Below are 72,089 nucleotides of genomic sequence, written 5' to 3' on the forward strand. Positions count from 1 at the left end.
GGATAATTGTGATGTTTTTGATAAAAGCGTAACGCTGTTAATATAGTAATGACTATATACTGTGGCAGAGCCAGGGTGTAATTCCCTTTTAATCATGGCATTATCAGGATTAATTTAGAAGTGTTCAGAAATATATGATCTACTCACTTAGGAATTCAATTACTCCAGTCATCATGCCCCATTCAGTTACAATTGGGCTAAACATAACCCAAAACAAACTGCAAATATAGTCATGCAAATATAGCATAGTCACAAGCTGTAGTCATTTCTTGCAAAGAATATGGGACCAAATACTTAACTTTTGACTACAAGTGAATTTGTCCAAATAGTTATGACTTCTTTACATGGGGCGACTAGACACATAAAGTGCCCTCATAATAAAAAGTTAAAACCCTCAAATGAAAGGTGACATTCTGTACCATCGCATCATGAATATTTAATCMTATCGTTGAAGATCCGCACTGTAGCGCGATTAAAATGTAAAGGTAATTTCCTATTGAGCCGACATATGCAGCGTTTACCGTGAACGCAGGAATATTGCCTTTACATTTCTATTGCCAMCCGCGCAGGCCTTCAGCGCCACTGATTGAATCAAGCTCTTGATCTCAAATCCAAAAGGCTGAAGTACAGTATAGAGACACATTTTTAATTGTAGCTTTACTGTCCAAATAAATATGAAGGGGAGTGTAGAAGAATAAGTAAATAGAAATACAGTATATGCCCCAGTGTGAAGGCCAATCTGATTGATTGATTCCTTCTGTGGACAGGTGTCTTTTATACAGGTAACAAACTGAGATTAGGAGCACTCCCTTTAAGAGTTTGCTCCTAATCTCAGCTCGTTACCTGTATAAAAGACACCTGGGAGCCAGAKATCTTTCTGATTGAGAGGGGGTCAAATACTTATTTCTCTCATTAAAATGCAAATACATTTATAACATTTTTGACATGCGTTTTTCTGGATGTTTTTGTTGTTATTCTGTCTCTCACTGTTCAAATAAACCTACAATTAAAATTACAGCCGGATCGTTTCTTTGTCAGTGGGCAAACGTACAAAATCAGCAGGGGATCAAATACTTTTTTCCCTCACTGTATGATTGAGTGTAGTCTGGCCCAGGAGTGTGAAGGTGAACGGAAAGGCTCTGGAGCAACGAACCGCCCTTGCTGTCTCTGCCTGGCAGAGCAACCACCAACTTCCTCTCTCTCCACTGGGATTCTCTGCCTCTAACCCTATTACAGGGGCTGAGTCACTGGCTTACTGGTGCTCTTTCATGCCGTCCCTGGGAGGGGTGTGTCACTTGAGTGGGTTGAGTCACTGACGTGATCTTCCTGTCTGAGTTGGTGGCCCCCCCTTGGGTTGTGCCGTGGCGGAGATCTTTGTGGGCTATACTCGGCCTTGTCTCAAGATGGTAAGTTGGTGGTTGAAGATATCCCTCTAGTGGTGTGGGGGCTGTGCTTTGGCAAAGTGGGTGGGGTTWTATCCTTCCTGTTTGGCCCTGTCCGGGGGTATCATCGGATGGGGCCACAGTGTCTCCTGACCCCTCCTGTCTTTATGCTGCAGTAGTTTATGTGTTGGGGGGGCTAGGGTCTGTTTGTTATATCTGGAGTACTTCTCCTGTCTTATCCGGTGTCCTGTGTGAATTTAAGTATGCTCTCTCTAATTCTCTCTTTCTCTCTTTCTTTCTCTCTCTCGGAGGACCTGAGCCCTAGGACCATGCCTCAGGACTACCTGGCATGATGACTCCTTGCTGTCCCCAGTCCACGTGGCCGTGCTGCTGCTCCAGTTTCAACTGTTCTGCCTGCGGCTATGGAACCCTGACCTGTTCACCGGACGTGCTACCTGTCCCAGACCTGCTGTTTTCAACTCTCTAGAGACAGCAGGAGCGGTAGAGATACTCTTAATGATCGGCTATGAAAAGCCAACTGACATTTACTCCTGAGGTGCTGACTTGCTGCACCSTCGACAACTACTGTGATTATTATTATTTGACCATGCTGGTCATTTATGAACATTRGAACATCTTGGCCATGTTCTGTTATAATCTCCACCTGGCACAGCCAGAAGAGGACTGGCCACCCCTCATTTCCTGGTTCCTCTCTAGGTTTCTTCCTAGGTTTTGGCCTTTCTAGGGAGTTTTTCCTAGCCACCGTGCTTCTACACCTGCATTGCTTGCTGTTTTGGGTTTTAGGCTGGGTTTCTGTACAGCACTTTGAGATATCAGCTGATGTAAGAAGGGCTATATAAATACATTTGATTTGATAAAACAAGTAGGATGATAATGTGAGAGGGCAGGACATTCAATGGACATATAGTTCTTGAGATGCTCCTACAGATCAGGGTGTGGTAGCTAATTATGTTTCTATTTCACTGGCGAGCATATCTGTGAGCTCAAAATTCTGGCTGGCAGGAGATGACATGACCAAAGGGGTTGCATGTTTGTTTGTGATGTTGTGATGTCCTCGTGAACCCGAACAAGGGTCAGTTGGCTATTCTGGGGCAATGAACAGCATAGTGAGCACAGCTTTGGGGATGGTCCCTTCTTTTACTAGTCATCAATCCTGTCTTGTTTTTATAGACACATACTTTTGCTTCAGAAGGGGATTTGGTATAATCAGAATCATACCATATTATACCTAATCAAATTGAGTAATCAGGAGATTGATTAAATGACAATTAACCTTTTAAAGGTCCTAGGATTATTTACAACCATGATCGACCAGTAATATAATTCCATTAAAAAATAACAATTGTTTTGCGTTCAAAGTGATTCATTCGTTTTTTATGCCTCTGCACACTGCAAAGCTCAAGTGGAACCTAATAATGCATCTTGTAGACACTATTTACTTCCTCATCCATGTAAAACTCTCAGCAATGGTGGAGCATGTTAAATGCTCCTTGTATAGGAGTTCTCCCTGCCTGTCAGTCTTTCACCACCCATGTACTGTACATCACTCCCAACTTTTATTTRGTAAAATCAGTCAACTTCATATTGCTGAGGTAGAAAGTGGTGAGTGGGAACAGGAATTATGCTGCTTTTGGTGTGTGTGTTTGCGTGTGTGAGTTTGAGAAAGGGGGGAGGAGTCAGGTTGAGTAGACTTGGTGCATACAAGGCAGGAAGAACAGTGTTATGTTATAGCAAACGTATTGCTCTACAGACATGGATTGTGGGTAGTTGCAAAGCTACTGGTATTTTACTGGAATCTTTAGTCAWTTTGGTAATTCAGATAATCTATGCAATCTATTGTAATTTTGGTAATTTCTATTTGAATAATATACATATACTATTCATTTTTTATATCTGTGTCCATCTTGTCCATGAGTTTCTAGTAGATAAACTATATGGTTCAAGAGAAAACAGCCTAATCAATGAAAAAAGCATCTAAATCAACAATGGCATTATTTTCAATGAACTCCGCAACTCTTTCAACTGTTGACTTTTTCCACAACTGCCAACAGTTTGACACAAAAACATTGACAACAAATACATACTGACATAGTCAAATAAGTTTTAAAAATTATAAAGGATATTTCATGCMGAAACCCTCATACTAAACACCAATGGTATTCACTTAGTTCATGGTTTATATTTGATTGATTTCATTATTTTTACTTGGCAAGTCCACACAGAGGGCCGGAAATAATTACAGACACCTGTGATAATCTGAAGTACCCAAAAGGGTCTTGTGATAGATTACATACAATTCTTGAAAGATACCAAAATTCTGGTGGTTTACTGGTAAACATAGAAKGTTTCCAGTAATATACCCTCCCATTGCAAACCAAATTGTGGGTACTGATTTAATGTCAGATACTACAATCACCACCAAGGTGTTCTAAAACATGGCCATGGCACYGAGGAAATCATATTCCTGGGACTTAAGTCTATGCTTTATCACAACAACTTGTGGTTAGACTGCATCATGTGAGAACAACCCAGAGCAGTCACAACTGAAGTTGGATATAATGAAGTCAGGTTAATAAGTAGTTTTTTAGTTATTGTTCTATGATTATTGTGCATAGTATGTGGTTATTTCAAAAGTTGTACTAAATGTTGTTTAAACAATGCACCCTAACGTGTAAATGATTCATGCCACCTCTGTCTGGCTCATTTCCCTAGGTCACCCTGTAAGCACAGATGGTTCCTATTCTGGTACACTTGATTTAAGCTGCAGGGACAAAGCATTCTGCAGCYGATCGTGAACTTTGTGTTGACAATGCTACTCCTTCTCATCACGCTCTCCCTTTCTATCATTCCCTCTTTCTATATATGACACTGGTTTACAAGCCACTCATCAAGATGCTTTAAAAGGTCCAATGCAGCCATTTTTATCTGAATATGAAATCATTTCTGGGTAACAATTATGTACCTTACTGTAATTGTTTTCAATTAAAATGGTTGAAAAGAAACAAAAATAGCTTCTTAGCCAAGAGCAATTTCTCAAGCAAGAATTTTGCTAGGACTGTCTATGAGTGGTCTGAGTGAGAGGTTTGGAACTCTTTCTTATTGTGCTATGTACTAATTTACTGCCTGGCCATGTCAAAACTCCAACCCACCAAAACAGTCTGACATTTAAGATAGTCTTTTGAAATCGCTCTTACACTAAAAGGGCTTCATTTTCCAAAATGTTGCAGTATTATTCCAACCTCATACTATGGAAATATATATAAAACACAGGAAAATCTAATTTGACTGCACTGGGCCTTTAATGGTGTTTCTGTGGCCTATGACCCTGGCTGTGTATCAGTCAGCTGTCAYAATGCGGGACCTGACTTAGTAGCCATTTCTGAAAATTACAGCATGTTCCTCTACCCCTCTCTTAGGGTMTCAAGTCCTCTGTGCCCCTCCTCTTCAGGCAGGCCATTTTGACCTGTTACATTACGGCTTGTGGTAGTTCAAACTCAGATATGGTTGTGTGWGGCTGAAATATAGATATGMGGTATTAAGTTGGATGGAGCCACATTTGCCACATCAAACCAATTACAATATCTGTTTTGCAAAACAACGCCTGATAACAGCTCAGAGATTTTGCCAAATCGAATCAACCTTGGACATTTAACCTGGCCCTGCACACATTGTCGGATCGTTCAGATTCACAACATAAAATATTTACCATCAGACAACTTCATTTCTGAGTGTAAAAACCTCAAAGATAAGTTTATTACTTGGGACTAGACAGTAATTTTTACAAATAAATAGAAACACAACATAACATCATCAACAGTTAGTTACATTACACATCATAGACTTGCTCTAAAGATATACATTATAAACTGAGTGTACAAAACATTAAGAACACCTTCCTAATATTGAGTCGCAACCGCTTTTGCCCTCAGAACWGCCTCAATTCGCTGGGGCATGGACTCTACAAGGTGTCGAACGCGCTCCACAGGGATGCTGGTCCATYTTGACTGCCAAGTTGGCTAGATGTCCTTTGGGTGATAGAAAGAGCAGGTGTTCTAAATGTTTTGTACATTCCGTGTAGCTCTACAGTCAGAATAGAACATGCATTATTATTAATTAATGTGACAGACTATGACATTGACTTATGATTAGTTACTTTGTAAGACAAGAAAGTGATAGATTAAATTCTATAGGCAGGTTAGTGTAGTAAAACATAAACAAAATAAATATGTTGGTAAGTTTTCAGTCTAATGAGCAGATGTGATCATTTTGAGCCAACGGGTTGAAGAGTTCTGATACAAGTCTATCAGTCTTAGAAAGGGAGGCTTTCATAGTCACAGGCTACTTCTATGATAAATGTATCAAACATCTATTATTAGCTTCCTGAAAGTTGTTGAAGGCAGGATGGTGTGAAGATACTGAATTACCCAAACAATCTGGGCTTGACTTACATGTAATGCTCTGTTTGTTTAAATGATAACGCTAATGAGTGTGCCTTTTACMTTTCAGATTTATGTTGATAATGCTTTGTTTAACCGAAGATCCTGCACAACGTTTCTGACCAAAGGATTCTCTTTACATTGGCAGTCTACCAGGCAGGCAGAAATAAGGCCACAAAGCTACTTACCGTAATAGTTAAAGAGATAAACAAACACACAACCAGACACAGTCATGGTTCCACTGCTACCATAGAAACAGGAGCTCACATTTCTTATTACTACCAAACAAGTGAAAGATTCTGCTGTGCCCATCAACAGGCAGCAATTACACATCCTGGACCTCACAAGACAATCTATATCTCATGACACGTAACATTCTTTAACCAGCAAAGCCTTAGTTTTGAATATTTATAACAGTGTAATACAAATCAAGCTAAGAAAATACACATTTTGACCTCACAAAAATAKKCTATATATACACAAAAGTATGTGGACACCCCTTCAAATGAATGGCCACACAAGCTCACAGAACGGGACCGCCGAGTGCTGAAGTGCGTCTCTCCTCAGTTGCAACACTCACTACTGAGGTCCAAACTGCCTCTGGAAGCAACGTCAGCACAAGAACTGTTCGTCGGGAGTTTCTTGAAATGGGTTGCCATGGCCGAGACGCCGAACACAAGCCTATGATCACCATCCGCAATGCCAAGRGTCAGCTGGAGTGYTGTAAAGCTCGCTGCTATTGGACTCTGAAGCAGTGGAAACACTTTCTCTGGGGTGATGAATCACGCTTCACCATCTGGCAGTCCGACAGACAAATCTGGGTTTGGCTGATGCCAGGAGAACACTACCTGCTCGAATGCATAGTGGCAACTGTAAAGTTTGTTGGAGGATAAATAATGGTCTGGGGCTGTTTTTCATGGTTCGGGCCCCTTNAGGATAAATAATGGTCTGGGGCTGTTTTTCATGGTTCGGGCCCCTTAGTTCCAGTGAAGGGAAATCTTAACGCTACAGCATACAATGACATTCAATACGATTCTGTACTTCCAACTTTGTGGCWACAGTTTGGGGAAGGCSCTTTCCTGTTTCAGCATGACAATGRCCCAGTGCASAAAGCAAGTTCCATACAGAAATGATTTGTCAAGATCGGTGTGGAAGAAATTGACTGGCCTGCACAGAGCCCTGACATCAACCCCATCAAACACCTTTGGGATGAATTGGAACGCTGACTGCGAACCAGGCCTAATCACCCAACATCAGTGCCTGACCTCACTAATGCTCTTGTGGCTGAATGGAAGCAAGTCCCCGCAGCAAAGTTCCAACATCTAGTGGAAAGCCTTCCCAGAGGAGTGGAGGCTGTTGTAGCAGCAAAGGGGGGAACCAGCTCCATATTAATGCCCATGATTTTGGAATGAGTTGTTCGATGAGTAGGTGTCCACATAKTTTTGGTCATGTAGTCTATATCAAATTCTATTTTTGAAGGAATGTAATTCTAAAGTACATTTGGAAAGGAATCACCTACTCTCGTCTTACTGTGAATCTCATAGCTGTAGACTGAGTCACTCTAAGCCAAAGCCCTCTGCGTTTGAGATGGCGATGGTTAACTTCTGCTTCAGTTCCTTCCTGCTTTTATAAGGTGGGAGGCAGATCTGGTTGAAGCAGGTGTGAGATATGGGTAACCTGAAACAGACAAGGATAACCTGTATAAACAATTACCGTAAGGGCCCTTCTGTTGCCATTGCACTAAACCTGGCTGCATTATAACAGATTACAATGACACCACTAAATATCTGTCCACTTATACTCTACAATACTATATGATGCTCAACATATAGCATTTGCAGTCAACCAGTTAATTAAGTCAACATATAATAGCTGGTCTATTTAGATATTGTTCTATATGGTTGGATATATGTGAGAGTAAGAGGCAATGAGATGACTGTACAGTACCAGTCAGTGGACACGTCGATCTTGGCGATCTTGAAGTTGAGGTCGGCCAACCCTCCCACGGGGACACGGTCACTTCCTGTGGCGAAGTGGAGCAGCTTCTTCTGCAACTCCAAGGGGAAAGCCAGCACCACGTCCCAAAAACAGCTAAACACACATARAAGAAAAACATAGCCAACGTGACTTTTCTGTAAGGAAAGGGGGGTGGGGGGTGCAGCTGGAGTAAACAGGCCTGGAAGGGAGAGGAGCAACTTACAGCTGTAAGGGGGCACTGGCTGGCTGCAGGGATCCAGCGAGTGGAGGAGGTATGAAGAGTTCAGCTCTAGGTTCCTCCAACAGAGTGAAAGGCCCTATAGCACTGCATGGGTGTGTCATAATGGTTTGTTGCTGTAGGCTTTGTGATATTGGATATTTGTACTCCACAGCAGGATCAGGGGTTGCTGGCCAGGTGAAAGACGAAAAAGGTATGCATAGTTGTATAGATTGGGTGCACTGTGTGTTTGTGTGCATGACCCTTACCGTACTGTGAGGTCAGCTTTGCTGTAGCCCTCGTACTGAGCTGCTCTCTGRAGGGCGCTCATGTCCAGCTCTGGACTCCCACACACCAGCATCTCCACCTCCTCTGGCCTCAGCAGCTGCACAACCACAACATCATCACTAAGGAGTGCCCTATAGTATAAACCACAGGAGGCTGGTGAGGGGAGGACAACTCATAATAATGTCTACAATGGAGTGAATGGAATGGAATCAAACAAATGGAAACCATATGTTTGATGTATTTGATACCATTCAGCTAATTCTGCTCCAGCCATTACCACGAGCCCGTCCTCCCTAATTTAGGTGCCACCAACCTCCTGTGATATAGACATAACAGTCTCATATTATGCCTACTGTAATTCAGTAACATCACATATTGGACTATGCATCCAGGGCTTAGTTTGAGACATAGCTTTAGATGAGGGATTTATATCACACAGCTGAGCGCAGAGCTCTGACTAGCTCCCTGACATGAGGGAWTTGCTGACAATGCCAACAATACATACGATGAGATCTTTTTAAGTTCAGTGCTTTATCTTGTCTATCAATATTGTGTTTGAGTCCATGCACATACATTCATTGTGGCCTACAATGTGTGCTTCACAGTGATTCGCATATATTCTACATGACCATACATCTTAGTGGTAATGTAAAGTTTGGCAAGAGCCTAAACACAAATATTTGATCTTAACTCGTTTAGGATTGGCTCAGACATACAGTAACTTGGCAGGGTGTAGACCATACCCACATTGTCTGCGTGTGTGTGTGTGTGTACACTTGTGGACAGACCAACATTGAACATAGTCAACCAGCCACAGATCCTGGAGTTGCACCAATATTAACAACGATCTTACTTATTAACTCAGTGTGTTACAATACAGATGAAGGATCTTAATTTAATTTGCAATGTAAAACTTGAACTGTATTTGAGGTTTAAAAAAAAGCTTCTGAAGTTTGTAATTTCCCTTACGAAACATGTGTGAACCCCTACAAAAATGAATGACAATCCACATAGTTATTCACATTTCCTCTTGCTGAGCATCATTTTCCTGCTGTAGTAAACTGGGTCAAATTAAAGATCCTACATCTGTAACTCCAAACTATTCTATAGGTCATCAAGTTCTTCAGTGTCAGCAGGTTTTCAACCAATACTGAATGCCTATTCTAGGACGCTTTAGTGTCTCTGACAAACAGATATGTACCACCAACATTAGTATTTTGTTTATTTAATTACCAGGCAGGTAACATACACTAAATGACCTCTCTGTCAGGAGGAAATAAATTGACAAATCTATTGAGAGTTCACAATCTGAACATATAATTGATTCCATTGTATTTTAGCTAAAGTATTTCAGGAATGTACAGTATGAGTAAGCATACACAGTACCAGTCAAAAGTTTACACACCTACTCATTCCAAGGGTTTTCTTTATTTTTACAATTTGCTACATTGTAGAATAATAGTGAAGACATCAAAACMATGAAATAACACATATGGAATCATGTAGTAACCCCCKAAAATAGTTAAACAAATATATATTCCATATTTGAGATTCTTCAAAGTAGCCACTCTTTGCCAAATGACAGTCCCACTAAGCYCAAACCAGATGGGATGGTGTATTGCTGCAGCCATGCTGGTTAAGCACCATCACACCTCCTCCTCCTCCTCCATGCTTCACGGTGGGAACCACATGTGGAGATCATCTGTTCACCTACTCTGCATCTCACAAAAACACATTGGTTGGAACRAAAAKTCTCACATTTGGACTCACACATTCCCACCAAAGGAAAGATTTCCACCGGTCTAATGTCCATTGCTCATGTTTCTTGGCCCWAGCAAGTCTCTTCTTATTATTGGTGTCCTTTAGTAGTGGTTTCTTTGCAGCAATTCGACCATGAAGGCCTGATTCACGCAGTCTCCTCTGAACAGTTGATGTTGAGATGTGACTGTTACTTGAACTCTGTGAAGCATTTATTTGGGCTGCAATCTGAGGTACAGTTAACTCTAATGAATGTATCCTCTGCAGCAGAGGTAACTCTGGGTCTTCCATTCCTGTGGCGGGCCTCATGAGAGCCAGTTTCATCATAGCGCTTGATGATTTTTGCCACTGCACTTGAAGAAACTTGAAATGTTCCGTATTGACTGACCTTCATGTCTTAAAGTAATGATGAACTGTCATTTCTCTTTGCTTATTTGAGCTGTTCTTGCCATAATATGGACTTGGTCTTTTACCAAATAGGGCTATCTTCTGTATACCACCCCTACCTTGTCACAACACAACTGATTGGCTCAAACGCATTAAGAAGTAAAGAAATTCCACAAATTAACTTTTAAGAATGCATTCCAGGTGACTACCTCATGACGCTGGTTGAGAGAATGCCTAGAGTGTGCAAAGCTGTCATCAAGATCAAAGGATGGCTACTTTGAAGCATCTCAAATGTAAAATATATTTTCATTTGTTTAACACTTTTTTGGTTACTACATGATTCCATATGTGTTATTTCATAGTTTTGATGTCTTCACTATTATTCTACAATGTAGAAAATAGTCAAAATAAAGAAAAACCCTGGAATGAGTAGGTGTGTCAACTTTTGACTGGTACTGTCGTAGAATTACAGTAATTTCGAATGGAATTCCATCTATTGCAGAATGTGGCTCTCCAGCACAGGAGGCTGGTGAGAGGAGAACGGCTCATAATAATGGCTGGAATGGAATCAAACACATGCAAACCATGTGTGTGATGTGTTTGATACCATTCCATTAATTCCGTTCCAGCCATTACTATTAGCACGTCCTCCCCAATTAAGATGCCACCAGCCGCCTGTGCTCTCCAGATAGTGCTTTCAGAAGTGTTAGATTTGCACAGCAACACATCCTGGATAGAGGAAGTCAACATTTGATTTAGATCTAACATGTTTCTGTTCTAGTACGTTTCAGTGTGTACTGTATCCAGCTTCACACAGTGAGCTGAGTAGAAGTAGACATGAATATTGGCCCACGCTCCACAGTGCCTGTCAATCATCCTCACCCTGCTGTGTCCAGACATCTATAGCCCGAAGACACAGAGTTGTTCCAAGGCTCATGATCATGATCCACTAGGTGAAAGTAGATTTAATTTCATACATACTTAAAAAATAAAATGATGGCCCTAATCATAGAAATACATATAGAATCCCTATTAATTGAATAGGATCTCTATGGGCCTAATCATATAAATACATATAGAATCCCTATGAATTTAATAAGATCTCCATGGGCTTAATAGTAAAGATTTGTCATTTAACTTTTAAAACGTATTAACCTACCTTCTAATGTGGCATAAACACAACCAGTTATGCTGTTTTCATCTGATTGTTAAACATTATTTAAAAAGGCTCATGTAGGCTACCTGGGCATGTTACTCAGGGAAGGCGGAAAGACAGTCAGTGCAGGAAAAATAGCTTTTAAGCCTCATTTAGATATTTTTCTGCTTCCAATTTCCGACATTTGGTAAAATTTTTGTTAGTCAACTTGTATATAATTATATACATGCAGCTTCTCTATTCGGTCATTACTTGATGCAGCTTCTCTATTCGGTCATTACTTGATGCAGCTTCTCTATTCGGTCATTACTTGATGCAGCTTCTCTATTCGGTCATTACTTGATGCAGCTTCTCTATTCGGTCAATTACTTGATGCAGCTTCTCTATTCGGTCATTACTTGATGCCGCTTCTCTATTCGGTCATTACTTTGATGCAGCTTCTCTATTCGGTCATTACTTGATGCAGCTTCTCTATTCGGTCATTACTTGATGCAGCTTCTCTCGGTTCATTACTTGATGCAGCTTCTCTATTCGGTCATTACTTGATGCAGCTTCTCTCTGGTCATTACTTGATGCAGCTTCTCTCCTGTCATTACTTGAATGCAGCTTCTCTCCGGTCATTACTTGATGCAGCTTCTCTTCGGTCATTTACTTGATGCAGCTTCTCTTCGGTCATTACTTGATGCAGCTTCTCTCGGTCTATTTTACTTGATGCAGCTTCTCTCCGGTCATTACTTGATGCAGCTTCTCTCCGGTCATTACTTGATGCAGCTTCTCTGCGGTCATTACTTGATGCAGCTTCTCTCCGGTCATTTACTTGATGACAGCTTCTCTCCGGTCATTACTTGATGCTCGTCTAGAATATTAAATAAAGCCATTGCTCGCCAGAATGATGTCATAAATCCAATGCATCATCAACAACCTAGTTGACTTGGTAAAGTTCTCCTTTCATTTCTGCTTCTCTCACGGAGCGAGGACGTTTGGGGACCAGGGAGATTTCCAAATGACAACAGTTTGATTGGTTTTAAGGAAATTAAAAGCTGTGAAAATGATCCAACATGTTTCTGATAGTATTTCAGTTAGTCTTGATGCATATATTATGTGGTTGAAAATGAAATACTGTCAGGCTTTAATGTCACTGAAAGAAATGGCACTTTAGGCTACACAACAGGTCCCTAAACTTGCATTTGCATTCTCGCAAGATGCTGAAACAACAAATATATATTTCTCCACTTCTGTTCCCGAGAGACAWTTCACATTTGGTCTATAATTTTACTGCGAGGAACACTTAATTCTTCAGGAGTTAATATTAGAATAGGCTATATGTGAGGCCTACATTCAGTGTCCATAGTTCKGTTACTATTCRAACCAATAGGCTACTCCACTCTAAAATAATTCCAGCATCCACACAGTGCCATTTGATGAATGCAAAGAGGRATCACTTACAAAACACCAAAAAGTGTTCTGAATGACATWCGGTGATTGTCAWGATTCGGCCTACACAAGTCTTGTAACCTGAATTGAATGGTACACTGCTGTACGCGGGTGTCTCGGTATTGGCCACTCATCTCTGCCTTGGCAAAATGCCTCCGTTATCTTCGAGCCACACTGCATTTTGGAGTCTATTTGCACATTTTTCATGTGACTGACGTGGTAATGATAAAGAGTTTAATAGCCTACAGTTTTCTTGGAATCTATGTTTGAATTATTGTGATAAGCTCATGTTTTACCGGTACGGCTTACCCCACTATTTATTTTGCCGGTACTCCGTACTGGACCGTTCCGGCTTACTTTCACCCCTAATGATATCCATCTATGGCCACTGTCAAAAGGCAACAGCCCATGAGAGACACAAGTGTCCCCCATAGATTRCAAAAGCCAAAGCAAGTGTKAATCCAAGATACATGCACACTTAGCTTTCCAGGTGCTAAAGTCACTGACTGAATTGAAATTTTACCAGTAGTCAAGAAGCAGATTCCCGACCTGACAACAGTTGTGTTGCARGTTGGTTCGAATGACATTATGGGAGTTTAGTCTGAGAGACTCAAACAACTTCTTGTTGCTCTTGGAAACAGCTCGAAGCCTTGCGGGAAGAATCGTTATCTCAGGACCAATCCCATCTCCTCGCCGTTGTGGGACTGAGTTTTAGTTGTATGTCTTTTAAGAGACATGGGCACGTCATTTGTTGACAATTTTGATTGTTTTTMSKAAAAACAGAGGTACTTCGTCAATGATGGAATTCATCTGGGTGAAAATGGCGTCCGCCTGCTATCATCCAACATTAAAAAGGTACTTAAACAATCAAAATGATATAGGGCTAGTCCCAGTATTACTATTGCAAGTATTGTATCAGACTACCATTTAACCACATGTTTTCATAAATGTAGGGGTAATGTACTTAGTAATCTTGTCACTTGGTTCACACTGGCGGTTATACTTGTCTAAACACATCAAATACCCCGGTCGATATCAACAATCCACATTTTTAAAAACTGTAAGYGACTTGGGTTTTTACATTTGAATATATGTAGTATATTGTCAAATTTTGAATTTGATTAAGATTTTAGTTTCTCAGGCTAGTCCTGATTTCTTTGTTTAATCTGAAACTTGGTTATCGAGGAATTCTAATGATGCCGATATTGCACTGGACGGGTACAATGTTTTTAGAGCTGACAGGATGAGTAGAGGGGGAGGAGTGGCTATCTATMCWAAAAATTACCTCTCCATTGCACCAATTAAATCTGTCTCTCAGACTTCACTCCCATAATGTCATTCGAACCAACGTGCAACARAACTGTTGTCAGGTCGGGAATCTGCTTCTTGACTACTGGTAAAATTTCAGCTGCCTAAAAGTCAGCCAGTCAGAGCTATAATAAGTTTATCTAGCCTTAGCCCATGCTACATCTCTTTTAGTAGTTAAAAAAGTAGTTAAAACATTAAAAGAACAATATGCACTCCACACTCCCAAATCAGATAGGGTTGGATACTGGACTCATTACTGATAAGAACGCCATTGCTAATGCCTTCAACAATCACTTCATTGCAGCAGGCAATCTTGTTGAGAAAATGCCAACCACAAATGAAGGAAGAAAAGATKCATATGAAGGCATTATGCATGAGTATGTGGATGCTGATGGTCAGGGTTTCTCACGAAGCCTCTTCACAGAGGAGAAAGTTATTGATGCCTTGCTAGCCATAGACACTAAGAAAGCGATAGGGGCTGACAAACTTGACCCAGGGTTGCTGGCTAGAGCTGCACCACTTATCTCTGGTGRTCGTACTCCTATTTGTAACCTCARGTTGACCTCTGGGGTCATACCTAAGATTTGGAAAACTGCCTATGTGCTGCCTCTGCACAAAGGTGGGGATACTGGTGACCTTGATAATGATCGACCAATCTCTAAGCTGTCTTGTAAAAATGTTAGTCATTGGTAAATGGCTTTCGACACAGTTGATCATTCTCTTCTGCCTGAGAGACTGACCTCACTGGGGTTGGCCTCAGATACATGTTTGTGGTTTCAGAATTATCTCAGTGACAGATCTCAGGCTATTATTGCAGATGGGGTAAAATCAGATTTTGTCACTGTTCACAAAGGAGTCCCACAAGGTTTGATTTTAGGTCCTTTATTATTCACTATATTCATAAATGATATCTGTATCTCAGTGAAAGAAATGCTGTTTTAATTTCTATGCTGATGACACAGTACTATATGCCACAGCCCCATCACTCACTAAAGCATTTGACTTCCAATTGCTTCAAGATGCACTTGTAGATCTTAGGCTGGTGCTTAATTCAAGTAAAACTAAGTATATGGTATTTTCACAATCCAAAAGTATACAAATTGAAAATCTGAACAATGCTAACCATGATGGCTCTCTTTTGGAACATGTTCCCACCTATAAATAACTTGGAATTTGGTTAGATGATCATCTCTCTTTTACMTGTCTATAAAGCAGTCTTACAGAAATGTCCTAATTATCTTAACTCAAAAATTCAGTGGTCAAACAGTATTTATCAGACTCGGTCACAGGACATGCTAGTGCTAGAGATACCCCGGATTCACTGAGTTAGGCAAAATGCCATTTGAATATCATGCTTCACACTCATGGAATGATTTTCAGAGAGAACTCCAGTTAGATGTTTTGGTGCCTGTAAYACAGTTTAAATGCACATTACATTAACTTCTTATTATAAACTGTGATTGCTTTTGTAATGTGTGTTTTTCTTATAGAAGTTAATTTATTTTAATCTTTTTAATCTCCATCTTGTACTTTTTATGTTTTAATTTTGTTTGGTTTTAAATTCTTATTAATTGTTGTGTTGTTGTTATATCACAGGACACAACTGTAAAAGAGACTTGGTCTCAGCTTGTTTCCCCTTAATAAATAAATAAATAAACAAATCAATCAATAAATAAATAAATGAGGCTACCCTGCTGGCCAAGTCTGGGCCAGGGAGGACATAAGCTGTTCTGTGTCTCTGGCTGATCGGTATTCAATGGTAGTCAGCTGTGTTAGATTTGTGCTGCAGTAACGAGATAAGTAAAAACATTCTTCCTAGGAGGCCCTAATCCCTATAGACTGTCTAAATAACTAAATCAACTCATCKCCTCCATTCTTGACCCACTTAAACGGTCATGTTTCGCAATATAGGGGGGCTACAGTATCTGAGAAATGTCAGTCAGTGCAAAATATACCCCAGGAGAGGGGGTGAACAGGAGAACAGGAGGACCAGAGAACAGGAGGGGGTAGAAGTTGTGCATATTTACATTAACAGTCAAGAGAGACTCCTTCATACAATTGTGTATGTGTGAGACACATGCATGCACACCACAGGTGGCTAGTGGCACCTTAATTGGGGAGGACAGGCTCATAGTAATGGCTGGAATGGAATATATGGAATAAAATCCAGCCATTATTATGAGCCATTCTCCCCTCACCAGCCTCAAGTGAGGTACACATATTGATATTAGCTTATCTCCTCCTTTTACTATAAAACCTGTATTAGAACTTTCATCTAGAGTTTCGGACCACAGTGATGTGAATAACTTATTGTAATAACTTATTGTAACCCTCCAAGAACCTGGGAGCCGAGCCGACCTTAACCCCACCCCCACAGAAAACCCAGAGAAGTCCTGACTCACCATCAGAGCGTCTGACGCACACACACTGTGGAAGCCACGATAGAAGGCTGCAAACTGCTTGTAAATTGACTTATTAAGCAGGAAACCAGTGTACAGCTGAACATACTCTGCAGAGAAAGAAAATAATTTTATAAATCACTCAAGCACCCACAAATTGAGACACATACTCAAACAAGTTTCAGTTTTCAAGTCTTATGCTTCAATGTCACGTGCACAAGTACAGTGTGATGCCTTTCTTACAAGCACCAAAACCAACAATGCAGTAATCGATATCAACGTAGCACTAAACATAAGGTAGAACTAAAACACACAAGAAGTAAAATAAGAACATGAGAAAGTAAGAAGCTACAGTTGAAGTCAGAAGTTTACATACACCTTAGCCAAARACATTTAAACTCAGTTTTTCACAATTCCTGACATTTAATCCAAGTAAAAATTCCCGGTCTTAGGTCAGTTAAGATCGCCACTTAATTTTAACAATGTGAAATGTCAGAATAATAGCAGAATTATTTTTTTCAGCTTTTATTTCTTTCATCACATTCCCAGTGGGTCAGAAGTTTACATACACACAATTAGTATTTGGTAGCATTGCCTTTAAATTGTTTAACTTGGGTCAAACATTTCAGGTAGCCTTCCACAAGCTTCCCACAATAAGTCGGGTGAATTTTGGCCCATTCCTCCTGACAGAGCTAGTGTTACTGAGTCAGGTTTGTAGGCATCCTTGCTCGCACACGCTTTTTCAGTTCTGCCCACACATTTTCTATGGGATTGAGGTCAGGGCTTTGTGATGCCACTTCCATACCTTGACTTTGTGTGTCTTAAAAACATTTGCCAGAACTTTTGGAAGTATGCTTGGTATGCATTTGCATTTGTATGCATTTGCGACAACTTTAACTTCATGACTGATGTCTTTGAGATTTTGCTTCAATATATCCACATAATTTCCCTCTCGTGATGTCATCTATTTTGTGAAGGCACCAGTCCCCGTGCAACAAAGCACCCCCACAACATGATGCTGCCACCCCCATGCTTCAACGGTGGGATGGTGTTCTTCGGCTTGCAAAGCGTTCCCTTTTTCCTCCAAACATAACGATGGTCATTATGGCCAAACAGTTCTATTTTTGTTTCATCAGACCAGAGGACATTCTCCAAAAAGTATGATCTTTGGTCCCCATGTGCAGTTGCAAACCGTATCTGGCTTTTTAATGGCGGTTTTGAGCAGTGGCTTCTTCCTTTCTGAGTGTCCTTTCAGGTTATTGTCGATATAAACACTCGTTTTACTGTGGAATAGATACTTTTTACCCGTTCCCCCACCGTCATCACAAGTCCTTTGCTGTTGTTCTGGGATTGATTTGCACTTTTCGCACCAAAGTACGTTCATCTCTAGGAGACAGAACGCCTCTCGCTCTGAGCTGTATGACGGCTGCGTGGTCCCATGGTTGTTTATACTTGCATACTATTGTTTGTACAGATGAAGTGGTACCTTCAGGTATTTGAAAATTGCTCCAAGGATGAACCAGACTTTTTTTCTAAGGTCTTGCTGATTCTGTTGAAAGGCACAGTCAACTTAGTGTATGTAAACTTCTGACCCACTAATTGTGATACTGTGAATATAAGTGAAATAATCTGTCTGTAAACAATTTTTGGAAAAATTACGTGTCATGCACAAAGGAGATGTCCTAACAGACTTGCCAAAATAGAGTTTGTTAACAAGAAATTTGGGATGGTTGGAAAAATGAGTTTTAATGACTCCAACCTAAGTGTAGATAAACTTCAGACTTCAACTGTATATACAGGGTCAGTTCCAATAACTTTTTAAACAATGTGCAGGCGATACTTGAGTGATAGAGGTCATATAGTGCATTCCGGAAAGTATTCAAAACCCTTGATTATTCCACATTTTTTTACGTCTACAGCAATCATTCTAAAATTGAATTGAACTCGGTTTTTTCCCCCTCATGATGACAAAGCAACAAAAAAAAGCAAATTTATAATATATATATTTAATATCACACTTACGTATTCAAAAAAAATATATATATATTTTAACATTTATGAATAAGGCTGTAAGACTAACGAAATGTGGAAAAGTCAAGGGTCTGAATACTTTCCGAATGCACTGTATGTATAAGGTAAGTTGACTAACATCAGGTAGAGAAGAATTGTGACAACATGGGAAACAGACAAATACACAGAAAGGGGAATTAGCTTAAAGTGAACGGCACATCTCCGATTTTCTAAACAGAAATGTGGTCCCGGAGGCACGACGTGTATTTTATTGTGTTGTGGTCTAAATTGACGAACAGAACTAGTTGAATTAGCTGCGTTAGAGATGGGATGGGACAAAACAAAGCACATCCTGTGTCCTGTACATGTATGTCTACCCTTCATATATTAATCTACAAGTAGAGGCCTACTCACCCTTTCTGTTTCTGTTTGTTGACTGGAATCTTGTCACCTCCAGGTTTAGGTTATAGGAACCTGACCACCCCGAGCTCCTCTTGAAACCTAGATACAATGATACAGTCATTAACTTAAAATGATGAGAGTGGATTTCCTGGGAAAGGCCAAAGCTTATTAGTTTATGGTCAACATTCACTTACGGTAAACATGTGGGCTTAAAAATAGCTACTGTAATCAGAAACCAGAGGTATACGGGGGAGAACAAGTATTTGATACACTGACGATTTTGCAGGTTTTCCTACTTACAAGCATGTAGAGGTCTGTACATTTTATCATAGGTACACTTCATCTGTGAGAGACGGAATCTAAACAAAAATCACATATGTATGATTTAAGTAATTAATTGCATTTTATTGCATGACATATGATATACAAGAAAAGCAGAACTTAATATTTGGTACAGAAACCTTTGTTTGCAATACAGAGATCATACATTTCTTTAGTTCTTGACCAGTTTGCACACACTGCAGCAGGGATTTTGGCCCACTCCTCCATATAGACTTCTCCAGATCCTTCAGGTTTCGGGCGCTGTCGCTGGGCAATACGGACTTTCAGCTCCCCCAAAGATTTTCTATTGGGTTCAGGTCTGGAGACTGGCTAGCCACTCCGGGACCGTGAGATGCTTCTTACGAGCCACTCCTTAGTTGCCCTGGCTGGTTGTGTTTCGGGTCGTTGTCATGCTGGAAGACCAGCCACGACCCATCTTCAATGCTCTTACTGAGGAAGGAGGTTGTTGCCAAACTCGCGATACATGCCCCATCATTCCTCCCTCAATACGTGCAGTCGTCTGTCCCCTTTGCAGAAAAGGCATCCCCAAAGAATGATGTTTCCACCCCATGCTTCCACGGTTGGGATGTGTTCTTGGGGTTGTACTCATCCTTCTTCTTCCTCCCAAACACGCGAGTGGAGTTAGACCAAAAAGCTCTATTTTTGTCTCATCAGACCACAGACCTTCTCCCATTCCTCCTCTGGATCATTCAGGATGGTCATTGGTAACTTAAGACTGCCTGGACTTGCGCTGGCTTGAGCAGGGGACCTTGCGCTGCGCTGCAGATTTTATCCATGATGGCTAGTGTGTACTAATGGTTTTCTTTGAGACTGTGGTCCCAGCCTCTCTTCAAGTCATTGACCAGGTCCTGCCGTGTCGTTCTGGGCTGATCCCTCACCTTCCTCATGATCATTGATGCCCCACGAGGTGAGATCTTGCATGGAGCCCCAGACGAGGGTGATTGACCGTCATCTTGAACTTCTTGCATTTCTAATAATTGCGCCAACAGTTGTTGCCTTCTCACCAAGCTGCTTGCCTATTGTCCTGTAGCCATCCCAGCCTTGTGCAAGTCACAATTTTATCCCTGATGTCCTTACACAGCTCTCTGGTCTTGGCCATTGTGGAGAGGTTGGAGTCTGTTTATGAAGTTGTGTGGACAGGTTCTTTTATACAGGTAACGAGTGGAGAACAGGAGGGCTTCTTAAAGAAAAAACTAACAGGTCTGTGAGAGCCGGAATTCTTACTGGTGGTAGGGATCAAATACTTATGTCATGCAATAAAATGCAAATTAATTACTTAAAATCATACAATGTGAATTTTCTGGATTTTTGTTTTAGATTCCGTCTCTCACAGTTGAAGTGACCTATGATACAAAGTACAGACCTCTACATGCTTTGAAGTAGGAAAACCTGCAAAATCGGGGCAGGGGTTTCAAATACTTGTTCTCCCCACTGTAGATAATGTATTTGCTCTGGTGTTGAACTCAGCTGGTGAATAAAGGATATAGAACATATGATACAGTGCCTTCAGAAAGTATTCATACCCCTTGACTTATTCCACATTTTGTTGTGTTACAGCCTGAATTCAAAATTGATTATATKAATTTTTTCCCTCACCCACCTATACAAAATACCCCATAATGACAATTTTTTTGTTTTTTTGTGTGCAATTTTTGCAAATATATTGAAAACAAAACACAGAAATCTCATTCACATACTGTAAGTATTCACACCGCTTTGCTAGAACACTCCAAATTTAGCYTAGGTGCATCCAATTTCCTTTGAATATCCTTGAGATGTCACTACAACAACTTGATTGGAGTCCACCTGTGGGCAATTCAATTGTTTGGACATGATTTAGAAAGAAACACCGGTCTATATAAGATCCCACAGTAGACAGTGCATGTCAGAGCATAAAACTATACCATGAAGTCCAAGAAACTGTCCGAGATATAACAATTCTAAGGCATACAGGACCAATCAAAAGTTTGGACACACCTACTCATTCAAGGGTTTTTCTTTATTTTTACTATTTTCTACATTGTAGAATAATAGTGAAAACATCAAAACTATGAAATAACACATATGGAATCATGTAGTAACCAAAAAAATTGTTAAACAAATATTTGAGATTCTTCAAAGTAGCCATCCTTTTCTTCAAAGTAGCCACACTTTGCCTTGATGACAGCTTTGCACACTCTTGGCATTCTCTCAACCAGCTTCATGAGGTAGTCACCTGGAATGCATTTCAATTATAAGTTGTGCCTTATTAAAATAATTTATTTCCTTCTTAATGCGTTTGAGCCAATCAGTTGTGACAATAGAGGTGGTATACAGAAGATAGACCTATTGGTAAAATACCAAGTCCATATTATGGCAAAGAACAGCTCAAATAAGCAAAGAGAAATGACAGTCCATCATTACTTTAAGACAATGAAGGTCAGTCAATGCAAAAAATGTCAAGAACTTTGAAAGTTTCTTCAAGCGCAGTCACAAAAACTATCAAGCGCTATGATGAAAACTGGCTCTCATGAGGACTGCCACAGGAAAGGAAGACCCAGAGTTAATTACGCTGCAGAGGATAATTCATTAGAGGTAAAAGCCTCAGAAATTAAAGCCCACAGAGTTCAAGTAACAGACACATCTCAACATCAACTGTTCAGGAGGAGACTGCGTGAATCAGGTCTTCATGGTCGAATTGCTGCAAAGAAACGACACCAATAATAATAAGAGACTTGCTTGGGCAAGAAACACGAGCAATGGAAATTTGTCCTTTTGCGCTGATGAGTCTAAATGTTGATTTTTGGTTCCAACCGCCATGTCTTTGTGAGACGCAGAGTAGGTGAACAGATGATCTCCGCATGATGTGGTTCCCACCGTGAAGCATGGAGGTGGTGGTGTGATGGTGCTTTGCTGTGACACTGTCTGTGATATATTTAAAAAGCAAGGCACACTTAACCAGCATGGCTACCAGCAGCATTCTGCAGCGATACGCCATCTCATCTGGTTTGCGCTTGGTGGGACAATCATTTGTTTTTCAACAGGACAATGACCCAACACACCTCCAGACTGTGTGAGGGCTATTTGATCAAGGAGAGTGATGGACTGCTGCATCAGACCTGTCCTCCACAATCACCTGACCTCAACCCAATTGAGATGGTTTGGGATGAGTTGGACCGCAGAGTGAAGGKAAAGCAGCCAACAAGTGCTCAGCATATGTGGAAACTTCTTCACGACTGTTGGAAAAGCCTTCCAGGTGAAGCTGTTTGAGAGAATGCCATAATTTTGATGTCTTCACTATTATTCTACAATGTAGAAAATAGTACAAATAAATAACCCTTGAATGAGTAGGTGTTTCCAAACTTGGCTGGTACTGTATGTAAATAAGGTATTTGTTTTTTAATAAATGTGCAAAAATTTGAAAAACCTGTTTTCGCTTTGTCATTATGGGGTATTGTGTGTATATTGATGAGGAAAAACATCTACTTAATCCATTTTAGAATAAGTCTAATATAACAAAATGTGGAAAGTCATGGGGTATGAATAATTTTCAAACGCACTGTATATGATATGTATATGATATACTCAGTTGTCAGTTTATTAGGTACAGCCATCTAGTACCGGGTCGGACCCCTCTTTGCCTCCAGAATAGCCTGAATTCTTCAGGGCATGGAATCGTTGCTTAATTTGTATCAAGGAACCTAATGTGTTCCAGGAAAACCTTCCCCACACCACTACACCACCGATACCAGCCTGTACCATTGACACCAGGCAGGATGGAGCCATGTACTCATGCTGCTTACAAACAACTCCTGACTCTGCCATCACTATGACGCAACAGAAATGGGTATTCGTCGGACCTGGCAATGTTTTTCCACTCCTTAATTGTTCAGTGTTAGTTATCAAGTGCCAACTGGAGACGCTTCTTCTTGTTTTTAGCTGATAGGAGTGGAAACCGGTGTGGTRGTCTGCTGCAATAGCCCATCCATGACAAGGACKGATGAGTTATGCATTCCAAGATGCCGTTCTGCACACCACTGTCATACCTGCACTGTTGTTTGTCTGTTTGTGGCCCGCCGGTTAGCTTGCACGATTTTTGCCACTCTCCCTCGACCTCTCATCAACCAGCTGTTTTCACCCACAGTACTGCCGCTGACTGGATGTTTTTGTCGCACCATTCTCGGTAAACCCTAGACCAGGGGTATTCAACTCTTACTCTACGAGGTCCGGWGCCTGCTGTTTTTCTGTTCTACCTGACAATTATTTGCACCCACCTGTTTTCCCAGGTCGAAAATCTATCCCTGATTAGAAGGCAACAATGAAAAAGCGCAGTGGAACTGGCTTCGAGGTGAGGAGTTGAGTTTGAGGGCCCTAGACACTGTCGTGCGTGAAAAGCCCATGAGGCCGGCCGTTTCTGAGATACTGGAACATTGTTACCYACGATCGTCCCACGCTCAGCCTAGTTCTCGTTTTGCCCATTCTAACGAATAGTAACTGAATGCCTCGATGCCCGTTTTATATAGCAAGCCACGGCCACTGTTTGTAGGTGCAAACCATTTTTTTTMAAAAYGGTGTACCTAATAAACTGGCCACTGAGTGTAATGTCTATATGATGTGATATATGTCTATAGATATAGCATAGAGGGGTAATGGATGGTGGTGGTCGGGAACTGAATACAGGTCAGTGAGTATATCTCTGCCTCAGTAAAAGGGTGAAAGACCCTGAAACCTTGGGCCTCGACACAGAGGCCAAAATGCACATTTCCAAAATCATTATCTCACAATTTTGTAATAGTTCAGAGGTGTGACCACCTAACTCATGATTAGTGATGGATTGATTTTGACCTCTGACGTTCTTCTATCTCTATCGCAGATTCAGTCTAAGTTTCATGATCACTAATGATGAAAATCAAAGCCTTACCCAGATCCCACTCCTTCCAATGGCAATTCGGACACAGTGATAGTCACTGCTTTTCACACTGGAGTGTTAGTCTTGAGGAGGGCGTGAGAGAATGCATCTCCACAGCCTTCAGACCCTCCATACCCACACACTATGACACGTAGCCCTATTACCAGTGACACACCACCTATTAACTTCTTATGGCTGCAGGGGCAGTATTGAGTAGCTTGGATGAAAGGTGCACAGAGGTGCCCATATTAAACGGCCTGCTCCTTAGTCCCAGTTGCTAATATATGCATATTATTATTCATATTGGATAGAAAACACTCTGAAACACTTCTAAAACTGTTTGAATTATGTCTGTGAGTATAACAGAACTCATATGGCAGGCAAAAACCTGAGAAGTTCCACTTCCTGTTTGAATTGTTTCTGAGGTGTCAGATTTTCAACCAAGCTCTCAATTGAAATTGCAGCGAGATATAGATGAGTTTTCACTTCCTACGGCTTCCACTAGATGTCAACAGTCAACAGAACTTTGTCTGATGACTKTAATGTGAAGGGGGGCCGAAGGAGACAGGAATGAGTAATCACTTCCACGAGCTGATCACACATTCACCATGCACCTTCACATGAGTAGGACGTCCGTTCCATCGCTCTTCTGACGTCAATGTAATTCTCCGGTTGGAACGTGGCGGCTAATTTGGCTATTGTTCTGAGCTCCGTCTCAGATTATTGCATGATTTGCTTTTTCCGTAAAGTTTTTTTGAAATCTGACACAGCGGTTGCATTAAGGAGAGGTATATCTATATTTCCATGTGTATAACTTGTATTATCATCTACATTTATGATTAGTATTTCTGTTGAAACGATGTGGCTATGCACTATCACTGGATGTTTTTGGAACTAGTGAATGTAACGCGCCAATGTAAACTCCGATTTTTTGTTATAAATATGAACTTTATCAAACAAAACATGCATGCATTGTGTAACATGAAGTCCTATGAGTGTCATCTGATGAAGATAATCAAAGGTTAGTGATTAATTTTATCTCTATTTCTGCTTTTTCTGACTGCTATCTTTCGCTGGAAAAATGGCTGTGCTTATTGTGGTTTGATGGTGACCTAACATAATCGTTTGTAGTGCTTTCACTGAAAAGCATATTTGAAAATCGGACACTTGGTGGGATTAACAACAAGAATACCTTTAAAATGATATAASACACATGTATGTTTGAGGAATTTTAATTATGAGATTTRTMTTTTTTGAATTTGGCACCCTGCACTTTATCTGGCTGCTGTCATATCGATCCCGGTAGCGGGATGCAGCCATAAGAAGTTTTAATTGATGAAGTCATGTAACTGAATCATTAAACAGCTCCCGGTCATCTTGATGGAGTCTGTAATTAAAACCTTGTGAGGCCAAAACCTTCTGAAGGTTTGGGGAACACTTTAGCCAAACTAATTGGCCTAAGATCCTTTTATTTTTTTGATCTATGTACATTTGAACTTTATAATTACATATTTCTCACTGGGGCAATTTGGTGAACTTGTGCTGCTCAATGTGTCCTGTTCAATAGTGCACTGTTGGCCTTGCACTGTTAATAKATAGGAGAGGTCCATACCTGGAAGGTCAGATAGAAGTCTTCTTCCACATTGCCCTCATAGCAGAGCAGCTCTCCAAGCCCATGAGCCAGATCCTGAAATAGCAAATACTTTGTCACTTTTATTATTTCCTTTCAAATGGACTGTATGTTGCACACAGCGTGACACGGGTCATGTATTACTATGTGTGCTGCATGAATAAGCATGTTATGTTAGCAAGCTTCTGTTCTAAAGCTAATCAGCTGTTGTATTCAGCACACCATTCAACACACGTGAAACACATGTAAGCCAGTGAGGGCAGTGGGAAAAACTAAGTTTAACAACAACAAAAAACAAACGTATTGGTTAAATAATTGAACAGTGCACCAGGGGTACTGTGATTCCTGAAATGCAGAGTCTGTTGGAGTATTTTTTAAATCTGAAATTATACTTTTGTTACATTGTTTGCTAGCTTCTCATTGACTACCCAACTTTGCTAACACTAGCTAGCTAGCCAGTTTTCAAAAAATMTATGTTAGCTAGCGAAGTCAGCCATGTTATTAATACAACTCTCATCTGCTGTCGACATCAGGATATGATTTGAGAGCTCTAGTTAGCTCAAAAAATGGTTAGTAGCTTTGGCTACACGCGGACAGTGAATTCAGAGACATTCAGTGGCTAGACACACTACAATTTTACCAGGTTCCCATTTAGCGATTGTAATGACAGTCCACCACAACATACGCGAGAGTTTGCTAATTAGCATGGGGTAATCTGTGTTTAATWTTATTATGTACTAAAAACACAGTTTGAGATTTCGCCAGTGGTTCATACGGGGAAATAGGCTTCCCATAAAAATGTTGTCAGAGATTGCAATAGTAATCAAGGGGGGCGGGGCTTAGCAAAAGGTCAATTGCCTTTGCAGATGGGACTGTACAGCAAAGCGACTTTTAACCGTCTTCTTGAATCAGCCCAGCTGCAAAGCAGTTACATAAGATGAAGGGACAGTCTCTGATCAGTGATATAGTGGCATGGCTGTGCCTGCCTTTCATGCCCCAAAGGGAGCCAGGGCAGCATTACTGTGGCACTGGGAGTATGCCAGGCCAGCCACCCTGCTTCATCAAASCCACAGTGTTATTAAAACAAAGGTTTTTTAGGACAGACAGGGCAGAGAACAACYCCCCACTCTTATGAAACTATGAACAAAGCCCCAAGAAACTAGGAGGCAAACATCTGGCACAGTTTAACAATTAAAAGCAAATTCTTACACAGAGAAACACTATCTCAGCAATGGGTGTGTACATTTTAGAATAAGAGACCGTAGAGTTATTTCACATTGGACAAAATGAATGAAAAGTGTAAAATACTGATACATTTTTATGAATTCAGYTGAGTTTCAGAGATTGGATCCAGCCCAAAGGAAAACATTTGGGAGTAAAGAAAGAAAAGCTAAACTGTGGTTCCCCCAGCTGGTTAAACAGGGTATTGTGATCCTCACTGGTCTGACTGACCTACTGTTGAGGATGCCTATCCTTAATGAGTACATTTCTAACTCTAAATGCTGTGCTTCAGATGAACCAATCAGAGAAGACATACCGGCATGACCTGCTGCAGGTCGCCCAGGGTGGCGGTTGCCATGCCGATGGGAGTATTCTGGTCACATGGCACAATGGGTGGAGTCAAGAGCTTCTTGTAACAGTAAGGAGGGAAGTGGATGTCCAGAGCAATGCTGTTGTACACAGCGAGACCCATGAGCTGGCACAGAGTCAAGGACCAGACATTGATTCACAGAAAGATCAGGCCATTTTAGGTGATCAGTGTTCACCAAAGCAGGATCAGTGTCTTATATCAAAACGCTATTATCCTGAGCCTTCTAACAATACACAGATTCAGTAACATTAATGAATGTATTAGTGCAACACAATAACACAGGAAACTTGGACATAACGTACAGTACCATACGACTGTGAATGTTTGGGCTGATGCCCAGTAAGCACACAGAGACCAGACTGCACGAAGAATGTTTCTAAATTACACCAGGACAGAGTAAATGACTACATTGTGTTACTGTGTGTGTTCAGACTACGTCAGCCACCGCCCCTTCCCCACAAAACCCAGCAGGTGGACAGGACATTTATCCCATTAATTCTCCATCACCTACGCACGCACGTTCCTAACTGCCTAGTCTCCATATTGCCTCCAAATGAGGGAGCCACTCGATGTATTTCAGAGTTAAAGCCCACACAAAGATCACTTTATAATGTGTTAACTGCAGGTACAGTGGGTGCCTGGATTCAAGAGTACACACACAAACACACATGTATGCAAACTGCACAGACACGCACAACACTAAGACATGCACACATACACACTTTTGTGCACACACTTTCAAACTCACAGAACCATGAGAAATTCAACGGGGTTCCCGTAGTGAAGGAAATACACCGCCACCTACTCTGAAACTCTAATGTCATTGGCTTTCCAAGTACTTCAACGGTTGGAAATCTCACCGTACAATATTAGGCAACACTGAGGGAAGGAGCTTCACACAACGTTATTTTGGGGAATTTGAGGGCAAAGACCTAATACACTAAACAAAAATATAAAACGCAATGTAAAGTGTTGGTCCCATGTTTCATGAGCTGAAATAAAAGATCCCAGAAATCTTCTATACGCACAAAAAGCTAATTTCTCTCAAATTCTGTGCACAGATTTGCTTACATCCCTGTTAATGAGCATTTCTTCTTTGCCAAGATAATCCATCCACATGACAGGTGTGGCATGTCAAGAAGCTGATTAAACAGCATGCTCATTACACAGGTGAACCTTGTGCTTGCCACTAAAATGTGCAGTTGTCACACAACACAATGCCACAGATGTCTCAAGTTGAGGGAGCATGCAATTGGCATTCTGACTGCAGGAATGTCCACCAGAACTGTTGCCAGAGAATTGAATGTTAATTTCTCTACTAAACAAGTATCGGGTGGCCAGTACGTCCAACTGGCCTTACAACCGTAGACCACGTGTAACCATGCCAGCCCAGGACCTCCACATCCAGTTTCTTCACCTGTYGGATCATCTGAGACCAGCCACCTGGACAGCTGATTAAACTGTGGGTTTGCACAACCGAAGAATTTCCGCACAAACTGTCAGAAACAGTCTCAGGGAAGCTCATCTGCATTCTCGTCGTCCTCTCCAGGGTCTTGACCTGACTGGAGTTTAGCGTCGTAACTGACTTCGGTGGGCAAATGTTCACCTTCGATGGCCACTGGCACGCTGGAGAAGTGTGCTCTTCATGGATGAATCCTGGTTTCAACTGTACCGGGCAGATGGCAGACAGTGTGTATGGCAAGCGGGCGAGCGTTTTGCAATTGTCATCYCTGTGAACAGAGTGCCACATGGTGGCGCTGGGWTTATGYTATGGGCAGGCATAAGCTACGCACAACAAACACAATTGCATTTTATTGATGGAAACTTGAATGCACAGAGATACTGAAGCCCATTGTCGTGACATTCATCCGCAGCCATCACCTCATGTTACAGCATGATAATTCACAGTCCCATGTCGCAAGGACCTGTACACAATTCCTGGAAGATAAAAATGTCCCWGTTCTTCCATGGCCTCCATACACACCAGACATGTCACCCATTGAGCATGTTTGGGATGCTCTGGATCGACGTGTACGACAGCGTGTTCCAGTTCCCGCCAATATCCAGCAACTTCTCACAGCCATTGAACAGGAGTGGGACAACATTCCACACACAACAATCAACAGCCTGATKAACTCTATGCGAAGGAGATGTCACACTGCATGAGGCAAATAGTCACACCAGATACTGACTGGTTTTCTGATCCATGCCGCTACCTTTGCTTTTAAGGTATCTGTGACTAACAGATGAATATCTGTATTCCCAGTCATGCAATCCATAGATTAGAGCCTAATTAATTCATTTCAATTGACTGATTTCCTTATATGAACTGTAATTCAGTAGAATCTTAGAAATTGTTGCATGTTGCGTTCATATTTTTGTTCAGTGTAGTAGGCTAAAGGGCTCATACTGAGCTGTATATACTATGTGCTTTGAGAGACAGTAGCCTGGAAGGCTATATCAATACAAGAGCTGGTTGTAGATCTGCTAACAGACAGACTACTTGACATTGTGTCTGTGACAGGGGGGGGGGGTAATCAGAGAGGTAATGCCAAGACAACTGTGTGGCTCAGAGAGGTAATGCCAGTGGTCCCGTGTGGCTCAGTTGGTAGAGCATGGCGTTTGCAACAAGGGACCAGTTTGAAAAAAGTATATAAATGTATGCCCTCACCATTGTCAGTTGCTCTGGTAAAGAGCGTCTGCTAAATGACTAAAATGTAACATGTAAACCGGCGACCTTCAAATGTCTGTCTCTACAATCTCTCTATGTCAAAATCTCCCTCCGTCTGAATTTCTCTTCCTTTGAACCTGTCCCTGTAGTCTCGTTTTGCAACACGTGTCTTAACCCATCCCATTGCAAGTTAAAGCAATATGCAGGCTCAATTCCAYCACAAGACTACTGCAAAGTGTAAAAACTCCAAACAACATGCACAAAGTAGGAACAGCATGCAGTGTGCACCATCTCTGCATCGTGCAAAGCACAACTCTAACATCATGGAAACACACTTTCAGTGTAAACAAATCTCAGAGGTAAGTGGCTGTGATCCACCATCCATATCAAAGTCTGTGAGCTATAAGAGGGTCCTTCCTCATCCATCTGGCTTTTATTTGACAGGCTGCCTTTTACTGCCTTGAGCTCTCGAGTAGGAGAGGGATTCAGAGGCCTCAGATGTAGTCTCAGATCTATAACTCTTGGCCTGTTCTGCACGCAGAGACATACAAATGGTATCCATGAGTTCATCTGACTCTTGACAAGTGGGAAAAGGGCTTAATTGCCAAAATCTCACACTATCCCTTTAAATCTCCACCCGGAACWGCCAGAAGAGGCTGGCCACCCCTTGGAGCCTGACGACCTGCATAGGGAATAGGGTACCGTTTCACATGCAGACATTGTCTAGACTCTAACCTGACATTAAGTTTCTAAGTTTCTTCCTATACTCTTTCCATGACCGCCTGACAGACTGCCAAGACTACAGGAACAGGTTGGCTAATTTAGCACTTAGCTAGCACACAGCCCCGCTAGGCCACAGACTAAATGTTATGTAAAGCACCGGCTCACCTGTAGGTAGGAATAGACTGAATATGATCTACTTCGCAATGTGGTAATACATCACTCCCTTGAAACATACATAGGGGAAAACGTATTCCGTCTATTTCTTTAAAACTTTTTATTGCCGTCTCTTGAAAACGCACTAATGCAATTTACTTCAATGAATTGACACCCTATGGCAGTTAATGAAAACAGAGATGGTGCATTACAGTAAGCAGTAACAATTGGACTAGATGTTGACAAAGATATTCAACAAGATCGTCCTCGAGCTCAGAAAATCTAAAGCCGACTTCTTCATTAACGTCAAAAATGAGGCGAAAGGTGATTGTAAACAAATTTGGAAAAACATAGTTTAAGAGGCATGGGACATTTAAGGGAAATATAAAACTGAAAGTTGATGGAAGATTGGTCGAGGATAGCTACTTCCACTACTTTTAACAATTTCTTTGTTCAGTCTGTACAACATCTGGGGCAAAAGTTTACAGTGAGAGACTCACTCAAAATGTTTGATATYATTCCAACTACTGAGGTGAAAGTTAAAATATTAAATGGATAGTGAGATTTTTCCAKTTATCCATGGGTTCATCTGACTCGGTACCATTTGTATGTCTCTGCATCCAGTTTGAAGGAAGTTGCTAACTAGCTTTGGCACAATTGCTAACTAGTGTTAGCGCAATGACTGGAAGTTGCGCTAACACTAGTTAGCAATTGCACCAACGCTACTTAGCAACTTCCTTCAAACTGGATGCAGAGACATACAAATGGTATTCATGAGAAAAAGTGCTTCATTTCCTAAAATCTCACACTATCCCTTTAAATCTCCACCCGGTAAAGCCACCCCTTGGAGCATGGTTCCTCTCTAGTTCTTTCTAGGTTCCTGCCTTCTAGGGAGTTTTTTTCTAACCAATGTGCTTCTGCATCTGCATTGCTTATTCTTTGGGTTTTTAGGCTGGGTATCTGTAAAGCACTTTGTGACAACTGCTGATAATAAAAGGGCTTTATAAAATTGATTTGATTGCTTAATTGTGACATCCCACTAGGAGGCAGACGCACAATAGGCCGGCCAATCACAGCACAGTGGTTTCTGTGTTGGTTTCTGTGTTGGCGCTGCAGTCACTCGTGATCAGTCCTAACAGCACTAACACCACCACACCCATGGATTCDATTTCTGTATCGACAGTGTCTTCTTCAGGCACTGCAACCCAGTAGATCAAGTCAAGAGAGGACAATCCTAGGTCAAAGTTTGCAAGTCATGAGTACTCCATGAGGGCTTTACAGACAAAGGAAGACTATCTACAGATAAAGGATATTGCCCACTCCAGGCTGTTTACAATATAAGTATATGTAATAAATATGTTAACTAAAACACAATAGGTTTAACATTCGTAGATAAATAGCAATGTACAGTGGGTTAAGTGAGGACAAGTTGTCAGATTACGTTGGCTTACACTGACATGACATATGAATGTAACGGCATTACTAGGTCAATATGATGATTAGGTGGCCGCTGGCATCCTAATATATAGACAGACCAGCTGTCCAGATCAGCTTTATCTCAGGAGTGTTAGGAATGTTATGTTCAGTGGTTTGAAATTGTACTTTTTCGTATCTCTTACTTATTGAATACAGGAAACAACCTCATGCTTATGAATCATGAAGATTCTGTTATTGTRCATGTCTCGCAAAAGTGGTTTACATAATACAGTGAAAATTTCATCTAAGTCCTATTAAATATAGATAATAAGCATATATTGCAATGGTTAGACTGATTTATAGCATCGCAAATACATTAAGTATCAGTTTCGCCAGTGTGGTTTTCCAGCACTGCCTCATCTGTGTGTGTGGTGCAGATTGCTGCATATCTGAAACCGTTGACACAGTAATTCCTGGGTTAGGAATGAAAGGATACAGTCCCGACCAATTGAAACTCTGAGTAGTTGTCACATTTCCAGCTGCTGAACCAATGACAACCGGAATCRTTCAAGTAGGTGAACATGCCTGAAAAAACAAACAAGTTTGATATATAATCCAGTGAAAGGAGCATAAATGGGACTGGGAAAATCCCTCCACAGGCCTAATGTAACACAAACGTCTGTTCAATGTCTAGTCTAATAATATTATATATAGTAGTATTCTAAAAGTTGACCGAAAACATTCCCAGGTGCTTTCAACAGTTTCCTTAACCAGATGAAAACTCTTGACCTTCAAACATGAAACATTATTGTGCCCTTTACAGCTGGGCTATGAAAAGCTGACAAACAAAAAGCTAACATTAACTTTCTGACAAGAAAAAAAAACTTGAGTGTAGATGGGTTGGTTCGCGTTTTTAATGAGCGGGCACAGTTTTCATATAGTCTAGGCAAGCAGCCCGCATCTCTGAAAATGTATCTATGGAAAGAATAACTGGGCTTYGAGGACTGAGAGAGAAGGAGAGAGAGAGACTCAATGACTCCAAAAGCAACAAGCTCACGCCAGTGTTTCACAGTTATTAGGTTTGTATTGGCAGTGTGAGAATGGCTTTATGGCTAATATTCTAATTCTGCTGAGATTTCAATAAAAGCTGATTTGCTTTCCATTTCTTCCAGTATCTCAAATGAGAGGCAGAAACATTTGATGAATCTTGCATGGGTTTTAAGCAATATATGGATTCTATGTGAAAGTTGCTAAATGAGGCCAATATATTCTGTCCTGCATTCCATGTCTCACCATAGTCAGTGTGGAAAATCTGTCGAACCAGCAGCAGGAACCACTCCTTGGTGAGGCCGCCCATGTCGAGCCCCGCCTCTCCTACGAAAGTGACCTTGAGCTTTTTCTTCAGGTCTGCTCTCTTCCTGCTCAGCTGGACAAGGTYAGGGAGGGGTGGAGGGGGAGGGGAGACACAAACCCTGCGTTTTACGGCCAGGACGGTTTTCCAAATCAAGCCGTGGTGACAGAACTTCCAGAGCAAAATACCAGATGGGCTTTAGAGGGGGAAGCAATGGGTCCACTAATGGCTCTGTGCTGTAGCGTTATGTGATTTCTATCACCATTAGAACCAGACAACTTCATAAAGAGGACATTTCTTATATATATATATATACACACACACAGTTGAAGTCGGAAGTTTACAAACACCTTAGCCAAATACATTTAAACTCAGTTTTTCACAATTCCTGACATTTAATCCGAGTAAAAATTCCCTGTCTTAGATCAGTTAGGATCACCACATTTTTTTAAGAATGTGAAATGTCAGAATAACAGTAGAGAATAATTTATTTCAGCTTTTATTTCTTTCATCACATTCCCATCACATTGTTTAACTTGGGTCAAACGTTTCAGGTAGCTTTCCACAAGCTTCCCACAACAAGTTGGGTGAATTTTGGAATATTCCTCCTGACTGAGATGGTGTAACCAAGTCAGGTTTMTAGGCCTCTTTGCTCGCACACGCTTTTTCAGTTCTGCCCACAAATTCTCTATAAGATTGAGGTCAGGGCTTTGTGATGGCCACTCCAATACCTTGACTTTTTTGTCCTTAAGCCATTTTGCCACAACTTTGGAAGTATGTTTGGGGTCATTGTCCATTTGGAAGACCCATTTGCAACCAAGCTTTAACTTCCTGTCTTGAGATGTTGCTTTAATATATCCATATAATTTTCCTCTTCATGATGCCATCTATTTTGTGAAGTGCACCAGTCCCTCCTGCAGCATAGCATCCCCACAACATGATGCTGCCACCCCCGTGCTTCACGGTTGGGATGGTGTTCTTTGGCTTACAATCCTCCCCATTTCTCCTCCAAACATAACGACGATAATTATGGCCAAACAGTTCTATTTTTGTTGTTTCAACAGACCAGCGGACATTTCTCCAAAAAGTACGATCTTTGTCCCCATGTGCAGTTGCAAACCGTAGTCTGGCTTTTTTATGGCGGTTTTGGAACAGTGGCTTCTTCCTTGCTGAGCGGCCTTTCAGGTTATGTCAATATAGGACTCGTTTTACTGTGGATATAGATACTTTTGTACCTGTTTCCTCCAGCATCTTCACATGGTAATTTGCTGTTCTGGGATTGATTTGCACTTTTCGCACCAAAGTACGTTCATCTCTAGGAGACAGAATGAGTCTCCTTCCCGAACGGTATGACGGCTGCGTGGTCCCATGGTGTTTATACTTGCGTACTATTGTTTGTACAGATGAATGTGGTACCTTCAGGTATTTGGAAATTGCTCCCAAGGGTGAACCAGACTTGTGGAAGTCTACAATTTTTTTCCTGAGGTCCTGGGTGATTTCTTTTGATTTTCCCATGATGTCAAGCAAAYYGGCACTGAGTTCGAAGGTAGGCCTTGAAATACATCCACAGGTACACCTCCAATTGACTCAAATGATGTCAATTAGCCTATCAGAAGCTTCTAAAGCCATGACATCATTTTCTGGAATTTTCAAAGCTGTTTAAAGGCACAGTTTAGTGTATGTAGTAGTGTAATGTAATTTAGTGTATGTAAACTTCTGACTCACTGGAATTGTGATACAGTGAATTATAAGTATTATTATAAGTTAAATAATCATAACGACGATAATTATGGTGAAATAATCTGTCTGTAAACAATTGTTGGAAAAATGACTTGTCATGCACAAAGTAGATGTCCTAACCTACTTGCCAAAACTATAGTTTGTTAACAAGACATTTGTGGAGTGGTTGAAAAAGTTGTTTTAATGACTCCAACCTAAGTGTATGCAAACTTCAGACTTCAACTGATATATATATATATATATWTWTTMWWWRACAGAGGACAGTGTTTCAARAACATCTCGACCACACCCAACGCTTGGTGTGTTAGGAGGTCTTACCTCATCCAATGAGTCGCTGAGTAGCTGGGCCCGTCGTACCTTGATGTTGAGGAACAGCAGGTTCATGTTCACTCTCTGCCTGCGGGAGACCTTGTTCACCAGGCTTTGCTGGAAAAACACATACTGCATTATTTTTTTAAAAATATGAAAGCAGGTTATCTCAGTTTATGCACAGCTCAGAGTCAACGGTGTCGATGATAAAGGAAAGTTGACAGAAGACAATAGGCTGTGTGTCTCACTCTGGCCATGCTGATCATCTGCTATTCTGAGTCCCTCTGGATGATGGCTCTCTTCACCATTGTTGACAGGATAAATGGGAACTGGCAGAAAGAGAACCTGAGGAGGAGAAGATAGGAAGAAAAAAATGCACTTGGGAAGAAGATGATAAAATATGGAGAGTGTAGCCCACAGTCTCTGGACTGCTCCACAATCAGTTCCATCTTTAGAAAGAGGAATCATTGTGCAATATCCTTCTCTCTCCATAATATGTGTCCCTTGACGGTCACACCATATGGAGGCGTGATGTGCTCTGTTTTGAGTTTCGGCTCTGACTCACAGAGCTGTTCCACTGAGGGTTGCCACAGCGAGAGGAGAGCTGGGGAAGGCTAACCTTCAGTAGCGCTGCATTAGCACTTTCAGCTGTTCATATGATGTATGGCACACAAGAGGGAGCTGTATCATCAAAAACTTGGAACGGACACACAGGGAGAGAGGAAAAACATGTGCAGCTTATGAGAAGTATATCTAATGTGCCGTGTGTTCTGCTCTCAGTACCATGTGCTGTCAATCACTGGCTGATATGGGAAATGGGAAAACGACATGCTGTMGTTTACAATCTTCCCAGCAGGACTTCCTAACTATGTTCAGAATTGGAAGACGTTTAACCAATAAGTTTTGGCCTATAAGAAGGGCTCAGAAAATGTCCTGGTCAGGAAAAACACTGGACCCTGAATATGGGATCCGAGTGTTGATCCTGTAAACTAGGGACTCACTTGTTGGAGTTGCCGTGGCTCTGCCAGGTGCGGTACTGCTCCATGATGTCGATGTGGTCCAAGGTGATGTTGTAGAAGTCCGTGAAGGACATGATAGGAGGCGTGGATATGCTGTTAGCTGCATCTGGTGGGGACAGGGTATACAAGGGCATTAGAGTTTATCTACACATGTCTAAATGACTTTACACCCGAGATAGAATCTAGGTAGAGATTCTATATGCATGAAAAACCACGTCACCCCTCCGGCCCTCCTGACACCTCTCTCTGGATGATGGCTCTAGAAAACTCCCTTGAACAATGACACTTTCACTTTGTCTCTGGTATGTGTATCAGGTTTTACAGCACATGCTGGATAACACAGGGCTCATATTGTAGCACTGTGGGGTTACCCAGAATCCACTGAACAGCTCCAGGGGTACACCGGGTAAAATACCCTGTTCCTGATGTTGTGGACATGACTTACTGAAGAGGGCGAGGACCTTGGTGGCAGCAGGGATCCACCAGGAGCACCTGGTCAGAGGGGGCAGTTCATCAGGAGGAGCAGGTAACAGACGAGTGGAGATGAAGTGAAGAAACCGCTCCACCAGCTGCCTGAAACGCCTTGGAGACAGTCTGGGGAGGGGCGAGGAACAGGAAGCGTTTAACCCACACAAACACAACCCACACACACACACACACACAACACACACACACCACACACACACACACACACCACACACACACACAACACACAACACAACCACACACACACACACACACACACACACACACACACAACGTTTAGGTTACCACAGGCCATACTGAACTTTAGGTAGTGTTTGGGTGTGACAGCGTGCAGGGAGAGACTGTAACGCCTACTCAACTGGATACAGGCTGGGTGTTAGTCACCTCTATGAAGATCAAATACTTCACTACTCAACCCCTATTCATAACTGTGGGCTGTGTTAGTGTGAAACAAACACATGGTTTATAATAATACATGTTTAAGAATCCATGCAGGGGTGAGGCTTTAAGACACACTTTGCAGACTGCACTTACTTTTTAAACCAGTGCACTAGGAAATGGTGGTCAGCCTCYGACAGGGCAGCTATCTGTCTCAGTAGGTGGGCATAGATCACATAGGTACTGGTGCTGGAATACTGAGGGTTCTAGAAAACAAATCAACACATGTCATCTGTACTAAAAATCCAGAATGTACTGCAAAGTTGCCTTGCACCAATACAGAGAAAAGAGAGGCAAGAGAAAGCTTTAAAAGCTGACTATGGTCCAGTCTATTTAATCGGTTACTATGCACTGAACTTCAGCGAAAACCATAAAACATTCAGCCTCTCCGAAAGAACAGCATCATTCAGGAAACCGACATTCCAGCAATCCAGGATGACCTCACCCAGTCTCCATGGAGAACAAGGAACATGACATCAGGGATCTGGCTGATCAGACGTATGCTGTGTATCTCCCAGTTGAACAACCACCCACATTCTTTACACGAACGTGTAACAAGAGAATAGGCCTACACTTATATACAGGAAATTGAAACAGAATTGCTATAGCCTATCTTGTTTACAATTGTCCTACACTGTTAGTTACAGCAAGTACAGACTTACTCAGAGTATTTCAGTTAATGACATCAWTAACATTTTCCCTAGACGGACTAGGGTTACTAGATTTTATGTGAAGTGAAACAGGTGAAGTGAAATCAACGACTCTAGTCACACAGCTAGCTCGGGGCACAGAGAGTAGTTGTTGAAGTACTGCTGTGGACTGACTGCCTGACATACGCCTGGAGTCAATGGGGTGTATGGAGAGGGAGGAGGCCTAAGGATTCCAGCCGYTCTTGCTTAACCTGGCCACTGTACTGTACAGCTAGGCATTAGACCAACAGACAGAACTACTGCTGCAGTAAAAAGTGCCCAGGTGTAAGAAGAACAGAGACACAGTGTACTGTTGGAATAGAAGAACATCCACTGCCACAGTACACTGAAACAAGACATACTGAACCAGAAAAACACACTACCATCTGATATAAGCATCTAGACATCAGACCAAAACCAATAACTACTGTCTCTCTATGAAAAACACAGACACTTAGACCACCAAAACAAACAGAGACTCACTGCACTATAGCCAAAACTATCTTCAAAACTGACGTGAGAGCAGAAAGAAGTCCTGCCACTGAATCCAATGAGCCAGAACGGCTGCCTCTGTATCACTTCACATGCGACTGCAGTGGGATATAATACTACAGGGACTAGAGTACAAAAGGGGCTAGAATATAAAAGGGGCTAGAATATAAAAGGGGCTAGAATATAAAAGGGGCTAGAATATAAAAGGGGCTAGAATATAAAAGGGGCTAGAATACAAAAGGGGCTAGAGTACTACAGAGGCTAGAATACTGCAGGGGATGTGGGACCCTAACAGTCCCTTTAAGCCTGTGGCAGTGGTGGTTTGGAAAGCACAAAATAACCCACTTTCCACAGGAAATGACAGGGATTAATGGAAACCAAAAATCTGATGACGGGAGCATTATAAGCCATTTATTTCTGTCCTGAAATTAACTGTTTAACAACATGGGGATTAACTGAGCATTTACACCAATCCAAGCTTTTTCACAAGGGAATTGAACACAAAAGACAAAGCATAAAACATAAAACATTATTTATACCTTATAAAATGAAACTTTTACAAACAAAACATACTGCTGCATGTACTTAGAAAGATGTTAGCTTAAGGAGTAAATGTTACCTGAACTAAGATGAAGTATGCCCTCAGGTCATCTTTCGTTCTGGGACTGAAAACACAACACATCGTTTTCAGCAAAAGGATGAAATCAAAATGTATACAGTCAGCCTAACGAGACCTATTTCATTATTTAGACTACCCCAAACTAGCACAATGTGGCAACAAATTTGAAAATAAATGTTGTGTTTAATTAGATGCCCAACTGTATGAATGTCATTTAGTTCTCATAAGCAATGCTCTATTTATGGTAAATGGTTGCTGCAGTGTAACAACAGGTAGCATAGTAACAGTAAATGGTAGTAGAGGTATAAATTGAAAGCAGCACTCACCCTTTCCATTCTCTTAATAGGCTGTTAATGATTCCCTTCAACACTGATTTCTGGATGTCTTGGGGCTAAAACAACACAAACAAACATGAGTTAACCTCTAAATCAGATGAATATGACCCAAATTCTGCTAGTTTCAGGAAGCACTTTCATGGTAAAAAATCTGAATAGGACTTCATTTGTTTTGTCATACGATAATCTTTTCCATAGAAAGGTCATGTTGGCAGTACTTACTGTGCAGAGTAAAGCATCATAAACAGCATTCAAAAATGTTGAGTTGACTCCAGAATCCTCGATTGTGTTAAATGGGGCATTAGCTTCTCTCTAAGAAAGGAGGAAAAGGAGGGGAAAATGTTACGTTTCTCATTGTTAAAATGTTTTTATTTCAGGCCTTTTTAACGACAGCTCAAACAACAGGCACTTGCTACAGCCAAACCCTGGGCTTGTCTGCAGTGAGGACATATAGTGTGTGTGTGTGTGTGTGTGTGTGTGTGTGTGTGTGTGTGTGTGGAACCATTCTTGCTCGATGCCAACAAAACAAGGATAGGACCTTATGTGCATTTGGAAAGTATTCAGACCCTTCCCCTTTTCCACATTTTGTTACATTACAGCCTTATTCTAAAATGGATTAAAAATGTTATTTTTTTTCACATCAATCTACACACAATACCTAATGGGTAATGGGTATTTGTCCTAATGGGACAAAGCAAAAACAGGAATGTAGACATTTCTGCCAATATATTAAAAATTAAAAACACCCTTTGCTATGAGACTCGAAATTGAGGTCAGGTGCATCCTGTTTCCATTGATAATCCTTGAGATGTTTCTACAACTTGATTGGAGTCCATCTGTGGTAAATCCAACTGATTGGAGATGATTTGGAAAGGCACACACCTGTCTATACAAAGGCCCCACAYTTGACAGTGCATGTCAGAGCAAAAACCAAGCAATGAGGTCAAAGGAATTGTCTGTAGAGCTCTGAGACAAGATTGTGTCCAGGCACATATCTAGGGAAGGGTACCAAAACATTTCTGCAGCATTGAAGGTCTCCAAGAACAGAGTGGCCTCCATCATTCTTAAATGGAAGAAGTTTGGAACCACCAAGAAAAACTCTTTCTAGAGCTGGCCACTCGGCCAAAGTGAACAATTGGGGGAGAAGGGCCTTGGTCAGGGAGGTGACCAAGAACCCGATAGTGACTCTGACAGAGCTCCAGAGTTCCTCTGTGGACATGGGAGAACCTTCCAGAAGGACAACCATCTCTCCAGCACTCCACCAATCAGGCCTTTATGGTAGAGTGGCTAGACGGAACCCACTCCTCAGTAAAYGGCACATGACAGCCCGCTTGGAATTTGCCCTTAAGGCACCTAAAGGACTCTCAGACATGAGAAACAAGATTCTCTGGTCTGATGAAACCAAGACTGAACTCTTTGGCCTGAATGCCAAGCATCACATCTGGAGGAAACCTGGCACCATCCCTACGGTGAAGCATGGTGGTGGCAGCATCATGCTGTGGGGACGTTTTTCAGTGGCAGGGACTGTGAGACTAGTCAGGATCGAAGGAAAGATAAACAGAGCAAAGTACAGAGAGATCCTTGATGAAAACCTGCTCCAGAGCGCTCAGGACGTCAGACAGGGGTGAAGGTTCACCTTCCAACAGGACAACGACCCTAAGCACACAGCCAAGACAGCGCAGGAGTGGCTTCGGGACAAGTCACTGAATGTCCTTGAGTGACCCAGCCAGACCCCGGACTTGAACCSGATCTAACATCTCTGGAGAGACCTGAAAATAGCTGTGCAGCGACYCTCCKCATCCAACCTGACAGAGCTTGAGAGGATTTGCAGAGAAGAATGGGAGAAACTCCCAAAATACAGGTGTGCCAAGCTTTTAGCGTCATACCTAAGACGACCCGAGGCTGTAATCGCTGCCAAAGGTGCTTTAACAAAGTACTGAGTAAACAGTCTAACTTCTTATGTAAATATTATATTTCTGGATTTTCTTTGTTATAAATTTGCAAAAAAGCAGTTTTTGTTTTGTCATTATGGGGTATTGTGTGTAGATTGATGAGTTAAAAAAAAAAAAAAAAAATTAGAATAAGGCTGTAACGTAATAAAGTTTGGAAGAAGTCAAGGTCAGAACTTTCCGAATGCAGCTTTTCTCTTACATTATGCACCGTTGGTTTCCTCATGAATAACACTTTCCAGAACACATGCTCTGCATGCTTTCCTTAAGAGAATTCACAATGGAGAAAGAGGTGCTGCAAATATCAATAATTTAATACGAGGAACTAAACCAAAGGGTTTGGAATATTCTAAAATTGATAAGGTATGTTTGGGGAAAGCATAACTCACAACATAATAACAAAATGCCTGCATGAGCCATTTCAAGAGCCATTACCTTGAAGGCAGCATTGATCTCTAGAAAGGAGTCAAAGGTGGTAAGGTAGAAATCCCTCACATCCCTCCAGTCCCCTGAGGTTGTGGCTAGCTCCATGTCTTCCCTGCAACACAGTGGAAGGAATCCATCAATAAATCATTGTCATAGCGAATCATAGCCCAGTGAGCAAAAACTGTTTGAATCAACGTTGTTTCCACGTCAATTGAACAAAAAAATGTAATGTGTTGATGTTGAATCAACGTGGAAAACTGATTGGATTTGCAAACAGTCATCAATGTAAGGGACATGTTTAAAAGATTTTCACCCAACTTTTAACCTAAATCCAATGACATGATGTTATTTCATGTTGAATTTACGTTAGTTGACAACTCTACCAAATTTAAATCAAAACAAGACGTTGAAATGACGTCTGTGCCCAGTGGGAAGTTGTGACGATCATAAGGTATGTTACTCACTGTTACAAGGTCAAATGGAGGTCATGGGGAGAGGTGGTGTTACTCACTGGAACTCTTTGATGGTCTTAGTGCGGAGGGGGATGACAGGTTCAGAGGGGAACGGGGCCTTCACCTCGGGGGGAAGTGTGTCGATGGAGATCCTCTGTTTCTGCCTCACATCACTGCAAATAGGAGGTAGCTCCCTCCCTGGGAAATTACAAGACCCACATAGTTAGTTCCCTTTACACAGAGTATCATACACATGACTATTGTGTACTGTGGCAGATATGTAAATATATTTTTACTGCTTGCAAAGACGACATACATAGCTTCCACAATGGACATGATTCACAAGGCTTTGATTGCGAGATCCTTAGATTGCGACTTGCTCAGACTGGCTTCACTAACAACACTAATTAAACTCGWCCCAATCAGTCTGTAATCACATAGTACATTCACTGCATGACCTTAGTTAACCAATGCTGACTTTCCGTTAAGTATGGACACATTATTGTCTCTACCAATCTTTTTCAGGACCTAACAGGCCAGGACCACAGTGTATTCAGACTAATGACAGCATTCTCACAAGAAGACACAATGAAGTTGTTAAACTATTTCTGCTGGGTGTTGCCAGGTCATAACAATTGATGACGTCCATCATTACCTCAGATAGCTGACCCATCTCATCTCATCCTATTCATGTTGCCCATACTTTTGTTTTCCTATCAAAACCCTTTTATGCARAGAAATCTCATTTGAAGATCAGAGGAAGAAAATGTTAAACTGAAAGTTTCAATTTCAGTGAGGTTACACAAATATCAAGTGATGGAACATATTGATTGCATAAATGGCAGAGCAATCATATAGTTTGTGCATAACAATAAATCAGGCAAGGAATCTAAACAACTACATTTGAAATGACAAATGCTTGGAAATGTTTTCCTGCTGCATGGTTCCTCTCCACCAACATGTATACGCCATGAAAATAAGCCTTCATATGGCTTTCATTTGACAGAGATGTTCGCATAATTATATTGGCATCAGTAACAGCGGTGACTAAATAGATTTAGTGTGCACTGCAGGCCTGACAACTGTTCTTTGATATACTGTAATTTTTTCATTTAACTAAATAAACAATGTCTCCATTGCTGTACAGTGGTGAGTGACATATCATTGTATCCAGTGGAGAGACCAGCTTCTGTGTGAGTATAGGGAAGCCCATCAGGAATCTGGTTGGAAAGAGGAGAGATTCTTGTAGGATACGCAAGGGCTACGTTTCTCCAGTGTCTTTGTAGACCACCACAGTGTGTTGTTAACTCACCATGTCGTCCACCTGGTAGACACTGGTTTGTGCCCATGCTGAACCGTCCTCCCGTCTCCCTCCGCTGGTTAAGGGAGGAGATGAACGTGCTGAGGGWGGGAAAGGGCTGTTTCGCACCACGCCCCAAATCCTGTAGAAGATTACATCATTATGGGAGGAAAACTGAAAACAATGTCTTATGTATGTATGCCTGTGTGTTCTTGTAGTGGGCTCAGAGTTCAAAGGGCCTTTGAGTCTTACACTTTAACAGCTATGGAGTCATGGAACTCCTGCTACAGTTTGTGCTGTTGGGAAACATTTCATATAGGAGTTAGAGATTAACTTTGCTCCAGAATGACTTTGTGATGGTGACAGGCATGCTCAAGTTCAAGCCCTGCTCTCCCTTGTGTGCTCTTGACTTAAAGGCCCAATGCAGCCATTTTTATTTTAATATGAAATCATTTCTGGGTAACTAGGTACCTTACTGTAATATTGTTCCATTAAAATGGTCAAAAAGAAACCAAAATAGCTTTTTTAGCAAATAAACACTTTCTCAAGCAATCATTTTTCTAGGACTGTTTGGGAGTAGTCTGAGTGAGGGGCCTAAGGGAGTGAAAACTATCTGTTATTGGTAGAGAGGTTTAGAACTCTTTGTTATTGGTCTATTAACTTATACCGCCTGGTGATGTCCAACCATGCAAAACCTGCTGATTAGAAGATCCAGTGTAAATTATATTTTAAACCAGCAAATATCAGGAAATAACACTGATAAAAAAGTCACACTTTTACAGTGTTAGGTACATCAGCTGTTGTACAATATGATACAAAACACAGGAAATTAAACTTCCCTCTTGTCATTAGCCTATGTTTGTTAATCAAGTGAAGTTATTTTCCTTCAGTTTGTGCATTTATTTAGGTTGKTTACTGTGTGTGTTCTTGTTTGTTGCTGCTTCTTAGAGCTCCAATTGGACACGCGGACGTGTGAATGTACACACACCTATGAATGTGATGCCATGATAGACTAGTTAGTCTGCTTTTAGAGTTTTCTATAGCCACTGTGTTGGCTAAATGATTGATTTCAACCAGTTGTGCACCACTGCTCATTATGGCTATGTTTTAGCCCAGGAAGTGGCACAAAGTATTTCTACCTGGCTCTGCCAGTGTTCTGTAAACTCTGTTGGGGAGAATGTCCCCATGTYGTTAGGCTGTACCCCTTGCCTCCTCAGCCCAAATCCTGATTTTGGATTGAGTTAAATTTCTTGTTAGAAGTTTATTTATTTATTCATAATTTGTTTGTTTTRGTAAGTCCATTTTTGCCAACATTATTTATCCTAACCACTGCTACTACCGCTACCGTTTTTTTGTGAATAYAAAAGGAATAATTGCACTTTATCCTTTGCCAGAGGAAACCCTATTAGGCCCACACATTAGACTCATGAATCATAGGGATAGAATACCATATCATATAATTGGCATTTTTGTCATTCAGTTAAGTGGCCCACGTGATTTTTCCACCCAAGGTGAATCCGACAACCAGTTTAGAAAATATATATGATGTCAATTTCCTATTTCTTGCTGCTGCTCTCACCAATGCCTACAGCCAACTGTTCTGGTAGCCCAGACAGCAAGGTGAGGTCTCCTAGCAGCAGAGAGCAGACAGGGTGGGAGGTAGGAACTGAGTGCAGTGGACAGATTGAGAGAGAGGAGGGCCAACTAACAGCATATGCACAGCAGCAGGTCCTGACACCTTAAAACTCTCCACCGAACGAAGAGGAGGGGGAGAAAACACATGTCTTACAGATGACATGGAGAGAGGGAGAGAGAGAGGGAGGGGGACTTCTCAAGTCCAGACAATCCTAATGAGATCACTGAGATTAGAATTACATCCATAAAAATCTTCCCTGATTATGCCATTAGCACTCCACATGGAGTTACTCTGATATGAGACATTGGAGACAATATTACTGTCTGTATTGTAAAAACTATTGTTTAGCACAATTTCAAAAACATTTCAGTTTGTGCTAATCAAACTGACATCTATATAAAAAAAACTGCACCTCAGTAGAATATGGTAGATGCTAAATTTCAGAGGGATAAAAGACATCTCCTCCCCCTTATCCCGTTGTCTAATTCGATCCAATGGATTCTATTCAACTAATTCAGTATTCGTGTGTACAAAAGGGCAGATCAAACAAACTCTTCATCTGAGACACAGACAGGAACAATATCTCCAAACAGCACACTCCATTAACATACAAAAAGAGGCTGCCACACAGAGATACACCTAGTGTGTATCATCTCTCCATCTCTCCTATTAAAACACTCTTAAAGAAGTATGCATTTACATTTGTACATTCTAGTCATTTAGCAGACACTCCTATCCAGAGCAACTTATAGTACTTAGTGTTAAGACTTTATTTTTTTGTACTGGTCCCCCATGTGAATCAAACCCACAACCCTGGCGCTGTAAGTGTCATGCTCTACCAACACACGGGACACGCTCTTAAAGAAAAAAAGAACAGTACGCGCATGCACACCACACATACATTAGACACACACAAACCTTTCAGTTGATTTTAGAGTTGTAGTTTACCCATTGTTCATAATAAGGTCACATTTTTCTCCTAACAACCTTAATAACCAGAAATGCCTATAACTTCTGGGTTATACTTTCCATGCGTTCGAATAACTGCTTAGTTTGTTTAAACTTTATTAGTGTTGCTTTTAGTGTGCATTTGTTTTTGTTTTTTTAAACTGTTAAACATTTCCTTTCCCAAGCGGACTCAGAGGATCCAATAATGTTTTTGTTTACGGAGGAAAAACAGGAATAATGTGTTATTTATAGTGTGGGGAGACACACAAGGCAGTTGCGGTGTTCAGCATGATGTGTAATGACACACAGGGCCAGGCTGGACTGGACTTAGTGTGTGTGTGTGTGTGTGTGTGTGTGTGAGGGACATAACAGCATTACGACATTTCCAGATATTAGGCCTACATTAGTCTGAAAATGATGATGTGACACAATAACACATACTGTATCACGGGCTAAGTGATTCTTGGTGTGGCTCCTCTCCTCTGAATTACAGAATTGTTCTTTATATTACAACCCTAAAATCTGGATAAAAACATCACTCTCCTCCCTCCTTTTCTCCCCCCCCTCCTCGACCACTCCTGTCCTTCTATTCTGTTATTCATGGCTGTGCCAAAATGCAGCACTTTATGAGAGAATAACCGTCTGTGTCTGTGGAAAAGTCTGCCTCACTCCTAAATCTCTTCCCATGTTGCTCTTCCAGGACGTTTACTATCTAGATCACCACAATGATGCTACCGTGTGATGAGTGTGTTGGTGGGAATGTGRGTGTGTGTGGGTGAGAGAGAGAGAGGGAGAAAGAAAGCGAGAGCAAGAGAGCGAGAAGCAGCATTATGACATTTCCAGACATTATGCCTACATTAGTATGAAAAATTATGGGTTCCGTATTGGATAGTTAAAGGGGAAATCCGCAGTAAAAACAATAACAAAGTGGTCCCACCCGCCTCTGTACGGTAAAAAGTTGAGGGATTGGCCTGGAGAAATCTAACCACTCTTAAATTCATAGACAAAGCTTTTGATGCAAGGACTGACCATCCAAGATACAAAAATTATAGTTAAGCATTTGTTTGTTTACATGTACAATGTTTACAAACATTGGATTCAAACAAGCTTATATTTTGGGTTCCGATGGGGTATGACAGTTGAGCTAAGCTCATGAGGAATTTACAAGTTATATTCTTCAAGAATCAATMAATTTATAAGTCCAAAAACGGATGTAGCAACTGCGGATTGCCCCTTTAAAAAAAACTCTTCAATGTCCCTCTTTTGAGGGGGACTGTTGGGGAACAAATGTCAATGCTTTTTCCAATGACAAATATCCTGGTTCACCAAACTGTGTGGATTATTGGTATAGGTCCTATTCTGATACTTTAAGTCCTTGAGTCCACTTACTTTGTGAATTAATTCACTAAGCATCTTGTTCCACAGGAGAATTAAGCAATAATGCCTGAGGAGGTGTAGTATATGGCCCATATACCACGGCTAAGGGCTGTTCTTTTTCACGACGCAACAAGGAGTGCCTGGACACAGACCTTAGCCYTGGTATATTGGCCATATATCACAACCCCCAAGATGCCTTATTACAATTATAAACTGGTTACCCCCATAATTAGACCAGTAAAAATARATGTTTTGTCATACCCCTGGTATACGGTGTCAGCCAATCAGCATTCAGGGCTCGAACCACCCAGTTTATAATGCCATTTATAGTAGGGATGCTGACAATAACAAATTATAATAGTAGCCCATACTGCAAAATAAATACTGCACATTGTTTGACTGGGCCAGTTCAGTAATGTCTTTAGGATGAAGTTGAATAAAGGAAATATTGTGTWAGAAAAAACATTACAGAAAAGACCTCAAATTATTAACTATATTTTACAGCAACAAGTTGTAAGCATTTTCTGATTGAATGTAAACAATTTTGCACTTACCATAGTTGGTGACGTATGGCATATTGGAGGGAGCTTTTCCCTTTCCACCTCCGATTGCGCATAATTCTCTTCATTCATTATAGAGTGAGCTTTTTTTTTAAAGAGAAAGTTGTTTATTGCATTACAATGAGTCTACGGAGACGTTTAGMCGTTACCTCGCTGTCGAAGAATAGGGCATAATATTGCAGGTCTCTATCAAAGGATATCGTCCACTATATTGTCAGGTTCAGGAGATTCATATTGATCCACCGTCGTCACAGTTTCTCCGGCAGGTGGGCTCATGCGCAACCTGTCACTAACAAACTGTTGCTGCACGCAAATTCCAGAATTTTACATGAAAAGAGCACAAGTATTATTTATAATTACTACGGTACCGTTATACTTTTTGTAGTTAACTGTTACATTCAACAATCATATTTTCCTCTTACGGCGCGGTTTTTGGCATCCCTTTGGAAGGCAGCACCGCTGTAAACTGGCGCCATGTTGTTAGAAGGCGGTGCATGGAAACGAGCTTGGAAACGGAGGCAGTCTCCAAGATGAGACATCCTGCGTCATCGGGGCAATTTAACTAACATCCATAATTAGAGAAATAACCTAGATATTTMCTCCCTAAAAGTCATACCCTATTAATGGGATATTTAATTCGTGGCTCTCTGGGAAGTCCTGAATATGCCAGTTTCGCAGCAGTTTGCAGAACTCCCCTACCCAGCTAACAACAAACGTTTCCACAACTTTAGTAAACTGTTCCCTTAAGAGTCTCATTAGGTCATTAACTAACGTTTTCATAGGAATGTTCCTGTGACGTGCAAGGATTGTTTCCAAGAGACCATTCCCTTAAAATAGAACTTACCCAGAACGTGGTTACCAAGTTCTCAGATATTAAGATATTGTTGAAGACACGTTTCATGGGAACGTGGCAAGAACATTCATGTTTCCAGTTTTCTGTGGGTTAGTTGTACATTCCATCAGCAGCCCACCAAACATTCACAGAACATGGTTGCCATGTTCTCAGAATATAATATATCAATGTTCTAGGCAAGTTTCATGGTAACGTTGCAWGAAAATTTGTGTTTKCAGTTTTCTGTGGTTTAGGAGAACATACCATCAACATCACACTAATCTTTGTTACCCAGAAGTAAAATTCTCTTGAAAGTTGTCACTTCCTGTTTACACTGGAATCTGTCCACAAGAGATTAACATCACACTCAACATACACAGAACATGGTTGCCATGTTCTTAAAATATAAGATATTGATGTTCTAGGCATTTTCATGGGAATGTTGCAGGAACATTTCTGTGTATCAGTTGTCAGGACTTCGCCTGATGGTCGCAAAGAAATGTTCTCCCCCACACCTGGGATTTGAACTGACAACCTCTTTGTTCACGGTTAGGGTTGCAAAGCTACCYATAATTTACCAAAGTTACTGGATTCGTCAGTAATTAACAGAAAATCTATGGCAATCTATCATAACTTTGGTAATTTATACTTGAATAACTTTWAAAAATTGTATTCATATATAGTATTCATGTTTTTATATCTATGTTTATATTGTCTATGAGTTTCTAGTAGACAGGCCATATGGTTCAAGAGAAAACAGCCTAATTAATGAAAACAGCATCTAATTAACAAGTATTGTTTTCAGTTACCTCTGCAATTCGTCCAACTATTTACTTGTTTCGCAACTGCCACCAGTTTGACAACAAAATATTGACAACAAATAGATATTGACATGGTAAAATAAGTGTGACATGGAAGAACCGGGACATTTTCAGATTCAAAGAACTGTACAGATCCTTGCGCATGGGGCCGTGAATTATCATGCTGAAACATCAAATAAAAATGTATTGGTCACATTCACATGATGTTATTGTCAGTGTAGCGATATGCTTGTATGAYGTGATGGTGGCTGATGAAGGGCACGACAATGGGCTTCAGGATCTCGTCACGGTATCTGTGCATTCAAATTGCCATAGATAAAATGCAATTGTGTTCGTTGTGCGTAGCTTATGACTGCCCATACCATAACCCCACTACCACCATGGGGCACTCTGTTCACAACATTGACATCAGCAAACCGCTCACCCACACGACATAATTCTGCCATCTGCCCGGTACATTTGAAATCGGGATTAATCCATGAAGAGCACACTTCTCCAGTGTGCCAGTGGTTTATCGAAAGTGAACATTTACCCACTGAAGTCGGTTAAGACACCGAACTGCAGTCAGGCCAATACTCTGGCGAGGACAACGAGCACACAGATGAGCTTCCATGAGACGGTTTCTGACAGCTTGTGCATACATTCTTCAGTTATGCAAACCCAGAGTTTCATCAGCTGTCCGGGTGGCTGGTCTCAGACGATCCGGATCCTGCAGGTGAAGAAGCCYGATGTGGAGGTCTTGGGCTYGCGTGGTTACACGTGGTCTGKYGTTGTGAGGCCGCTTAGACGTTCCCACCAAATTCTCTAAAATAATGTTGAAGGCAGCTTATGGTAGAGAAATTAACATTTAATTATTTAGCAACAGCTCTGGTGGACACTCCTGCTGTCAGCATGCCAATTGCACCCTCCCTCAAAACTTGAGACATCTGTGASATTGTGTTGTGACAAAACTGTACATTTTAGAGTGGCCTTTTATAGTCCCCACTACAAGGTGCACCTGTGTAATGATCATGCTATTTAATCAGRTTCTTGATATGCCACACCTGTCATGTGGATGGATTATCTTGGCAAAGGAGAAATGCTCACTAACAGGYATGTAAACAAATTTGAGATAAATAAGCTTTTTGTGCYCATGGAACATTTCTGGGATCTTTTATTTCAGCTCATGAAATGTGGGATCAACACTTTACATGTTGCGTTTATATTTTGTTCAGTGTATGTTAATGTCATTATTTGGCAACAGTTACCACACACCATTATAACAGCAAAATCCTTATCCTGTAATTAAACAAACCTATATTGATTAGGCTACTGTCATATTCTACAGCAGAGGTGTCAAACTCATTTTTCCCTGGGGTCACATTTGGTCTTAGCCCATTGGCGCCCTGCAAATTTGTTATAATGGTATATGTTTGACACCCCTGTTCCAGAGAAAGATCTAGCTATCATCTATCTATCTATCTACACTATACAGTATATACAAAAGCAAATTAGTAGKTTTGTTTATTTCAGCCACAGCACATTGCCATGCAAACTCCATAGACAAACATTGGCAGTAGAATGGCCTTACTGAAGAGCTCATTGACTTTCAATGTGGCACCATCATAGGATGCCACCTTTCCAACAAGCCAGTTCGTCAAATTTTCTGCCCTGCTAGAGCTGCCCTGATCAACTGTAAGTGCTGTTATTGTGAGGTGGAAACAGCTAGGAGCAACAACAGCTCAGGCGCCAAGTGGTAGGCCACACAAGCTCACAGAAAGGGACTGCCGAGTGCTGAAGCGTGTAAACATCATCTGTCCTCGGTTGCAACACTCACTACTGTGACGTCCCTCCACCTATGTCTGCTGTGATCTCCTGTCTGGTAGTCCACTTGTTGCAGGAGCCRAGTGGGCAGAGCAGGGAGGATSGTCAGTTGATTTGGCACACCTGGGCAGGCTTGGTCTGCAGGCTATAAAGGGTGACCACATCATCCAACATTCTCRCTCTTCCCTGACTGGCAGGCTGAGTTTTTCCCCCCACCGTACAACACCTGCTCCACATACTACTGGTCCTACAGATGTCCACAMCTTATGTTCCATTTTTATATTTAGTTTAATAAATATATCACTTTTTACATTTAAATCATGCGCAATCTCCCTTTATTATGAACTATGAGTCATGTTGTAACACAGTGGGGGCTCGACCAATTGGAGATTTTGCTTATATGGCAGTTTTGGTAGTATGTTATTTGTAAAATTGGCTATTTTGTTTTGTTTGGCATTTGGTTAGGACTCCCTGTTTTGTGCATGGTTAGCTTGGAGCACCGTGTAGGGGTAGTAATTGGTGCTAGATTGGGTTCAGCTGTGTTGCTACAGTTCTTCAAGTGTAATGTGGTGCTATTTGTTTGGCAGTCTTCGTTAAAGCCAAAGCTTGGGAGTATCAAAGCTGAAGTTTGGGAGCGTTTATTTTTTCAGGGTTTTTCCTTAACTGTGTAGGCTTTAGGGGTTTTGTTTTGGTGGATTCTGGAAGGGAAGCAGCTTTTGTTCCCTGGGTGTTGGCCTACAAAGCCATTTGTTTGTACCTATTTCCTAATCACTGGGGTTTTAGGTGCTGTTACATTGATTTGGTAAGGATAGCCACTTCAGTTGGTAGGACCACATATCCCCTTGTAGGTTTCAGTGACCATTTTTGTTTTCTCTCTAGTATCGTGGAGACTGCAGGTAGAACCAATTTGTGATAAATTGCCTCTGGAGCACTTCCTTGGATTCAGATCAGTCACTGGTTTCCGGTTGTCTTTCTGTTTTTGATGGAACCAGTGCATAAATACCCKRTGCCAGTATCTGCACGAAGACTAGGGTTGAGATTAGATAGTCAGTTAGATAGGCGTATTAGTTAGAATGGGGCCGGGGAGGTTCCATTTTGAGTTAGTTTACACTAATGTGAAGGACAACCYTGTACCAGCCCTAGTTGTGTAGGCTTGTCTCAATCGAAATTGGTCATTTAATTTCATCATTGCTAGTAATCTAGACAAGTTTATTTAGTGCCCATTTGAAGCACTTTTGGAGCAGTGCACCAAAGAGCAGATGGCACAGATTACTGAACACTACAATATTGGATTGAACGATATTATGAAAGCCAGTCTAAAAGCCAAACTAGTTGAGGAAGGAATCCTAACTGTTCGAGAGCTACAGTTTGTTACTCCATTTGCATCACTAGGTGTCGCTGGTTTAAGTTTTGAGCGACGAGATAATGCTACAACTAGAAATAGAGCAGATTAATACAAACTGAGTTGGTAAAATGACCGATGGAACAGTATAAGCTAGCTATAAAAAAGTACAGAGTACTTCTCCCCTCGCCAAAAGTWTTCAACGTTGGGAGCAGATCAATGTTTTCCTAAGGTTGATCGTGGCATATGAGTTAGAAATGATCTAATTAGAGTTTGTAACTATTGTCAAGGTAAGGGACACCGGAAAAATGAATGTCCTGAAAGCTAAAAATTCTGGTGGCAACTCAAAAGTACAGTTACAGGCCTAGTACTTTATCTCAGCTTGAGAAGCCTGCAGAACGTTTTGAAAAAGCCACTACTTATGACTGGGCTGTGTACATTTCTGAAGGTTATTTCTCCCTGGTAGGACGTGATGAGAAAGTGGCAGTCAAAATATTGTGAGACACAGGCTCTGTGGAATTATTTTAGCATGCCAGCAAAGCCACAACACTAAACAATATGTTAATTGCACTATAACGGTGACAAACGGTGCCCACAAACTGARAGGGCCTACATAAAGCTGTCCCAACAGCAGAGTCCCAAAGCCTTACCACTGTTACACCTGGCTTTCAGCTGAGCTTTGTCTGGCAGCGAAACAGTTCATTCAGCCTCATTTACTGCCTTTAAAAAAAACATAGCTGATATGGCAGACTTGCTTAAACAAATGTGGTTTCTACTGACAATTGAGATGTACAAACTATGGCATAGGGGGATGAGAAACAGATAAGAGGCAATCCGTAATTTTGATTAAGACAATGAGCAAGCGACGACYGACGTAGTCAATATAACTATTTGGTCAGCACTTTTGAACAGCAACAGAATTCAGAACATGGGCCATTCTTACAGTGTACTCCCTGTAGAAGTCAGAACCGTAGGATAAGTAAAGGGGGCATATAAACAGACAATGAAGGCTCTTACAATATTCGATGATTAKATTTCTCTAAAACAGGTTATAGGCTAAATGTGCACCACCAAGTTAGAACAGTAGGTGAAATTAAGAGGTGAAAATAGACCAAATTATTAGGGTGAGGCACATTGAACGCCGTTTGGGTCTTTGCGTGTCAYAAAAGATACCGTAATATAACAGTATTTGACGCGTTAAATAAGCTTTTAATTTGACACCTCAAATAACACAATTCTATTATAGAATGTTGTGTGTGCAGAATTTGCATGTGCAAGCTAAGCACCACCACTACTATCAGTAGCACTGTCAAAACTGTACAAAAAAGTAGCCAAACAAGCAGACACCGGGCCACGAACAATGTGTTTACAATACCACGTTGGTGAAAACAGACCAAATTATTAGGGTGAGGTACATGGGCTACTAACAGCTTACTACAAAACATACACTTAGTATTACTTTCTTAGCTACAGTATACATTTCTCTTCTATTACATCATTTATGCAGCAGCATGCAATACAATACATACGACTCAACTTGTGAAGGTGGCAAATTTTGTCATCAAACTTTGTCAACAAAGTCTGGCTTTCTCTGGATTCATGGTGGGAACTCTGGAATAAAACACAGCCACTCCATTGAATAGCAGGCTAACGTTAGTGGTTTCTTTGCAACGCTTGCAGTTAGCCACTGACTCCTTCTAAACGACTCATTGTTGAATTTGCGATTTCCGACTTGTTGTGTAATCTTAATGTCCAATGGCCAATGAGCACCAATACGTTTTATCTACAATTTCTCTTCGTTATTTCTCTTCATATAACAAGGATTAAAAAGGATTTGCCAGTAGATTGTCTACTTGATTTATAATGACTGCTAGCTAAGATTTTGAAAGTAAATCCAATCAGTCCAATCAAAGTTACTGTAGATATGTGATTTGAAATCATTRTATCTGTGGCCAACGACCTTGAGCCTTCTTGGAAGGGCACTTCTAATCTAAGTCTATGGCAGYACCCAAAGGGCTCACATTCTTGATGTCTACCCTTACTAAAGGTGGATGACATGTGTCCTCATGAGTGACAGAAKACTGAGCCAATGCTCCTATTTTCTGCTGACCAGCCCCACCACCACAGAACGCACTGAGCTAGGCTGAAACACCTGCATTTTGGAGATGCCTTACTCAAGAAAACAAAAAAGAGACCATGTTTGTGTGGCTTTATTAACTCAATGATATATATACAGTGGGGAGAACAAGTATTTGATACACTGCCGATTTTGCAGGTTTTCCTACTTACAAAGCATGTAGAGATCTGTAATTTTTATCATAGGTACACTTCAACTGTGAGAGAAGGAATCTAAACAAAAATCCAGAAAATCACATTGTATGATTTTTAAGTAATTCATTTGCATTTTATTGCATGACATAAGTATTTGATCACCTACCAACCAGTAAGAATTCCGGCTCTCACAGACCTGTTAGTTTTTTCTTTAAGAAGCCCTCCTGTTCTCCACTCATTGTATATTAACTGCACCTGTTTGAACTCGTTACCTGTATAAAAGACACCTGTCCACACACTCAATCAAACAGACCTCAACCTCTCCACAATGTAGACCAGAGAGCTGTGTAAGACATCAGGGATAAATTGTAGACTGCACAAGCTGGGTGGGCTACAGACAATAGCAAGCAGCTTGTGAGAAGCAACAACTGTTGGCGCAATTATTAGAAAATTAGAAGTTCAAGATGATGGTCAATCCACCCTCGGTCTGGGCTCCATGCAAGATCTCACTTCGTGGCATCAATGATAGAGGAAGTGAGGATCAGCCAGAACTACCGGCAGGACCTGGTCAATGACCTGAAAGAGCTGGGACCACAGTCTAAAGAAACCATTAGTAACACACTACGCCGTCATGATTAAATCCTGCAGCGCACAGGTCCCCCCTGCTCAAGCAGGCGCATGTCCAGGCGTCTGAAGTTTCCAATGACCATCTGGTGATCCAGAGGAGGAATGGAGAGAGTCATGTGTTGATGATTCAAAAATAAGAGCTTTTTGGTCAAACTCCATCGCCGTTTTGGAGGAAGAAGAAGGATGAGCTACAACCCAAGCAACATCCCAACGTGAAGCTGGGGTGGAAACATCATTCTTTGGGATGCTTTTCTGCAAAGGGGACAGGACGACTGCACCGTATTGAGGGGAAGGATGGATGGGGCCATGTATTGCGAGATCTAGCCAACAACTCCTTCCTCAGTAAGTGATTGATAATGGGTCGTGGCTGGTCTCCAGCATGAAACGACCGAAACACACAGCCAGGGCAACTAAGGAGTGGCTCCGTAAGAAGTATCTCAAGGTCCTGAGTGGCTAGCCAGTTCCAGACCTGAACAATAGATAATCTTGGGGAGCTGAAAGTCGTATGCCCAGCGACAGCCCCGAAACCTGAAGGATCTGGAGAAGGTCTGTATGGAGGAGTGGGCCAAAATCCTGCTGCAGTGTGTGCAAACCTGGTAAGACTACAGGAAACGTATGATCTCTGTAATTGCAAACAAAGATTCTGTACAAATATTAAGTTCTGATTTTCTGATGTTCAAATACTTATGTCATGCAATAAAAATGCGAATTATTACTTAAAAATCATACAATGTGATTTGTGTGTTTTGGTTTAGATTTCCGTCTTCACAGTTGAAGTGTACCTATGATAAAAATTACAGACCTCTACATGCTTTGTAAGTAGGAAAACCGCAAAATCGGCAGTGTATCAAATACTTGTTCTCCCCACTGTATATATATATATTTTTTAACATTATTTGCAAACTGATGTGTGACAGTATTAATGCCAAAATAACATACATAACAGGCAAACCCCCCCCCAGAACCCCCCCCAATAAATATATGCACATATTTTTTTCATTTTTTTTTTGCAAAAATGTAGGTTCGCACTGAGATACAGGTGATTCTACACTAATTCGTGGGATTTGTTTGTTTGTTTCCTGTTCTTGCATACAGTGCAACTTGACTCAGATCTTGTGAAGGTGTGTTTGTGGTGCGTCCTCATCTACAGTGGAGGCATTGATCTCATTGTACAGGGCTTGGGTGCCACCATATGTGGCTCACAGCAAACCCTGTTCTCCTGGTCCTCAGGAGTCAAACCTGTCCGAGGAGTCAAACCCTGATCTGAGTGGCAAACCTGCTCGAGAGTTTATGTCCTGAGGTGGCAACTGTCCCTGAGGATTCACCCTGCTCTGGGTGGCAAACCCCTGTCTGAGTCAACCTGCTAGGTGGCAAACCCTGCTCCTGAGGAAGTAACCCCTGCTCCTGAGGAGTAAACCCCTGACACCCTGCTCTGAGGTGGCAAACCCCTGCTCCTGAGGTCAAACCCCTGCTTCCTGTCTGAGGACGTACGCCTGAGGTCACTGAGGACGTCAAACCCCTGCTCTGAGGTGGCAAACCCCTGCTCCTGAGGAGTCAAACCCCTGCTCCTGAGGTGGCAAACCCCTGATCCTGAGGAGTCAACCCCTGCTCTGAGGTGGCAAACCCCTGCTCCCTGCAGGTGGCAAACCCTGCTCCTGAGGTGCAAAACCCCTGATCCTGAGGTGGCAACCCCTGCTCTGAGGTTAAACCTGTTCTGAGGTGCAAACCCCTGCTCCTGAGGTGGCAAACCTGATCTTGGGTGGAAACCTGCTCCTGAGGATTCAAAACACCTGTTCTCCTATTCTGAGTGTTCCTGATGAACTTCAGATAGTACAGTTATCATGTGCCATGTGCTGGGAGGTGTCAGTAACTGAACAYAATTCTGTCTGTTACAGAAGCGTTTTACTCACCTTTGCCTGAGCATCTCTTGTCTGTTTCTCGTGATGACTTGGTGAAGGAACAGCAGGACGACCCCTCTTTGAAGGAGCTGTTTGACAGTGTTGCCAGCTGATGGGATAGAAAGCTCTGCACAAGGTTACTGCCTTCAAAACAGTATGCTTGTTCGCAGGTGCGTGCCTCATGGGGAAAACTTTGAAGGTGATCTTATCATGCAGATTGTAGTTTCGCCAGACAGTGCTTAAAATCTCCCATGATAATGTTGCTGGACATTTGGGAGTTAGGAAAACGTATGACCGTATTTTGCGTTACTTTTTCTGGCCAAGGTTGAAATGTGACATCTCTGCTTACATAAAAATATGTCACACATGCKAGTTGACTGGTAAGCCAAATCAGTCAATTAAACCTGCTCTTCTGTATCCTATTCCTGCCATTGGTCAGCCTTTTMAATATTTGATCATTGACTGTGTTGGTACTTTGCCCCATTCTGTCTGGCATTAGCTATTTGCTTACAGTGATATGCCACGCAACCAGGTACCCTGCTGCTTATCCGCTACGCACAATAACTAAGTCTGTTGTGAAGGCTTTATCTCAGTTCATCTCTGTATTTGGCATTCCTAAGGTCATTTAGAGTGACCAAGGCTCGAATTTTACCTTTCATGTTTGCACAAGTGCTACAGCAGCTTTGTGTCTAGCAGAACCAGTCATGTACAGTCCCAGGATGAGTTAGAGCATTTTCATCAAACCCTAAAGTCTCTCCTGCCTGCATACTGTATAGAGCTAGATTGTGATTGGGAAGAAGGTTTGCCATGGTTACTGTTGGCAGCTTGAGAAGTTGTCCAGGAGTGTAGGATTTAGCCCAAATGATCTGTTCTTTGGACATGCAGTGCGTGGACCTCTGGCTGTGTTGCATGACAGCTGAGGAACAGTAGAGCCAKCACTAAATTTACTTGGTTATGTTAATGGTTTTCGTAATAGTGTTCTTAGCTGGTGAAATGGAAAAAGAGAAACTGGAAAGTGCACAAGTAAAGATTAAGCATATTTATGACCGTCYGACTGAACGTAGAAAATTTWGCCCTGGTGCTAGGTTTTAGCTCTGTTACCAATTGTAGGTTATGCTTTTTAGGCTAAGTTCACTGGGCCTTTCACAGTGGTGTGCAAAGTGTCTGAACAGAACTATCTGGTTGCAACTACTAAGCGCAGGAAGGCCTCCCAACTTTTTCATGTGAACTTGTTGAAACCTCACTACCATCAGTCATCGGCATCGATTCCTGTTAAGTCAGGTGATAGGTAACTTAGTTCTGCCCTTTCTGCATTCTCAGTTGCCCTAGACTCCTTTTCGCCTCATACTTTGTATGAGGAAGAGTTCAGCTTCTGAGGGTAGTTTGAAAAATTCAGAAGTGTTGGGGATTCCTTTCCTCTTCCTCATATGGAGGATTGTGTTGATTGTGTTGAAGTGGGTTCTGCAAAGTTTCGGAGCAAGTTCAATCTCCTTAAAGGGTACTGGCAGGTCCTCTTGTCTACTAGAGCAAGGGAGAGTTGTGCTTTCATCACAAATTCTGGACTGTATTCTTATACAGTTATGCCTTTTAGTTTGCGTAATGCACCTGCAACATTTAAGCACCTCGTGAACTGTGTTGTCTTTGGTCTGGACGGATGTACGGTGTACTTGGATAAAGTGGACATTTATAGTGACACCTGCTCTCAGTATGTCCAACGTATACAAGCACTGTTTGATAGGTTGGCTTGGGTACGTTTGACAATTAATCTTAGTTTAATAAAAGTATTCCTTTTACATTTGTATCATGCGCAGTCTCCTTTTGTTGTTACGAACTATGAGCCAGGGTTCCAAACTGCCTCTGGAAGCAACATCGTTGGGAGCTTCATGAAATGGATTTCCATGGCTGAGCAGCCACACACAATCCTAAGGTCGCAATGCCAAGCATTGGCTGGAYTGGTCTAAAGCTCTCCGCCATTGGACTCTGGAGCAGTGGAAACGCTTTCTCTGGAGAGATGAATCACACTTCACCATCTGGTAGTTTGACGGATTAATCTGGGTTTGGCAGATGCCAGGAGAACGCTACGGGCCCCAATGCATAGTGGCAACTGTAAAGTTTGGTGGAGGAATAATGGTCTGGGMCTGTTTCATGGTTTGGGATAGGCCCCTTAGTTCCAATGAAGAGAAATCTTAACACTACAGCATTCAATGACATTCTAGACGATTCTGTACTTCCAACTTTTTGGCAACAGTTTAGGGAAGGCCCTTTWKTGTTTTAGCATGACAATGCCCCCGTGCAGAAAGCGAGGTCCATACATAAATGGTTTGTCGAGATCGGTGTGAAAGAAATTGACTGGCCTGCACAGAGCACTGACCACAATTCAATTGAACACCTTTGGGATGAATTGGAACGCCGACTGCGAGCCAGGCCTAATCGCCCAACATCAGTGCCCGACCTTACTAATGCTCTTGTGGCTGAAGTGAAGCAAGTCCCCGCAGCAAGTTCCAACATCTAGTGGAAAGCCTTCCCAGAGGAGTGGAGGTTGTCATAGCAGCAAAGGCAGGACCAACTCCATATTAATGCCCAGGATTTTGGAATGAGTTGTTCGATGAGTAGGTGTCCACATACTTTTGATKATGTAGTGTATCTATCTCCCTTTCACTCTCTCACTCACTCTCACTCTCTTCAATTTCACTTTTCAGGACACACTTTTGATTCAGGCCTCTCTCTGAAATGTGGACTGTCCATATGGACCTCTCGTCTCCCTTTATGCCTTGTGTTGCATAACTGCAGATGTGCCCGGTCGTGAGTCGTGCCTGTTGACTCTGCTGTGCGGGTGTGGAGAGAAGGGAWGGGCCGCCGGAAGGAGATCCCAAAACCACTGTGTCCAAACGGATGAGTCTGTGGCAGGGTTTCTACTCCATCCTTCCTCCCTCGTTCCATCCCTCCCTTCCCTCCCAAAACCACTGGCTCCTGACTGGGCCACTGTTTGCGGACCAGGTGTGAAAACAGTGCAGGCATAGAACCAATCAACAGCAGCAGCCCCGGCCATACCTACAAATATATCACAGTTTGAGCATTTTCTCTCATACTTTTTTTTTTACTCCTCGTTCATATACTGCTGAATAAGAGAGATTATATGGAGGGAGAATTAATCATTTAAGTACAGTGTATGTTTGTCTAGTACATTTTAGGGTTGATTTATTTGACATAAACTAAGTTAATCACCAATTGCCCCCCACCAAAAAAAAGGTTATGTCACAATGTGTTTTTTTGCAACTCTCATACATGGAAGTCAAGTACATATAAACATTAACTGGATAAGTGGTTTGAAAATAGACTAACTTCTGTGGAAATACTATAGTTATACCAAATGTGAGTCGTACAATAGTTACATTGGGGAGGAATCAATGGACATCCACCCACTGCAGATGGAAGAGGTCCTCTACCTAGTTTAAATTGATCGTAAATGCTATACTTTCACCTCTACTCCTATTGCTTGAGCACAAACTACAAAAATATAGAAATATTATTTTTTTCTCTTGAATACTTTCACTGACATCAAGCTGATTTGTAGCTTACATCATTAGACATGGTCCAAGRATGACAGTGGTACAGATAAAAAGCAAGGCACAGGAATGTAATAGGTTTAGTTTTGTGGAGGAGAGTATTAGCTCTGAAGTTAAATCTATCATACTGTTGTGAGAGTTATACCCTAGTCTCTGCAGTCTTTTATTGATGGTTAGGAGGTGCACTCCACTCCTGGGTGGGTGGGTGGGTGGGTTGGTTGTTAGGAGTAATATTTAGTTTGATTCATAGCAACCCAAAAAGCGTGGGAGCTTAGTCTGTTCACAGAGCCTCCTGTGACTTTTTCTTACAGCACACTTTGTTCATTGTGTAAGGCAGAGGTGCACACAGAAGCACAAGGTTACTCCAGTTCATAGCCTGGTTGTGCCTGTTTGAGTAATTAAGCCGGCATATTATGTAATGGTTATTGCTACCATAGTACAAGAAAATGTGATGCATTACGTCCACCATCATGAAGAAAACTGAGAACAGTTGCTTTTAATATTGCACAAATATAGAACCAGACTGAACTATTCTAACGAACCTCAACAATTTTTGTGACATTTCTTGGGMAAATACTAAAAAAGCCTCACATCTACTTGGACAACTATAGATCCTGAACCCGACTCATTCCAATCCCATTCTGCTATGCATTGTCCTCAGTAAATCATTTTTTAAAGAAACAGCTACACCTGCTGAATTATTGCTGGCATTACCGATATAATGTAGGCTTTTGCTGACTCAAGTCTCAAAAAGGCACATAACAAAATGTTGAATAAAATCATAAAGAGTGTGTGATGTCACAGGGTAGGCTAAATCCATTGGAATTCAATSACTTTTTGACAGCATCCATTTTGATATAAACCAAACTTTCCATACATTTTTGCCAATGGAGGAAGTTGTCAGGAAGTGACTTTTTGGATCTGAAACATTCAGGAGATAAATATGCTCAAAGTTGACACATTTCGCATACCCCACCATACCATGAGATATCCATGTCATTTAAGAAGTGTTGGTGGCTTGCGGGCTGGTTGAATAAAGACAAAACAATACCTTAAACGCATAAATGTGTCATTCTTGTGCAATTTATATTTATGGGCTACATTGAGGGMTTTTTTCTCATTATTTTAGGGTATTATTTAATTTTTTTTGTTACTGCATTTTTCCCCCTGGTCCTTAAACATCTTTGCTCTGCGAAAGAAGCAGAGATGACAGAAAACTTGACCGATGTCAACTAGATAGAAGCATTCATTCTATAGATTTATAACATCATCTTGAACAAGGGGTTACGTTTATTTCGTCTTCTAGGGCAATATATAATGACAGAAGAGAAGCTGCATGTATCTAATTATAGACAAGTTGACTTATAAATAGGCTACTGAAATGTCGGAAATTATAAGCAGAAACATGTTTAATTCAGGCAACAACAAAAAATTCCTGCTCCCCCTGTCAAAAAATCGTTCTGCTGTCTCTGTAGCTAGCCTACAGCGTATTTTCTATATTAGTGTTAAAGCCAATTTATGCTTGATCTGCAAATGTGGTCAGAGACTCCATATGGAGGGTGTGACACAATTGCGGWGCCTTCYGAAGCCTGAAGAGGCCAAATTGACCTCTGTACCGCATCGCTGTYCCCCTCCCAAATTGTGTAACAATGTGGAGGGCTCCATATAGCTCAGCATTGACATGATTGGTTGATGGTAGTTGGGGGCGGGAGGTCCTGTATTAACYCAAACTCACTTCCTTGGCAACTTCCTTCACAACAGCTCTGCTCAACAGATCTGTGCTGCTGCACAAAGCACAATAATTATGAATGCCCTCACTTCTGCAGAGGCCTTATCACCGTAAATGCTGCACGGCCAATGCAGATGTCGATTTGACCATGCKGTGCTTTTTAGGGTCTGGTGCAGGCCTCACATTTTCACTTTATCACATATAGTTAGGCGGRTGCAGATGGGTTACTAGCAAGTGCGGGCAGGTGCAGGTAAAAGGCACTACATGGTCAATCCGAGGTCTGCATTGGTCATGCAGCATTTACGGTGATACAACCTCTGCAGAAGTCAGGGCATTCACACTTCTTGCTTCGCAGAGCAGTGTAGAGCTGTTGAGCAGAGCTGTTGTGAAGGAAGTTGTAAAGGAAGTGAGTTTGTGTTTATACAGGACCTCCCACCCCCCTACCATTAACCAATCATGTCAATGCGGAGTTATACGGAGCCCTCCGCATTGTAAAAAAAATGTGTAGGCGCACGGCGATGAGTTATGGAGCTCAATTTGGCTTCTACATGCCTCCGGAGACTCCACAATTGCGTCACACCCTCCATACGGAGCCTTCGACTACATTTCCAGATCAAGCATAAATTGGCTWTGAACAAACAGCTGACTTGTGCACCACTAGCAGGCACAACACAAAAKCCTCAGATGATGTAAAATAGGATCTAACTGCTACATATGCTAACATGAAGAAAATCTGACTTTACACGTTTTTATATAGGCCTAATAATATTTACAATTTATTTTCAAGAAATTATAAATAGTTTGGCAACCATGTTTGTAACCTTTTAAATTATATTAATCTCAAGAGTTTATATTTTACACTGATGAAGACATGGATGTCTCATGGTAAGGTGGGCTATGCTATAGGTCAACTTTGAGCACCTTTGTCTCTTTGAATGTTTTGGCATTTAGGTCCAACAAGTCACTTTTTGAGCACTTCTACAATGAGCAACCACGTATGGAAGATTTCGTTCAAATCAAAAGGGGTTCTGCAAAGTTTTTTTTTGTTTTTGCATTAGACTCTTGCAGTGTGTGTGTGTGTGTGTGTGTGTGTGTGTGTGTGTGTGTGTGTGTGTGTGTGTGTGTGTGTGTGTGGTGTGTGTGTGTGTGTGTGTGTGTGTGTGTGTGTGTGTGTTGTGTGTGTCATTTATTGACCAACAGATATAATGCCATTTATTAACCATATTCATTGGTGATAGGGCTATCTTGAGGATATTTTATATTTCCATAAAGTTAAGAGATGTGTTTAAATAGATTATTATCAATCAATTACCAATTCAAGTTCTAACTTCTAACTTTGTAACAATGACTAACAACATAAAAACAAACTACTTTTAGTTTTTATGGTTGCCTAGTGGTTAGAGCGTTGGGCCAGTAACCGAAAGGTTGCTTCAGCAGTGATAAATTCATGAACTTCTTTGAGGAAAAGATCATGATCATTAGAAAGCAAATTACAGACTCCTCTTTAAATCTGCGTATTCCTCCAAAGCTCAGTTTGTCCTGATCTGCACAACTCTGCCAGGACCTAGGATCAAGGGAGACACTCAAGATATTTAATACTATATCTCTTGACACATTGATTAAAATAATCATGGCCTCTAAACCTTCAAGCTGCGTACTGGATATTCCAACTAAACTATCTGAAAGAGCAGCTTCCTGTGCTTGGCCCTCCTATGTTGAACATAATAAACGGCTCTCTATCCACCGGATGTGTACCAAACTCACTAAAAGTGGCAGTAATAAAGCCTCTCTTGAAAAAGTCAACCTTGACCCAGAAAATATGAAAAACTATCGCCTATATCGAATCTCCCATTCCTCTCAAAAAAATTGAAAAAGCTGTTGCGCAGCAACTCACTGTCTTCCTGAAGACAAACAATGTATACGAAATGCTTCAGTCTGATTTTAGACCACATCATAGCACTGAGACTGCACTTGTGAAGGTGGTAAAATACCTTTTATGGCATCAGACCGAGGCTCTGCATCTGTCCTCGTGCTCCTAGATCTTAGTGCTGCTTTTGATACCATCGATCACCACATTCTTTTGGGAGATTGGAAACCCAAATTGGTCTACACGGACAAGTTCTGGCCTGGTTTAGATCTTATCTGTCGAAAGATATCAGTTTGTACCTGTGGATGGTTTGTGCTCTGACAAATCAACTGTACATTTTTGGTGTTCCTCAAGGCTCCGTTTTATGACACTATTGTTTTCACTTATATTTTAGCTATTGGTAATGTCATTCGGAAACATAATGTTAACTTTCACTGCTATGCGGACGACACACAGCTGTACATTTCAATGAAACATGGTGAAGCCCAAAAATTGCCTCCCTGGAAGTCTGTGTTTCAGACATAAGGAAGTGGATTGCGGCAAATGTTCTACTTTTAAACTCAGACAAAACAGAGATGCTAGTTCTAGGTCCCAAGAAACAAAGAGATCTTCTGTTGAATCTGACAATTAATCTTGATGGTTGTACAGTCATCTCAAATACAACTTTGAAGGACCTCTGTGTTACTCTGGACCCTGATCGCTCTTTTGACAAACATATCAAGACTGTTTCAAGGACAGCTTTTTTCCATCTACGTAACATTGCAAAAATCAGAAACTTTCTGTCAAAAATGATGCAGAAAAATGTATCCATGCTTTTGTCACTTCTAGGTTAGACTACTGCAATGCTCTACTTTCCGGCTACCCAGATAAAGCACTAAATAAACTTCAGTTATTGCTAAACACGGCTGCTAGAATCTCGACTAGAATCTTGAAATGTGATCATATTACTCCAGTGCTAGCCTCTCTACACTGGCTTCCTGTTAAGGCAAGGGCTGATTTCAAGGTTTTACTGCAAACCTACAAAGCATTTGGTCCTCCCGTACATACCTACACGTATGATACGGTCCTTYSTGTCCCTAGAATTTCTAAGCAAACAGCTGGAGGCACGGCTTTCTCCTATAGAGCTCAATCTTRATGGAATGGTCTGCCTATCCATGTGAGAGACGCAGACTCAGTCTCAACCTTTAAGTCTTTATTGAAGATTCATCTCTTCATTAGGTCCTATGATTGAGTGTAGTCTGGCCCAGGAGTGTGAAGGTGAACGGAAAGGCACTGGAGCAACGAACCGCCCGTTCTGTCTCTGCCTGACCGGTTCCCCTCTCTCCACTGGGATTCTCTGCCTCAAACCCTATTACAGGGGCTGAGTCACTGGCTTACTGGTGCTCTTCCATGCCATCCCCAGGAGGGGTGTGTCACTTGAGTGGGTTCAGTCACTAATATGATTTTCCTGTCCGGGTTAGTGCCCCCACGTGGGGGAGATCTTCATGGGCTATACTCGGCCTTGTCTCAGGATGGTAAGTTGGTGGTTGAAGATATCCCTCTAGTGGTGTGGGGGCTGTGATTTTGCAAAGTGGGTGGGGTTATATCCTGCCTGTTTGGCCCTGGGGGCTGTCTCTCTCTCTCTCTCTCTCTCTCTCTCTCTCTCTCTCTCTCTCTCTCTCTCTCTCTCTCTCTCTCTCTCTCTCTCTCTCTCGCTTCTACACCAGCCTTGTTTGCTGTTTGGGGTTTTAGGCTGGGTTTCTGTACAGCACTTTGTGACATCAGCTGATGTAAGAAGGGCTTTATAAATACATTTGATTGATTGATTGGTTGCTGGATCAATCCTTGAGCTGACAAGGTAAAAATCTGTCATTCTGCCCCTGAACAAGGCAGTTAACCCACTGTTCCCCGATAGGCCGTCATTGTAAATAAGAATTTGTTCTTTAACTGACATGCCTAGTTAAATTTAAAAAAATGTGTTAGTCATTGTTACAAAAAGTCTTAGGATACTTTTTTTCGCCACATCCAGTAAGGGGAGCAGGCCACGCCCGGACAAATTGGGCGTGGCCTGCTGCCCTTACGGGAAGTCGAGAATAAAGTCTCCAAAGAGTTTTAAAAACTCAGCCAAGCCAACAAAGCGGTGAGTGTTGAGATAGCGACGAAGAAAATAAGTATTACGAATTGATTAAATGTAACGAGTTTGCTAGCTACAGTAGTTATACAAACAATATCGTCACCGTTAGTTAGCATAACAACGAAGCTAGCGTTAGCTGAGTCCTAGTCAATGGCTAGCTAACTTAACGTTATCTAGCTAAATTAATGAACGTTAGCGAGAGCGCATGGCATCTAGCAAGGGAACATTAGATACTTAGCTGCATAATTATTGAATGGCATATGTGTTTAACTTTACAATAAATCACATATTTATGTCCCGGGAAGCCACCATGGCTAGTAACGTTAGCTAACTAACGTTAACTAGCTTGCTAAGTTATCTGTGTTTACATGTAGTTACCTACTGTACCATGTTTTCTAGCGATAGTTAGCCGCAGTATAAATTGTTTGTCTTGACCGACTAASGTTAACGTGGTAGCCAGGTAACGACTAACGTTTATTTAACGTTAACTAGCTCGAAATTGGTKAACTAACGTTTAGCTAGTTAACTAGCTGGACAAATAAGTTTTAAAAACTACCTTGGGCTTGTCAATAATCAGTTGTAGRTAACTTACCATTCAGTGTTTCAGTTGCGATAACTAAACATATGTTGCTGACCTTTATGAAGATGCAGCTGGATTATACACTAGCTAACTAGGTAAACCTTTCACATCCTGTTATATCAGTGCCACCTAGCTAAATGTTATGTCTCGTCTCAACACAGGGGAAAAGATGCACTACTATCGTTATGAAAATGAAGAGGTCAGCTGCTGCTACAAGTACCTCATGTTTAGCTACAACATAATATTTTGGGTAAGTAGCACTAGCGGTAGCCCTGTAAACCTTTTAAGGCAGGCAAATGCTTAGCCTCTCTTGAGACCCCAAGAGTGAAATACTTACACTCATCTCTAACATGTAGGCTCAGCATTCCCGAACAGTCCCATTACAAGTCAGAATGTTGAACAAACTTCACTTCAACTTACTTTACCTATTGTCTGCTGCTATTGTCTCTGTTGTCTGAAGTAATCTGAGACAAAATATCCACAGGGAAGTGTTATCAACCAGACTTTGAGTACGCTGGCTTGTATTTCTGGTTGTGTTTTCAATACTGACGCAACAAACACTTGCACAATATGGCCGAACAACAGACCGAACCTGTCCCATCCCAATCAGCTGGCAAACTTCACAAACACTTCAAGCTGATTGCGAGGAAACGTGCTTCGGTTGACTACGTTCTGTTAAATTTGGCTATTGGTTACATATTGTGCAATGTGTCAGACATATTGTGCAATGTGTCAGGAGATTGAAAATCCAAGCGACAGAACCTACCGGCACCGCAAAAAGTCGCGTTATCAACACTTTCCTGTGGATACCTTATCTCTACCACCTACCGTCAAAAGCACGGACAACCGGTTAAGTAAGTGTAAATATAATTGTATTCAACATTTTGGCTCGTAGACTCTTGCGTCTTTTTTAGGCAGACCTCTTTCAGACTGAAACTGAATATCATGGGGTAACCGTGGTAAGTCTGTTCAGGCATGCAAATACTATGACACCACCTTGTCTCATTTGGTGCTAAGCAATGAATCTAGCTATGCATATACTGTTGGCTATGAGTCATCCATGAGCAGTACCTAAATCAGATATTAGAATACTGCAACAATAGGGTTTTCTTTTCATGCAAGAATTTGTAGGAAACACATTGATTCCATTCAACCATTTTCTGCCTCGGAGGCCAGATGGCAGCCTCTGCAGGCTGACCCGGTGCCACTGTCTATCTACAGAGTACTTTTTCCATAGCCTCTCCCTCTAAAAAAATCCTCCACTGGTAACAGCCATGGCTTTGGTTGATTTGGTCAATTAAAGAATAGTGCAAAATATTGTTTTGTGSTTTTTCCTGCCACTTTACACATTTCATCAATTCCCTGCCAACATCGAGTTGAGAATGAACATTCAGAGCCCATACTTCCTGCTTTAGAGTGAACAGGACTCAGTCTGATGGGTGCTAGTTTCCTCTCTTGGTGTCAACAGGAAATGTAGAAATGTTTCAGTTTGTTTTCTGGTTAAGAGTGTTACTTCGTCTCTTGATAGGGAAGGGGGTGTGGTAACCATTTGTGACTGCTCTTCCTGTTTTTAAAAATGTATTAATTYTGTTGCTTCCCCTTTGTAATTAAAGCTGTTGTCACTGTTTGTGGTCAGCAGGATCCCTCTTTTTTTATTTATAACTATGCTTCAATGTTCTTTAGTGTGCAGAGGTCTATCTAATGCCCTGGTTAAATACAAGTTAACACACCTGATGTAAACAAACAAACACACCAGAAAAAATACTTTCTATGCTTCTTTCCTCAGCTGGCTGGAGCAGCATTCATCGCCATTGGGTTCTGGGCCTGGAGTGAGAAGGTGAGTGGGCAGCTTCTACCATGGCCCTGTGACTGTTTCACCACTGGACAGAGACAACTGAACTCTGCCCAATGACTGTTTGTATAATTGTGTTTGAGATAGACCTTAAACACACAGACTGATTGGCAGTATAATACTTAAGCCAGGATTATCCAGTCACTTCATCACAGCTTTTGAAAGATTCACAATTATCAAATTCAAATGTAATTCCCCCTCTTGTTACACATGTCTTAACTTTAGCTGATAATGCATTTTAATGTAAATGTCTGTTGTGTAGGGTCGAACCGCTTGACTACATTAGAGGTTATTCTAATGCGTATTGGACCTATTAATGTTACTAGGTAACACCGCAGCTTTTAATCACAGGTACGCCGTGATCTATTCAATGTTTGAAATAATGCCTGCATGTTGATGCTATTCTTGAAATTATATCAGCCTCTGTGTGTCATCAGTGTTTAGTGCTGAGTGATTAGTGCTTTTTTAGGGCCGTTTCAGTTTGATTATTAAAAATCTGTTTTCAGTTTCTATTGAAAAAAAAAAGGAAACATTAAATGCATTGTGTTGAATGCTGTCCCAACACAGAATAAAACAATTAATAAAATGCCCATGTTAGTGACTGCCCATTACTGCTTATCACTTATTACCGATTTATTCACAATCCTTTAATACAATATTTCAGTTGTGTATATTACAATTGTTGGTCATCTAATCTCTATAGAGCTGCTGCCTATGCTGTTTGACAAAATCAGTATTGTTTTAGTTCTTTAAAGTAAATAAGGCAAACTTGTCACTGCTGGATACCAACCATGTATTTTCAGGMAGAGATACCTTGTGAAGCAACTGCTCTCTACCCCCTCGCACATTCTAACCTAATTTAGCAGTCCGGGCTCTCTTATGACAAYTAGATGGATTATGGTCATTGTAGGTAATTAKAAKAWWTTCTGCACAAAGGTATATAGGATATTGGCTTGTTGGAAACTATTACTCCCTACTACATCGCACAGTAAAGGCTTGATATGATTTATATCTATAGAAACTGCAATATGCGAATTGAGCTCACCGGGAAAAAATGAGCAAAATAGATTTCAAATAATTGACCAGACTTCGGTCCTGTGTCGCCATACACAATAGCCTGGGGGTCTGTTGGCTCAACTGTTAAAGTCTGATGTTAAAGTCTCTAACAAATCCTTTCTGGGTACCAATTAAGTACCTTACTGGAATTGTTTTTCAATTAAAATGGTAAAAAATAAATCAATAGCATCTTAGCAAAGAGCAATAATTTTGTTAGGGCTGTTTTGGGAGTGGGAAAAACTGAAAACTAGCTGTTATTGTAAGATGTTTGGAACTTATTGGTTTAACTAATTGACTGCCTGGTGATGTCACTGTTGAAGGCCAAACCTCCATCTCACCAAAACAGTCAGTCTATTCAAACAACTCTTGGACTTTAAAGAGCATTATCATTTTTGCAATACCACAGTATTATTCCAACATTGTGTGGCTATATCTATATTTGAGAAATYTCATCTTTTTGACTGCACTAGGCCTTTAACTCGACTGCTCTCTCACCTATAGGGTGTGCTGTTGGACCTGACCCAGGTGACACGGCTACATGGCTTTGACCCTGTGTGGCTGGTGCTGGCTGTGGGAGGTATCACCTTCATCCTGGGCTTCGCAGGATGTGTAGGTGCACTCAGGGAGAACATTTGCCTCCTCAAATTTGTGAGTACCACACCCCTTAAACAATCCTTTTTCTCRGTGTCTCATAGCATACTGGTAAATATATTTGAGCTGCCCTTACAAACATGCACCTCTGTTGGCCCAGCTTGTGCTCCATGAGTCAGACATGCTCCACAGTTGATTCCTCATCCTATGACTAACAATGGGTGTCTATCTTGAGTGGAAATCTATGAGTAAGGGATTCCTTCATTCACCACATCCTGCATTGTAGTGTTGCACGGTAATATCACAGTATCAAAACATCATGATACTTAAGATYCCAACTTTTAAGAAAACCGTAGTAAAGTTTCATGTGACAGTACTACATTTTTCAGCCCTACCAATCTAAAGAATCTGCTGGCACCTGTTATA

At 41.4% G+C, this 72,089-nt stretch overlaps 2 protein-coding genes across 2 annotated transcripts in view; one reads left to right on the forward strand and one right to left on the reverse strand.

Moving 5' to 3' along the window:
- Positions 1 to 6,778: 6,778 nt before the first annotated feature.
- LOC111951643 (probable E3 ubiquitin-protein ligase HECTD2) lies at positions 6,779 to 49,366 on the reverse strand. Its single transcript, XM_070434979.1, is given in 22 exon segments — positions 6,779 to 7,516; positions 7,787 to 7,930; positions 8,303 to 8,418; positions 16,767 to 16,873; positions 19,180 to 19,274; positions 22,557 to 22,558; positions 26,018 to 26,092; positions 27,573 to 27,731; positions 33,086 to 33,174; positions 33,883 to 34,015; positions 35,999 to 36,106; positions 36,238 to 36,334; positions 36,991 to 37,114; positions 37,454 to 37,602; positions 38,029 to 38,138; positions 39,733 to 39,778; positions 40,059 to 40,123; positions 40,290 to 40,379; positions 42,452 to 42,554; positions 42,954 to 43,092; positions 44,207 to 44,336; positions 48,710 to 49,366. Coding segments are annotated over 22 exon segments (2,280 nt in total). The 5' UTR covers positions 48,788 to 49,366; the 3' UTR covers positions 6,779 to 7,395.
- An 18,132-nt stretch (positions 49,367 to 67,498) lies between these two features.
- The window catches only part of LOC111951762 (tetraspanin-14), an 11,075-nt gene continuing 6,484 nt past the window's right edge, over positions 67,499 to 72,089 (forward strand). Inside the window, exons 1-4 of the mRNA XM_023969964.1 lie at positions 67,499 to 67,590; positions 68,326 to 68,414; positions 69,951 to 70,001; positions 71,574 to 71,720. Coding sequence (XP_023825732.1) covers positions 68,334 to 68,414; positions 69,951 to 70,001; positions 71,574 to 71,720 — 279 coding nt within the window. The 5' untranslated portion in view covers positions 67,499 to 67,590; positions 68,326 to 68,333. The remainder of the gene's footprint in view (positions 67,591 to 68,325; positions 68,415 to 69,950; positions 70,002 to 71,573; positions 71,721 to 72,089) is intronic.

This window comes from Salvelinus sp. IW2-2015, linkage group LG25 (genome assembly GCF_002910315.2).
Source record: "Salvelinus sp. IW2-2015 linkage group LG25, ASM291031v2, whole genome shotgun sequence".
Lineage (NCBI taxonomy): Eukaryota > Metazoa > Chordata > Actinopteri > Salmoniformes > Salmonidae > Salvelinus > Salvelinus sp. IW2-2015.